The sequence below is a fragment of the Centrocercus urophasianus genome, unplaced genomic scaffold (assembly GCF_019232065.1).
Source record: "Centrocercus urophasianus isolate 14NV4802_14NV808 unplaced genomic scaffold, USGS_Curo_1.0 seq_37, whole genome shotgun sequence".
Classification (NCBI taxonomy): domain Eukaryota; kingdom Metazoa; phylum Chordata; class Aves; order Galliformes; family Phasianidae; genus Centrocercus; species Centrocercus urophasianus.
The window spans coordinates 2,774,344-2,845,447 of record NW_024884944.1 but is presented as its reverse complement, the minus strand read 5'-3'; the positions used below and the strand labels follow the sequence as shown (position 1 = coordinate 2,845,447).

Below are 71,104 nucleotides of genomic sequence, written 5' to 3'. Positions count from 1 at the left end.
GGATCAAAATAAGACAATATTTCAGAAAGGACACTTGCTATTTTCCTAGACCAATATTTAGCAATCAGAACAACACGCATTTATTTTACCTTCAAACCAGGGCTCAGCTCTGAGTGTTGAGACACGCTGGGAACTCACGTGATGATTACAGCTCTCTGGCACAGACACAGGCTTTATCCCACTCGATGCATGTCACATCTTGCCAAACCAAGGGAAAAACACTTCACTGCCAGAATTCTATGGTCTATACGCACTCGTCCAGAACTGCAGCCTGGTTTCTCACCTGGGCTTTATTTCTGATTTACTTCTGCAGCAGGGCTAAACAATAAAAAACAAGACCAGTGCTCCCAACAGAAGGATATTACACTGCCCAACGTTGGTTCATAACGTGGGATTTGCCTTTTATAGCACTTCTCATTGGCACTTCATAATTTACAAGGGAACCAACCATTCCAAAAGTTAATAACAACCCCTGCCACTGAGCTTTTTAACCAGCAGTTTCTTATTTTTAGCTTGGCAAATCATAACAGACCATTTGTTAGCAAGGCAATCCCTGGTCAACCCCTTGTATGCTGTTACCCTACGGCACTGTCATAGGGCTTTCCCAGTTTAATTAATTTTCTACAAGAACTTCCTTTAGTAAGAGATAGTTCAGCGTAAATGCTGCAGCTAGACCAAAGCATACAGCCTGCTTTGTTGCCAAACACTTCTCTAACTGCATTTCTAACATTTGTCCTCAGGCAAAAGTCATCGTGACTTTGAGAAGAGAAATGCAAAACCTGCCAAAATGACCCAGATGACATCCTAAATCATGAATTATTACTTATTTCCACACGTCAATTAACAGCAGGATACTATATACGTTCCTGTGTTCCACCCACCAGTTATTCCTCAGTGATGGATTGTGAATCCAAGTTCCCAGTTAAAAATTGCCAGTGAAGAAGTCAAGTATGCCACCCTGTTTCCACGTTCTCCAGCCTGCAGACTTTGCTAATAAATCTGATGGACAACACAACGACATGTCTGGATGGCACTTCTCTATTTCCAAGTATGTGTTTGCTTTTGAAAGCCCCTCATTTCCAGTATCAGCAGTGAGTTTGGTGCCAAATCTGCTCACCACACTTCTTGATCCTCGTGGCTCCAGTGCCTTGGTAATGGGCACCACTGGCTGCAATTGGTGTGTGTTCTTGTATATGGCACATATTATGAAATCTCAAATACTTGTACATGTATGAAAAGGTTTCTATTCAAGCTCCAGGATACAATCCAATTCTCAATAAAATAAACAGAAGAAACTGAATGTGAAACCTTTCCAGGTGTACTTCTGTATCTTGCATAACGTCTTAAGATTGAGAATGCCATGGGAAAAGGCCAATAGACATAAACTGAAAAGTAGAAACAGCTTTACTTATAAATACGATAATCATTTAAGGAGGATAAGTACAACACTACTTATTGGAGCCCATCCATAATTTGAACGTGGATTTGTTTATGCTGTTTAAGCAGTAAGGGATGCTTCTTGCTTGTCTTCCCTACCAACTGCTTATTCATCTGGCTTGAAATGGTCACTGTTACTTACTTCTAACACATCATATCACTTACCACAATTTCAGTCACCTGTTAAGGACTGTGGTACCTCGCAGCATCTCAGACGATGCGGTTTTAAGCCCATGAATCACGCAGTGCAGAACACCAACTGCTGCAACCTTACGCTGTGCTGTGAGACCAGTTCTGCCAGGCAGATGAAAGACACTCTTCCCCAAAGTAATGTTAAAGCACAGAGAATATTTCCACATGTATAACTTCGTTTTAATTCAGTAAAATTGCAGGGATGTAGAAAAGGTTAATGTTACTTCTGACTGATGAGATACACTAGGCATCAAGTGTGTCGTAAGTCTTTATGACTCCCATATGGAAGCTTGTAATTGGTACAAGAGCATTTCCATGCAGTATTTGGCTAAGTGCTCTTACTGAAAACACACTTGGAAGTTATTTCTTTCAGTTATGCATGAAAGTTAAAAACACAACAAATGCAATCCACAAATAAAGAGTGAACTCCAAGTTGAGAAACTTGATGGACCATTGCTCCGCTAAACCCCCAGTACATACAAGGCAGGGATCTGGCTTCCAGGGACCCTAGGCAGCACACAGAGCATCACCCCAGCTGCTAGGAAGCACAACACGTGCACAGACTTCCTTTTCTCCAGCAGACGTTGCTGTAACAGCTGGATATGCAAAGGGGAGTCCAATGCTGGAAAGCCTGTGAAGGAAACTCTTTGCTTCTAGCAAGATGAATAATACACCTGTTCCCTAGTCATGAGCAAACACTACAAAGGAATAATTAGAAACTATCTGACCTGAAACCCACATGCCCATTACTGTGGTATTTTTCCACCTACTACAGGTGAAACAGAAGATGGGCTGGACCTGGAAGGGGAGGGGTGGAGTGGCAGCACAAGATGCTGATTTATAAAGCACCAGCAAACAGTGCTCTTTCTCCACAGGCTCTGGACAACAAACTCGTCCTGCCTGAAGGATGCCAAAACGCAAGCAGGATTCCAGCTAACATCTGCTTGTCAACTGAGAGGGAACTACCACCCCTGTGAGCTTTTGCACTGCAACAGGCAGAAGTGCTCTGAGTTCCACTTTTTTCCTGTTGGGCTTTTGCTTTTCATCTGGAGCCTTTGGCTTGGCTGCTTCATTGCATCTGGAAAGGAATAAGCTCACCAAGATGGTAAAGGTGAGTACACTGTTCACCAAAACTGCTGCTACTGTGTGAGTTTCTTCCTACTAACAAGCTCTAATTTAATCTATGTGTATCAGAAATATGAGCAAAGCAAAAAATGGAATTGATACTAGAAACTATTGGGCATCCAGTCTTAACGACTAAGGTTGTCAGTCTAGGTAAGTATGCACTTCCAATCCTAAAATGCGAAGAGATTGGATAGAAAACACCTCCAGGAATGGCTAGTATTGTAATCACGATTTTCATGAACAGTAACTCTTTTGCAAATGCCAAAATCTGAGATTTTATGAAAATTTGCAGGTTAGAGGTTATATGTACATCATCCACAGCAACCAACAGAATTTCCTAACTTCACTAATTTTCTTTTCTCTTCCTGCTAGGTTGTCATGATAGACAGTTGCTTTCTCTATCTTGGTCTCTGTGCAGATTTGAAAAGCCAAACAGATCTTTGAGTTGGATAGTTGAAGGGAAGAGTAGGAGTGCAAAGGAAGAATCCCAGTAGATAAACCAGATTGTGTGTCTTTGGTGTGATTCAAAATTTAGAACGTCCTGTAATAGAGATGGTTCTGTATCTGGGATATTTGTCAAACAAACTGAAGTGCTTGAGAAAGACTTCAGGCTTGTAATTGGCTGAACCATTCACCAGCTCTTAGCTTTTCCCTTCCTCAAGATAAAATGTTAATATTTCAACATTCCTTTAATTAAAGGGCATCTGAGGACAGGAGGTCAGTTTGGAGTTCAGAATAATAGTAAGCAATGGGATGTCCAAACCTATTCTTTCCTTGTTGTTTCCATCACTTAAGCTGTCTGATTTGGGCTTTATACAGGACATCCACTTTCACTCACCTGAAATATTCCCTTTGTGGCAACCTAAATGACAAACATCCTACAAAACGTGTGTGTACCTATCAGCAGCACACCAGCACATCCATCCCACCAGTAAAGCACACCATCAGATAAGACCCAGCATGACTCTCATGAGACTCCGATGGCTAATCTCTAAGGAAGCCTCTGAAATGGGGTCAACCAATAGTTCTTCCAAGGAATGGCATGTAATTTACAAGATAATTAGGATCTGGAACGTTATGATTACAGAAGCTGGCAAATGGGCAACACAGGAAGTCTGCCCTTCAGAGCGCAGTGTTAACGTAAAGTTAGGAGGATGCAACCCTCCTGAAGTTACATTATCCATAAAGCAGAATGTCAGAGGTTTGGCAGCATCCCTGGGTTACATACCTGTTACTAGATTGGCCAGTATGGGTAAACAAGAAAGAAGTAACAGGCTTGGTTCTCCCTGGCAGCCCAATAAGCTGTTTGCCTCCATTTTATGTCATCTGGTGTAAACGTGTGAATGGTAATTTTAAGTGAAAATAACAGTGAAGTCATGTACCTAAAAAGCTGTAGGAGCAGCCAAAGAAAAAAACTTCTCAATTTCTTTTTCTTCTTTCTCCTTTTCCACTCCATGTTAATTTTGCTGAGGTCCTGGGCAGCATTCCCACACTTTGTGTTAGATCATAAAACACTGGAAGCGTTGTGCTCTCTAAAGGAATCACTGTAACTGACAGATGCTGAAGACCTGATTGTGAGTGCTGCAATGCTTGCTGTGGGGATATAAGTACAGGGATAGCACTCAAAGTTGCTGGGAGAAAGAAACAGCAGCAATTCCAACTTAGCAAAGAAACAGAAGGACTTGTCAGAGTCTGATTTGTGCAGGTGCATGGAACAAAGCTAAAACCTTCCTTCTTCCACAGAAAAAGTCTGATGTTTACTCAATTGAGATCAATGGGCTAAAAGATATGGAAAAAACAAAGACTGGAGAGGAAGAAAAGTGCAAAGACCTGAAAGGCAACAAGAAAAAAAAGAATGAAGAACTGAAGAAAGAACTGGACCTGGTGAGTATTGCTAACTCCACGTCAGCTGGCAGGACAGCCTCAACCACTGTTTGAATGAATGCTGGTGAAGGGGAGTGCCAATGCTGAAAATCCAGCAGGGAGAAATAAGCTTCCTTACACCCCTGTAGTACGCCTGAAAAAAAGCTGTGCAGGATTAGTATCTGTAATGGAAGGATGATTCTGACTTGATGAAGCCACCATTGGTACAGAGCAGTGCATCCCTACCGAGGTCTGTACTTTCCCAGATGGAATTAATATATAATATCAAGCTGCCTTCTCTCAGCTGCCATTTGCACAGCCAGCCAGGAAGCAGAAGGAAGAGAGGAGCAAAACATCTTGCTCCAGAGATTGCTAGTAGATCTAGAAGCACGGCTCAGCTTTACAGTTTTCTCCCTGCAAGGTACTTCAAGGAGAGAGCAATAAGCTCAAGCAACCTGCGTTTCCTTCTGGCTTGCCAGGGACCCGCTGGCTGGGTTTGGAAAACTCACTTCCTCCATGCATGCTTCAGTTTCCCAATCTGAAACATGAAGTTAATTATTCTGACCTCTTTTTGGAACTGCCTTAAGAACAGCTCACAGCAAAGGCAATGCATGGGTTAGGCAGTACTTCAAAGGTAAGGAAATCCCCAAACGAGCCATCAATTTCTCCATCATCTTTCTGAGCTCTATTCAGTCCCAGCTAAATAATTCTCAATGTATCTCATCTTTGCCACCGGGGATGTAACAGTACTCTCATGTTTCTAAAGAAAAATCAAAGCACAGACAAGTTAATTGACTCATCCCAGCAGCAATGAATCATGCTGTGAAAACAATGGTGAGAACTCACAAATTCTTGGCTTCTAAACCTCTGTTCACCACAAGATGTAATTGGGTCAGCAATAGCACAGCGTTGTCACTGCAGGGAAAGGAGGAGAGCTTTCTGATTTCCCTCTCCCATGCCTCTTTCTTAACTGTGCTTAGAACCTGCTGCCTCTTTCCATGAGACCACAGCAAATCATTTCACTCCCTCGTCACTTTATCAGTTAAGCTTCTCGACTCCACGTAACACTGACATTTATGGTGAAACCCATTTCCGTCCAGCAGAAAAGTGTTGTAAATGCTTTGCAAGTAGTAAAATAGGAGCAAATGCCAGAGGTGTGAATATGTAAGAGGAGACTTGTGCTTTTTCTGATAAACTATACTGTTTGTTTGTGGAAGTGGGATGTCACGCTAGCAACTGGATCCATAGCTCCAGATCCAGGCACTCTGAACCACCTCCAGATCCTGATACAAAATTTACAAGTCTGCTGGTCTGCTTACTGTCATTTTCTTTCTTTTGGAATCCAGGATGACCACAAACTCAGCACTTCACAACTGGAAGAAAAGTACGGTACGAGCATCGACAAAGTAAGTCCATAGGGCATCATTAAAACTTCCTGATTCAGATGCCTTCCTTTACCTCTGGCTAATCCAAAGCTGCTTAGAGGCAGTGGGAAAGCATTCAAATTGGCAAACTGACAAAGCTGCACTCATGGATGCGTGCATGCATAATCATGGAGCACCAGCTCCCAATAAACCCTCAAACAAACAGCATCTCAGTGCACGGCACTGTCCTGGTTTTAAGCTGGAGTTTCTCCATAGTCTGAAGGATTCTTCAGTTTTATAATCAAAATCCCCATGCAAAACTGGACCACCACGTTCTCATCAGGACCACAGCTTTTCTGAAGGTATTCAAAGTTCGCCACAGGTCATTTTTCCCTAGCAGTGTCACTATCCTGAAATCACTACCTTTGGAAATCAAAGGTGCAGGTTACCAATCCGTAACACTAACAACGTTTAAGAAACAAGCAGCATACACTTCTTTTTCCTGAGCTGAGCTGAAAAGCTGTTTTCTGTGACCCCATGATAAACGTGGCATTTACTTTTGCAGGGTCTCTCCAGCTCAAGAGCAGCAGAGATTCTGGCTCGTGATGGTCCCAACTCACTCACTCCTCCCAAAGCCACTCCTGAAATTGTTAAGTTCCTCAAGCAGATGGTGGGAGGTTTTTCCATCCTCTTATGGATAGGAGCTGTCTTCTCCTGGATTTCATTTGGCATTCAGTTGGCTCAGGGAGCTGAATCAGCCTTTGACAACGTAAGTGTTTGAATAAGTACAAAGTGAGTATGTGACCCTTTGACAATCTAAGTAACTTGAATACTACTTCATAGTTACTCAGTAACAACCAGGAGGTCTTTTGTTCTTCAGGACTCTCCCTTTACGACTGAACATTTCTGCTAAATACCTGACATACCACTTCTAAGAGTGCCTGTCCAAAGGTTTTATAACTACTGCCTGTAATCACAATACTTGAGTATGCTGGAATCTTTGACTTTGATTCTCTGCTAGGAATATAACTGATTCAGGTTCATGCCAGGTTTGATTTAGAGAAGATTTTTAGAGACACAGGATGTTTACCATTATAACTTTTTTTATACCCCAGCTTTACTTGATCGGTAGCAAGGCAAAACTTGAAAGCTCTTTTCTTAATTTGTCTTTTAGTCTGCCTCAATACTTCACTTCAAGTCTCTTGAAACCATACAGAACAATATGATTTACTCCATCAGAGGAACTACTTAGCATATACTTTCAACTAACTGGATTATTTCTTTCACTGATTAGCTCTACCTTGGTGTAGTCCTTGCAGTGGTCGTCATCCTCACTGGTATCTTCGCTTACTATCAGGAAGCAAAAAGCACAAACATCATGGCTAGCTTCAGTAAAATGATTCCACAGGTAAGAATAACAAGCATTTCTTTCCTGATAACACCTCAAAATGACTGAAGTGGAACTTTATATACAAGCACCTTACATATAAGCAATAAGCATAACTTGAATCTACCTCGGTTGGGTGTTTAGAGGTAGCACCACGCTCATGTCAGTCATACTTCTGTCCTTCAGCAAGCTCTCGTCATAAGAGATGCAGAAAAGAAGGAAATGTCAGCAGACCAGCTGGTAGTGGGAGACATTGTGGAGATAAAGGGAGGAGATAGGATCCCAGCAGACATTCGTCTGATCACTACTCAGGGGTGCAAGGTAAGCAATGCTTTGTAGAGCACAGTGTAAGAGTGCTTTAGAGGTATTCATGACATGAACTACTTCTGCACACCTAATATGAGTTATTAGAGCTTTAAAATTTGACCACATGTAAGTCACAGAATGCACAAGCTCTGCTGGGATGCCCAGCTCATGCCATACTAACATACTAACCCCCTTCCTGAACACCAGAACAAGCCATTGTAGCCATAGTATGTTCTAGCAATACTCCTTACCAGGGCAGCAGCAGATGTAGCAACACTGCATTATGTGCCTCCAGAGACCTGCAGTGAGGTCTTTGCCTTTCCTTTCAGGCTGCCACTGAAAACCCCACCAACAAACATACAGCATGGGCCGAACCAATTTCCTGCTGAAATACGTTCCTACAGTGACAGTGGCAATCATCTCATAGAACAGTACTGAGACACGATGGCCCTGTCACCTGTTATTAAATGTGCTGCAGCCTTCCTTCTGGGCTGTATGTAACTGCAAGTTACTGATTTTAACATGGGCATATCTCCATTTCATTAAAGGTGGACAATTCTTCACTCACTGGGGAATCAGAGCCACAGTCCCGCTCCTGTGACTTCACCCATGAGAACCCCTTGGAGACCAGGAATATTGCATTCTACTCCACCACCTGTGTGGAAGGTGTGTAGCAACAAAGACCTCCAGAAATGGCACCTGTAGAGAGTGCCAAATAATATTTTTAACTCATTTTGAACTATTCTGCCTCAAGGAATTCCAAAAAGGTTTGGTTGCTATAAGAAATGGTTTCCAAAGGACACCAAAATAAAGCCTGCAGCACTGAGCTGGTCATTCACCACATCAACCAGTGAGACCTTTGTTTTAACACCTAGACTGGTTATGGGTGCAACCAGCATTAACTGCAGTTCTATTGTGGTCTTTCAATCATCACCTTTAGAAATGACAAGTTGCAGAAGCCTTTATGTACTTGTGAATGCTTCTGTGAAAGGGCTCTGTACACTTGAAGGTGTTGTTCCTGTTCTCAGAACTAAAAGGCATGCATTGTACCTAACAGACTATCTGCTAGGAAACTGCACTGTGCCTTGGGTAATGCTGCATTCCTACTGCAACACCATTAGCAAAGGCTAAGGAAAATGGATTTTGTCCTTCTTTCCCTTTCTAAAGGAAAATAAATAATTCTGGGGTGAGGTCTCAGCCACGTAAAGGCTGAAAGAGGTCTTTGTTAATCAATACTGTGTAGAGAAGACAGGCTTGAAACTGATGGACTTATTTCTTTACAGGCGCTGCTACTGGCATTGTAATCAACACTGGGGACCGCACGATCATTGGGCGGATTGCTTCTCTTGCATCAGGAGTAGGAAACGAGAAAACACCCATTGCTATTGAGATAGAACACTTTGTCTACCTGGTGGCAGGAGTGGCCATTTCCATCGGTGTCCTCTTCTTCATTATTTCTGTATCAATGCGGTACAAGATTCTGGACTCCATCATTTTTCTCATTGGCATCATCGTGGCAAACGTGCCAGAGGGACTGCTAGCCACAGTGACAGTGAGTCTGAGTTGCCACTCATCGTGCTTCAGTCACTACCACAACTCATCTCCCTTAACTTCAATACAGCATAACACTAAAGAACAGATTACCTCACTTGAGATGAGGTGGGGTGATTCTTTTTCCATGAAACTGATAGGACAAACATTTAGGAATTCTGGCGTAACTGAGCTATTAATCTGAGCTTCAGCACAAGAATTCAGCTCTGAACAATGGTTTTGAAATACTGTTCTGCCTCAATTGCTAACAAGTATGATGATGTGAGTCATTTCTCCACAACCTGTTCCTATTTGGAACAGAAGACATTGTACCCTAAAAGTTGCATGAAAATTCCATTTACTAATACATAAAAATGGTCTTCACAATCCCCAGCTGAGAAGCAGCAGAACTGTTAAGCATTGTTAGCCCTAAAGCACACTAACAATGAACTGCAGTACGAAGAGCTTTACTTCAGGATTCATTAGATTGGGAATTCCCCCAACATTGCAGCTTCTTCCATCTTAGACAGCCTCTTAACTGATACAGCACTCACCACTATCAGCAGGCAATCAGGTTGCTCTCATTAACACCTGCACTTTTTCTTAGTTTCAGCTGCACATCTGAGCTAAATAATGCTGTTGCAATGCAAAATTGCAGCCACCAAAAGATGACTTTTAAAAAAATGCTCTCTTTCAGAAAAGCAACAACGTTAAAAATAGCAGTCTGCAGGCTGCTTACATCATTCTTTAATGGTATCTCATTGGCAGCAAGCTGAACTTCTTGCTTTACCTCTGCCAGGTGAGCCTGTCTCTGACAGCCAAACGGATGGCAAAGAAGAACTGCTTGGTGAAGAACTTGGAAGCTGTGGAAACGCTTGGCTCTACTTCCATCATCTGCTCTGACAAGACAGGGACCCTCACGCAGAACAGGATGACTGTTGCCCACCTCTGGTTTGATAATCAAATCTACTCAGCTGATACCAGTGAAGATCAAACAAGTAAATATGGCAGCGGGGGGGATCTAGAAAAGGGTGGCTATGTGGGATGTTTCCCACTTACAGTCTGTCCAACTGATGTCAATGAGGATATCTTTTCAGAGATGAAACATATACCTCCCTGCCACACAGAAGTGCAGCGCGCAATAGGAAAATCCCTTCTTTGCCACACAGAGATGAGAACAGAATAATTCCCATCACCAGAAAATAAGCCTGGAGGAGGTTCTAATTCCAAGTGCACTCACTGACAGTGAATTTAGGAGGCAAATAAACACACAAACTTTATCTAAGTAACTTGGCCAGAACTGCTAGCTGACTGCCATAAGGTTCCTGTTGAAGTGTTTTTCTGTAACAAAACCTATCAAAGGAACAATTCAATCGTGTTGTTCCAAACTTGAGCTTTTACTTCCACCACATGCTATGCTAATGGATGCTGTACTCCTTTTGCTTCTTTTCAGCCCAGCCTTTTGACCAAAGCTCTCCATCATGGACAGCACTATCAAAAATTGTAACTCTATGCAACCGAGCAGAATTCAGACCAGGACAGGAGAATCTCCCAATAATGAAGGTACTGCTTCACATCAACTTCTTTCTCTTCCTTTGGAAGAGCAATACATACAAGCTGTTCTATTTAGCTTCAGTCTTCTCTTACATTTAACATTCCAGCCTTCTAACTCAACTCTAACTGTTGGCTATAAACTCATTAAAAAATCTAAGGCACATTTTTAGCACAAGGCTTTTTTGGGGACAACTACTGCTTTATCACTGCTGCTCAAGCACCCAACATCTTATAGAAGCACGTAAGATGTCTTGCAAGAGGTGCTATCAACTGTCCCTTCTCTCACCCATACAGAGAGTTGTGGTGGGTGATGCCTCCGAAACAGCTCTGCTGAAATTTGCAGAAGTTGTTCTGGGTGACGTCATGAATATTCGAGCACGGAACAAGAAAGTGGCTGAAATTCCCTTCAACTCTACCAACAAATTCCAGGTGTGTTTCAGTTTTTTGGAAACAGGCCAAACTGTTTCCAGCTTTCAGTGTTTCTATCAGCATACTGAATGCCAACAGTTGGTGACCTGGAAGTTTTAATGAGTGAATTCAACGACAGGGAAGATTTAATCTCCAAATAATTGCAGTTCATTCCATTTGATGGAAAGAATGATACGTGGAAAAGGAGAATAATTACTATTTCTGTGCAAAGTAACCAAAAATGGAAACAAATAAGGGTTGTATATGCTTCTTCAAATGACTTTGTATTGTGGCACACAGCTCTCCATTCACGAGACTGACGATCCCAACGACAAACGCTTTCTGCTGGTGATGAAAGGTGCCCCAGAGAGGATCCTAGAGAGATGCAGCACTATCATGATCAATGGGAAAGAAGAACCACTGGACAGTGAAAAGGCAGAAGCTTTCCAAACAGCATACATGGAGCTGGGAGGCCTGGGAGAAAGAGTGCTTGGTGAGTCCTAAATAGAGGGACTGTAAAGAGAAATGCAGTGCGAAATGGGGAGTTTAAATCCTGGTATGAGCACAGTGTGTCTGGACTTCATTTCCCCTGCAGTGAAGGGTAAAAAACGAAGTGTGCTGACTTCTGTGCAGACTGCTAAATCTCACTGCCATGCTGCCAGCTCCCTGTGGCAGGGATGCTCTTACTGCTATATACTGATGTCAATCTGAAACACCATGCAGCCAAAACAAAGTTACAACGGCAGGTTAAATAATCCTCTAAAGAAAGCAAATGGTTAAATGCACCAGAATTTTATAGGCAAGAGAAAATCTGATGCTAAGCTTTAGCAAGCTCTCCTCTTTCTTTCATTATTTCCTGTATATTCTGTCAACCTACATCTCCTTCTAGGTTTCTGTCACCTGTACCTGCCTGAAAATGAGTTTCCAGACACCTACACATTTGACACAGATTCCATGAATTTCCCCACATCCAATCTATGCTTTGTTGGGCTCCTATCTATGATTGACCCACCTCGTTCCACAGTGCCAGACGCTGTCTCAAAGTGCCGCAGTGCCGGGATCAAGGTAGGGATCTCACAATATTCTTACAGACTGTAACCTCAGTATATGTAACATGAATTCCCATAGAAAAAGATTTCTTTATTCTGCGTTGCTCCAACCTTACTGCTCATGACAAAGCTTTTTTCGCAGCTCTGATAAAATGGTGCCAATAACAAGAGGTAGAGAACTGAAATCAATACAGAGCTAATTAATTGCCACTACCTGTCTTTGTTAAGTAAATAGCATAGCTTTCCAAGTTCAGATTCTAAACTGTTTCCTGGTCTAGAACAATAGACATTTCACTTAATCTCTCTGCATCCACAGCATGTACGTTTGTCACTCACTCCTAGCACTTGTCCCTTCCTCAGGTTATCATGGTCACTGGTGATCACCCAATCACTGCTAAGGCCATTGCCAAAAGTGTGGGCATCATTTCAGCCACCAGTGAAACGGTGGAAGACATTGCGAAGCGCCTCAACATTCCTGTTGAGCAAGTCAATAGACAGTAAGAGCAGCAGAGCATCTGGGATACCTTCTGCCTTCATTTTCTGAAAGCTATGCCTTCTTCTTTTACAGTGCTTTTAGCCAAACTCTACATCACAGCCACCAAGCCCACCTAACGTTCCTCTCTACCTGAATAATTCTGTGCCTAGGCCAGGGCTCCCACCTGCACTCACCATTGGAAAACACTGGTGAATAACACGTTGCAGATCTTTGTTGTCACTGCACAACTGACTGAACACGCACACTGAAAACCACAATTCAGTACCTTGTGTGGTGCTGGAGGATGACCTGACCACCACTCCAAGTTCCTCTTTCACCACTGTAAAAAAAAAACAAACAAAAACAACAAATACCCCCTCCCTTAAAACAAAAAAACAGAAGAAAAGCATTAAAGATTTTTAGAGTCTTCCTCTCCCACTCTCACCCCCCCAACCCTCAGAGTACTCTTTAAAATGCATTTTCTGTTGCTAAGTCTACTCTGGAGGAAGCTCTGATTACTTCCCTCTGTCTCTAGGTAACTAATTCAGTCTGGATTTCTGCAGTGGCTTTCATTCAACACCTGCTGATTAACAACTAACGCTTCTGAAATTAACTCAATTTGCTGCCTTTCCTCACTGTTAAACTGCATTCATTCTACGAGTGCACTGTTCTCTATCTAAGCCTTTTGATTTGGAGACATACCCACGGCTATTCACAGGGAGGCTACAGCAGCAGTAGTGAATGGGATGGAGCTGAAGGACATGAGCTTGCAGGAGCTGGATGAAATTTTGTGCAACCATTCGGAGATCGTTTTTGCACGGACATCACCCCAACAGAAACTGATCATAGTGGAAGGCTGCCAAAGACAGGTAAGAGGTGTACAAGCTTCTGCACAGACACTGCTCTGGTGTATTTCCACAGGTATCACCCCCCAGGTGACAGTGGAAGGCAATTTCCAGTGCACTCTCAGCTCTGTTCACACCGCTCTCACCGTGCGAGAGCAGCATCCCACAGACTGCCACAAGCACTGTCTTCTCTGGACAGAACCCAAGTTCTTTGAATTCCTGCTACAGACTCTGAACTCCTACTGACAAAATGAGCTTATCCAAAGCATGAATGCCTCAGAGCCGTGCTGAGGGGTCTGACAGGCTTGTTGTAATTCAGAGGAGCTGCTGCTGGGATGCACAGCAAGCGTCCTGGGTAGAGACCTGCACGAACACTCTTTGGGAAGAAGCCTTCCCCCAGGAATTCTTTAAACCCAGATCAAAGCTACATATTACCACATCTTCTCGTCTTATCTCTTGTGGCCATTTAGACCCACGTACTTCCCTCCCACAGGAATGTTTAGACAAGAAGATAGATATGAATCCCACAAAATGTCATAGCATGATTTATCTGTGACCAAGCCTTATCTATATAACTTTCAAAGACTGCACAAGAACCCTCAGTAAGCATGAATCTGAGGCAGGATTTAAAGAGGGACTGTCCCACTCACAGGCAGCATTATGTAAGGGAGCATGGAGTGCAGCCAGCACAGGAGGCACAAGGAAAGAAATTACATATATAGCGAAGAATATATATGTTCCGAACAAGATGCAAATTGTCATTCAATGGTTCTCCCCTCTGATGCATCTTCCAAATAGATGCTGCAAATCAAAAACAACGCTACCACCAGGCCTGATCTTCACGGGGATGGAGATCCAGCACAAGCCATTATTTCATTTTTGTAATTATGCCAGCACTAAGCTTTCCAATCAGCATTAACAGCTCTTCAAGTGTAAGCCTGAATTGCTGTCAGAGAAGAGAGAGAGAAAAAAAAAAAGGATAAAAATCTTCCCGTTAAATCTCATTTTTAATTTAAAGTTTTTTTAATGCCCGTTGGCAGACAGAGGGTAAATGTGTTCTGTACTGCTTGGACACCCACACCCAGTGGATGGAGAAGGATGCAGAGGAACGCCCTTCCCTTCCCCCTCTTGAGCCATTCAGTCTACACGCTGCCTTTAGCACTGAGAGCCTCTAAGCTCTTCTGCCCATGGCAGTATTTATCAGTAGTGACACTGTGCTAAATCCCCAAAGGGACAGGACGTTCGGTATTTGCTTTAATCAGTTTGTCAGGCTTTTTCCCACTCAGAACACTGTGTTGCTACCCAGCTGTGAGCTTTTGCAACAAGCAGGACAGGACCCTTTTCTGCAGTAGATGGTTTCATTGGAAGATAACAAAGAAGCTGAACTGAATAATCAGTTTTCCATCTTTTGGATTCCTAACATGGCATATCAATGGTCAGAGCTGTTGGGACAGCATGCAAAGGGTCTCTAGTGATCAGTGACACGACTTACAATTAAGATTAAAACCATGTGAGTCTGTAAGCACTGCACAAAAGTAAAGGACGGATCATGTAGGGTCCTTCAATTTCCCATTTATCTCTTCTGACTATGGAGGCAACCAAGACAACACACAGACACCTAATTTAGCCATCTGCTGCACACAGTCTGAGCCTACCATATTAATTCTAGAGTCTTAAAGACTGGAAGGGTGCTGAGAGCTGAATGTCCTCAGGGGAAGAAGGCACCGCATCCTCTACAACCCCACGTTATGATCCTTCTGTGTGTTGCAGGGTGCAGTCGTTGCCGTGACTGGAGATGGAGTCAATGACTCCCCTGCTCTTAAAAAAGCAGATATTGGAATTGCTATGGGCATTGCTGGCTCTGATGCAGCTAAAAACGCAGCTGATATGGTACTGCTGGACGATAACTTTGCTTCTATAGTCACAGGAGTGGAAGAAGGTAAAAATAATGTTGCTACCTCTTTTCTTAGCTGAAAGCAGCTGACAGCCACACAGCACTGGCTGGTCAGTCCTCCTGATCCTGCCCTCCTGCACCCCGCTCATCTCATATCTCCCTTATTGTCATCCTGGATTTGGTTTTTGGTATTTGGAAAAAAAAATGGGAACTGCTTCCATCCAAAGACACTACAAAGACAATAAGGAAATCATTCCTCTCTTGCACATACTTGCTAAGCAGGGCACTGGTTTGCTATCTCTGCTTGTTCAAACTCCAAACAAAAGCATTTCTCATCTTGCTCCTATGCAGTCTTTATCATCATAAAGAGACAAGCTGTTTTCTTTACATTTTAACCTTAATGCTTGCTCACACAGAGTCCTCAGTGTGCTACATCCAAACACACTCTGCTTCTCCAGCTGCAAAGTGCTCATGGTTTGCATTAAGACCACAGCGTGCTGAGGAACGGGAGTTTTCCTCCATCTTTCTCAGTGAAAGAGACTTTTTAATTTAATTAGAATTTTCAGGAGGGTCAAAGGGAAGGCAGGTTAATGTTTTGGGGGAAAAAAAGCACTTTAAAATGTACGTGAGGAGAACACACATAAGCCATTACTGCTCTCACTTAAGTTAGTTAAAGAAGTAAGGTTTTAGGTTGTTTCTGAAAACTGTTGGCAATCAGCTGTTATAGAAGTGTTTCCTTTTCCTCCAGGCCGCCTGATCTTTGACAACCTAAAGAAAACAATTGCCTACACGCTGACTAAGAACATTGCTGAGCTCTGTCCCTTTCTTATCTACATTATTGCCAGCATTCCAATGCCCATCGGCACCATCACCATCCTATTCATTGACCTGGGAACAGACATTGTAAGCTACTGCCTCAGAGCTGAATAGAGAAATATCCTCACAAGTGACAGAAGCTGGGTGTACAGGCACCCTGATGGTTTGTTTCTGTTACAGATCCCTTCTGTTGCATTAGCCTATGAAAAAGCTGAAAGCGATATTATGAACAGGAGACCTCGAAACAAGAAGAAAGACAGGCTGGTGAACGAGCAGCTGGCTGTATACTCCTATCTGCAGATTGGTAGGTTGGCCTATTCTCCATAACACCACCTTGCATCAGTAGAATGAGATAAAAACAAGTTCTTTCACTTTTTAGAAAAGGGGAACATGAAATTAAACCAGTACTCCTATGTTTTGCTTCTTCCCTATTTCTCTGGTCTAGTATGAGATACGGAGGTTGGTGGCCCTGCCTGCAGCAAGGGGATTGGAGCTTGATGATCCTTGAGGTCCCTTCCAACCCAAGCCATACTATGATTCTCTGATGTAACTGATTCTCCCTCTCTGATTTTACAGGTATCATGCAGTCAGTGGGAGCCTTCGTGACATATTTTACAGTATATGCAGAACAAGGCTTCCTCCCTTCCACACTGCTTGGCGTTCGAGTCGACTGGGAAAACAATGCTATTAATGACTTTGAGGATTCTTATGGACAGGAATGGGTAAAGATGCACCAGAACATCTTCACTCTGTCTCTTTAAAATTCAATGCCCTCCTCTGAAATACAAGATTAAGAAAACAAAAGGGAGGCTTAAATGTAAACACTGGCCCAAATCCGACCACTGCACACCTTAATCTGAAATAACTGAGTTTATCCCTTTGTAATGGAAATCTTCCTGCCAAGGTTTACAGTTGCTTCCACGAGACAGGAGTGTTGGATATAACACAACTGTTTGTTTTCCCTTTGCTTTGCAGACTAAATACCAGAGGACGTACCTGCAGTGGACTGGCTACACTGCCTTTTTTGTCAGCATCACCATTCAGCAAGTTGCAGATTTGATTATCAGGAAAACAAGAAGAAATTCCATTTTCCAGCAGGGTCTTTTCCGGTAGGTTTTGCTGGTCCTTTACCTGACAGGTGGAAGGATTTATTAGCCCAGCGCTAATTAGCTCAGTGATTTGCCCCCTCACATTCAGTCACTGAACAAAGACTAAATGTGGATTCAAGCCATAAACATTTTCTCACACTTCGCCACCTTCTATCTCATGATAGGAGTTTTCCTTAAGTAAAGGCTTTCTTCTGTTTAATCTGAAAACACACCAGCCTAAAAACTCCGTTCGTTAAAATGTTTACAATGAAGAAGTTTCCTCCCCAGATTATTTTCTTAATTCTTATCTAATTATCAGTACTTAGGTCACTTGAACTTCAAGCTAACTTCAGCCTGCCAGGTAAGGAGACACCAGCTGGTCCAACAGTGCTGGCTGCCCTTTGCAAAGGCCTCTGCGCCTGTAAATCCCATGAAAGCCAGGGAATGAAAAACATCTAGCAGGATGGAGGCTGCACGAGAAAGCTGGCATTTAGACAGAGTATTTCTGATAGGAAAGCAAACAGGTTTTCTTTCTCTATCTGCAAATACAGAGCCTACACCTATGTATTTTTCCTTCTTCCATTTGCATTTGAGTCACAATGAGCACATTCACACTGCAAGTAGGAGACATGAGTAACGCAGGCAGCAGGCCGGCCTGCCTAAAGCTAGCTCTGCTCTACGTAGGTCAGGAATGGGAGCAGGAAAGACATAGGAATATGAGATGCATGGCGATGCTACAGAGCCCACCAGCTCCCTCACACCACACTGATCCCCATTTATCCCCATCTATCTCACGCAGGCCGTCCAAGCCAGTGATCAGAGCCTCAGGAAGGCACAGCCTTTGCAGTGTGCTGTGGAATCAGCTTTAACTACTTCTCTGTGATTTTCTTATAGGAACAAAGTCATCTGGGTGGGTATATTTTCCCAGATAGGAATTGCTCTGATTCTCACCTATGGTCTTGGACACGTTACAGCCCTGAACTTCACACCTCTGAGGTGAGCTCTGATGCTGGCACGCTTCCCTTTCCTTCACGTACTAACAGACAGGGACTTACCGTTCTGCCTGAACCCACAAATGGGAGAAAGATGTCCAGCAGGACAGTTTTAGGATAAATATTTATGAATATTCATTTCGAAGAACAGGATGGGCAATTTCTTGACCAAAAAGGAAATTATTTTCACAGCTTCTATAAAGAATACATTACTTTTTTTTCTACTGAATTTACTGTAGAGAATGCAGAAACCTTCTCGTGTAGAACAAACCCCCACATTTTGTCCAGCATCACCAACATTTTGGTGAGATTATATAACATTTTACTTAACTTTATGCAAGCAATTTCTATTTTAAACATATCACTGTCAAAAATGTTCCATTTTTCCGACATCTTCAGAGACTGTAATGCCAGCAGGCAACATTTCCTTCTAAATAGTATCCGGAATTCATTAATTAATTCAGTTAACTACTTGCACTTGGGCAGCTTGCAGGGACCTAATCTTATTTCTAATCATTTAAGTGCTTAAGTTACAGGGGGAAAAAAAAAAACGAGCAACGAACACCACGAAACCCAGATTTCCTTTTAGTGAAATCAGACAGTGTAGAGAGAGGCCTCAGAAAGGTGTTCACATGCTTCTGAATGAGAATCTCTTCTCCCACTCCCAGGTTTCAGTACTGGTTTGTGGCTGTACCGTTTGCTGTCTTGATATGGGTCTATGATGAGGTCCGTAAGCTGTTTATCAGGAGATACCCAGGAAGTAAGTAGGATTTCCTGCATTTAGCTGTCCTTTCCTCCACTGCCCCTCACTCACCTGACTGACAGACAACTCAAAATGGACCATTTGCCCCCAGAGCTCCAAACGTCACTTTTTTCATCCTCTCCTCTTGCAGGCTGGTGGGATAAGAACATGTATTACTGAATCCGTCCTCATCACTGGACTTCTTCCTCCTCATGGAGAGCTGCTCCTCCACCTCACACAGCCTCTGCTGCTTCAATGTCCTGTCTGTGCAATACCAAGTATACACTGGGCTCGCCCCATGAAGAAATTTCATGAATTTCATGAAGAATTAAGGACTTAAGAGGCTGGCAAGTAACCTCCTGCTGTACTGTAAAGACGATGCTTGTCTGAAATTGAAGTGCCATCTATTTTTGTAAAAAGAATGACTTTCCCTCATCCAAGGATGAACCTGGAGAGCACTCAGAGAGGAAAACACAAAGAAAGAAAAACACAACAGAAAAATTTAATGTAAGGCATTAATTTGCACTAGAGGGGTTGTTTGCTTGTTTTCTTTTTGTTTTGTTTGTGCAACTGAATTCTAAGCAAGTGCATACGTAGATCTGTATTACCTTGCTGAGAGTAATAACACTATATAGGAAAAATTTGATAATAAAAGTATTTTCCAGAAGACAGTTCTCCACCTTATTTTCTGATAAAGACTAAGAGAGTGAAATGGAAAGGGACGCATTGAGAAATGCATCTGGAAGGCCAAGGCACAGCCAGTCCATTTAAACACCTTGTGATTCTGTGAGTGTAGAATGGTCAACACTCATTTTCTAAGGGACATCATCTCCACGGCAAAGTGGACCTTCATATGCATAATGTAGGTACTGTTAGAGGGCTGCCTGAGACCAGGTCTTCAATATGGGCACTTTTATTAGAGAAGAAATGGGGACAGCAGGAGACCTGCCTTTTGCAGGAAAAGCAGAGAGGGATTACAAATGAGAAACCAGAACTGAGGGAGTGGAAAACGGGGAGGACTTGCCAGCTTAAAGCATGTCTGTTCCCTAATTTCCACTTTCATAACATGCTAGAAACTACTTTACAGTGTGTGAGCTCCCCTCCTCAGAGCTCCTCCCCATAAGAGCCAGATGGGTATTACAGTGGGTGTCAGAGTGGGTGCCACTGTTTTTCAAATGCTGATTCAAAGAAGAGGAAATACAAATGAAGAAGGAAGAGCGACAAAAAATAAGCATGCAAACTATGAATTATGAGGGTGAGCCTGGATTCCAGATACGTGCCCTTGTGTGCTGCTTATCAGTTGGTGATGCAACCCTGCAACACACCAGCAAGAAGTATGTGAGGTGCCAAGCAGCCTCATTTCAACACCTTGTCATCTGCCAGCTGCCAGGAAGGATTTGTTTTCTCTTCTGCTTACAAGACAGGAAAAAAATGAAGAGAGATGACACGGGGAGCAACAGAACCCTCTTGTCACCACCCATAGATTTGCTGTACTCAGTCAAAACAACACTTTCAAATTCAAACAGGAAGAGAAAAAAAAACAAACAAAAGGAGGTCTTAGAGGAAAGCTTGGAAGATGAATCTGATACGTGTGTTATATCTGTTTTTAGGATTGGCATATGCTCCTGACAGAGAAGTGAAAGAATTCTGTCATAGTAATATCTGTAAAACGAGCAACTTATGTCTTTACATCTCCTTGGTACAAAAGGGAGTGGGGAGGAATAAGGGCACGTTTCCCACATGAGGAGTAGGGTAAAAAGCCACCCTCTAGAAGATCATTAATAGGAGAAAGAAAAAAAAAAGCAGCTTAATGTCTATAGCAAAATCTACAAAGCCAGCAAATAATTCTGAAACAGTCTGCTCTCATAGCTGTAGGGTCATTTCTACATTTAACAAGTACTCTTCTGCATTGCAAACCTTGCTTTAGATCAAAACCCTCTTCAGAAGCTACAAGCAGCACAACACCAAACATACCCTCCATGCTTTGGCTGCTTGTAACTCCATCACACCAATATTTTCTCTGAGAGGACAAGGTGCACTCAGCATTTATTTGTCTTAGTGCATCAATGCCTGAACAGAGCAGCCCATGAAGGAGGTCAGCCAAGACCACGAGCATCCCAAAACAGATGGCAGGAAAGGCAAAACCTGCTGTTTATAAATCTGAGAGACTTTCCAGTATTATGTAAGATGTCAGATACATTCAGGCAAAATGGACAAACAGCCCCAAGGTGTGGAAAGAGTCAATCCTACATTCACTGACTGGCATACATAACATCAGTTAGAGCTTGTAAGTCTGGGAATTTCTGCATTGGACAACATGGGTCACTGCATAAAGTAAACAGCAGGTAGGACCTCTCAGTCCAGTATAACCATCCTCCATTGACACACAAGCCATGAGGTTACTGTACCTGATGCAACTGAACATGGAATTGTCCACAACAGTCTTGTTTAATTAAGTCCAGTGAATGCTGCTGTACCCAAGAGTGTCTATTCACAAGAACAAGTACAAAGAAGGATGCAAACCATTTGCAAACTGATGTTAATTCAATAAGCACAGAGGTATCCTCCCTTCAGTCCCATAATAGGTTTTTAAACAGCAATATTTTGGTCACACATTGATTTTTACACTTTCTGGTTCATCATTTATTGTGTCATCCTTCTTTATACTTTTTCAAGATACACACACTGTAATTCAGAATATGAAAAGCAGAACTGGATTGCTCTCTGTATTAGAGTTGGTAAGAAAATAAGCTGCTTTCCTGGTCAGGTCTATGCACTGCTTTTTCATTTAGTCTTGCAGAGCCTTTCTTTACAAGGAAACTTCAGCCTTGTGTAGGTTACTACCACATACAAACTACCCTTATGATTCTCATGTGATGGCTGGAGACATATAGGAACCAGAGCCATGGACCACAATAAATACTTCCATGTTGAATATTGAAAAAAAGAAAGGAAACAATTTCTACACTCAATTCTTACTTAAAAAAAAAAAAAAACCAACAAAATCCAAACCTTTAAAATTCCATCAGCCAGCTCTGTAGCTTCAACAGGAATAAACATCACTCTCCCACAGTCAAGGAAGTAGCAATAACTCAAAAGATATGCAAAGCAGAGGAGCAGATTTTGAATTGCAAGTTAATACACCTACAAAAAGGCTGCTTCTTTTCTGGCTCCATCTATGTTGCAAGCATGCAAGAGTTAAGTTACTGGCTCATAAAAATGAGAAATCTTTCTTGAACACAGAACTGTGCTTTCTTGCTCCAGCCTCAGCCAGACTAGACAGGTCAGATGCCCCCACTGATTGCACTGAACTTCACAGCTTTCCTTTACCTCCCCCTCTTAGCAATATCTCCTCTGCAGTTTTCTCTAGTTTAAACTAGCTCTCACCACCCCCACCTCCCATCTCCAAAAAAGCCTTGACAACTTTCCCCTTCTACGTGCTATGCCACCAGACAATTCCTGCACTCTGGTCAAGCAGCAGCCAGCTGAAAGCAGAGAGCTGGCTTCAGGTGAAGCGTTACTCCTCAACAAATGACAGAGAATGTAAGGATGACAGCAAGCACTGTGCAATGAAGTATGTAACAGGTACACAGCTGGACTAATTGTGCTCATTCCTCTGCTGTGAGGCCTGTATCTTGGCCCTGTTAGTATGCTGCTGAAGATTTACTCATAAGAATACTTCATACTGTAGTATCATACTTCCAAGCATGTGGCTTTTGAATCATGTAGCCACGAGTACTTTGCCTTGGAATTGGTCAAGCTTCAAGATGGTAACAAATAATACTTATACCCTCTGCTTTAAATGAGTGAGAGCTGAAGTTCTCAGGCGTAGCATGTCTGAATTTTCCCCTACACTCAAATGCAAAAGTGCTTTTTGGCAGTAGTAGCCAAGAGAAACACACTATTTGTAGTATGCAGTCTTTTTAGTGACTCCTGTACGCTCATCTCCTTCCCTGTAAATCCATTTCCCAGTCCCCACCTAGGATACTCGTCCCCTCTCAAGGCTATTAATCACTATGAATCCTCAGTGGTACATTTTTAACCACATAATGCAATCTGACAAGTTGTTTGAGAGAGCTTGTGATGCTGAGATTTCATTGACGAATGGAAGGAGACAGCGAAGATTTGTATTTCTACAAGGTGGAAAACACCTTTGCTGCCACTAAAGCATAGGCAGGGTTCACATTTCTAAACAAAAGATGCTGCCAAATTATACAGTAACAACAGTGCTGTTACCTTTCCTGGTGGCACCACCTCTAAAACAAGGAATCTTTACCAGCAAACACCACAACACCGCTGGCCCATGTCAATCTCTGCTACAAGGGGAAGGAAAATACAGAAATTAATCTCCTTCCTGCAAACATTTGCAGACAACTGCTGTTCTCACTCTGTGTCAACACTTACTGAAAATAGAAATGATCTCAATGAATGCTGGATGCACACACACCCTGCTCTCTGTCCATTTTATCTTGAAGCTGAGGAGATTATTGCTGGTGCACAACCACAGAAAGAACTCAGGACTGGCTGCCCAGAAGGGTAAGAAATTCTCAAGGGTCTTACTGCTGATCTGAGATGCAAAGTAAATGAATGCAAACACATGTAAGCCTTCAGAAGAGAGGCAACGCTGCACTCCATTGGGTACAACTGCAGTGCCATTCTTGGGCCTTGACAGCATCTCAGTTACGTCTTTAGCACTGAAGTCTTGATTTGCACAGGCTCCAACAGTACGTCTCAACCCCATCCACACGCACCCAGCATGGTGCTGCCTGTGCTCATTTCTTCTGATGCCAGAGGTTTTCACAGAGGAAAAACCACCATCTCTTAAGTCATGCCTTACTATACCTGCTCTAACCAGATCAGTTCATGAACTTTTTCTCAATCATTACTTTGCAGTGAATGAAAACTAGTCCAGACCCACCAGCACGAGAGACTCCCCAGGAGCAGATATTTTCTGGCAGCTTTGCACGCCCCATAATCACTCAACAAATCTAGCTTCCAGGTAGCAGCACCAGCAAACACAGTGCAATTTGCATTCATAATGACACGCAATTCCTCGCTCACACAGTAAGCAAGTTTGCTTCAACTTCACACTGTGAGGTTTATTTCTAAGCTGACAGAAGAGCTTTAATCTGCAGGTGCAGAAGTTGAGGCCATTGAGGTAAATGAAAAATAAACACAGAAGTGTAGTTGCAGTGGTATTTATCACCAACACTCACTGCCTAACAGACTCACTGATGAACCATAATCACGACAGCAATGTGAGCTCCAGTTCAGCAACACGAGCTACCATTTGTTACCTATGAGATGCTATCTAAAAAGCTCATTGGGCATCATTTAAATGCTCCCATTACTAATTGTGCTATTTGGGAAACAAAGTTAAATGGAATCAACTGTAACTAGTTTGGTGCAGCTGAATTCTTGAGGAACTTCCAGCAGAATGCCCAGCAGCTCTTTCACAGCAGCCCAGTATGTTGTATTTAAGATTGAATGTGAATGTTTCTAGCAGAGCTGTATAGCAAAGCAGCAAAAAAACCCACCAAAATCTGGAACCCTCTCTTTTCTCTAACAACCTACACTGAACCTCCACTGTGTTTCGTATCTAACGACACCTTAGCAGCAAAATGAATCAGCAGGGAATGACTCTGGAAAGACTAAAAGACAGCTTCCCTCTGACCTGACAGATTTTTGGAAGTGGCTGGATGTTTTGAATACAACATGCCATAGAACACTTGGAATGATAAAGAATATTTGAATATTCATGCTCTTATAGCCCCTTTTTAACACAGAGAAACTGGTACAAAGCTCTTCATTCAAAACTGTTGCAGTTTTGAATGCACAGCCTCTGCATTTTTGTGATAAGAGATTATTTTTTAATGCCTGAAAGCAGACTCAACTTGAAGACCACAGTTCCTGTTTCAGATAAGGATTATTTCCTAAAACCTTAAGAACTTTCCTTTAACAGAAAAGCAGTTGCCAGGTGATCCCCAAATAAAGCAAATCCACTGATGCTGAACTCTGTCAGTGATACTCATGCAGTGACTCCATACGGCTCTGTCCAGTAGATCAATCCCTGAAAGCTTATTGCCTAGGAAAGACGAAACCTGGTCTAAACATGCACCAGTTCTGCTACAGAGAGGGGTTTTTACACATCAGAGATATGAATCAGGGTCCCACAGGGACTGTTACTTCATTTGACTTGAAAAAGTGCAGGTCATGTCTTTGCCAATGAGATCAGGTCAAGATCAGGTCTACTTCCTAACTCTACATTACTGCTTACTTTGCAAGCTCAGCCCTCACCTCTCCGCAAACTTAAGAATTATGTTACCATAAGGGCCAAAGTCCTCAGGACCTTAGAAAGTCACTTTGGAAAAAAAAACACCACACTAATTGCTGCCTTTTTTAGTCAGTCAATTTGGTCCAAAGCCATTGCTGTTAACTCTGAAAATATAGCATTCATTGGACAGGTACAATTAACACGGTAAAGTTCAATGTTCGTTAGCATCCTGGGTAGCCAGAGGGCATGTGGAAGGCACTCAGCTGAGAAACAATTGAAAGAAAAGCCTCATTTTTAGCAAGCAAGGCTGGAAGCATGCCCTACCTCAGGAAAGCATATGTCAGGTGAAATAATTAAAGTCCATCCTGCCTAATTTAAAGCCCCTTTGCAAGCACAAAACCAGAGTTGGTGCACTGGCAAGTCCTGACAAGCATGAAGTAGAAGCTTTTCTCTGTTGTCAATAGCTGATAAGACGAACACCATAGATGTTTGTCATGACAAGAAACACACAGAATAGGGTGTAGAAGAGGCAGAAGAGATGAAAAACAGCTAAACTGACAGCAGATCTCTGCTGAATGAGGTTGGTTTGAGTGCTGTGAAATCTCTCACCTGCAAGTCAGCTAACTCACGTGCTGCCATGCTGCCACAGCTCAGTTCTGACTTAACAGATTCTCTAAGCAGAAAAGAAAAAATTGATACTAAATACAATGCAAACAGCACGTTCTTGAACCTTCTCACAAAACATAACTATTGCTAAGGCTCCTCCAAATATCAGCCCAGGAAAGAGTCTTTCCCTTGCCCTTTTGGTACACTGCAGTAGAACTCCACTATTAGATTCATAAGATTCAGCCCAAGCTCGTTCCAATCTCAATACAAAAAACAAATGGTACTTTATCAGTCCCCTATTGTCAGGGGTCAGGATGGGCCCCAACCTGAAAAATCATCAGGCAATAAAAACATTGCAAATAATTGCACTATTTATTTTTCCAGCCTATGAATTTTTCAGCCATACAGCACTTTTGTTTTGTCCCACCATTCCAGCCCTGCATAGTCTCCATACTTCTCCAGCCACTACTCTTGTAAAACTGGAAAACAGACAGCTTTTTAGGCTGTGCAACTGAGAAGCTACAAGAAAAACCACATTGTTCTGCACGGGCCTATCCTCTTAGGCAGAAATTCCTATACTGTCAGTTTGCCAGGTCTGAAGGCCTGCAGAACTGCTTTACTGTCCTGCACAGGGCTTTTCAACGGGGCAGCTGATGCTTACACATGTTGCTCCCTATGCTGCAATAATCTCTGCTGCTGGCCTTGTTCAGACCTGCACCTCAGTTTGCATTACATACTCAGAAACTACTGCAATTTTCTTCCACAGGTAGCATTAATACCCTTTCAGGGCTGCATTCCTCTGGAATCTCTGCTCTGCCTCACACAAAGCATCAGTGTATGCTATCCTATTTGTTTGCCTTCATACAGCTTGTTGGAGCTAGGAGATTCAACAGAAGAACACTGTATACTGTAGTACAGAATAGTATAGAAGAACTGCTACAGCCAACAGACACTCGATAAGGTAATTCCAATCAAAAGCTGAAAACCAGAACTGAAGTAGAAAAATACAGAAGGAAAAAGAGAAACAGCAAGACATGGAAAGTGATGTGAACCGAGGTCTGCAAATAAGGAGCATGCATTTAAGCAGGAACAGTCCTGATCCACGAATCCTAAAAGAAAGGCCTTGGAAGAAAGAGGGACAGAAGGAGAGATGGAAAAATGTGCAGAATGGATGAACTGTGTTCAGTGGATGAGCAGTGCATCAGAAGTTCTGCACAAATAAACCTGAAACAGCCTACCGGGTAAGAGAGTAGATGAGATCCATATGACAAAGCACAGGGAATTCTCCTAAATCCAAAAGCCCCCTAGCCTAAAGAAGCTACCTTTACTTCTTCTGGGAAGGAGGAGGGTTAAGTTCAGGTACCACTCACAGCAGTGCCTTGCAATCATTTATTTTGTGCTTGGTTCTGCTACTTGCCTGCAGGGAGGGCTGGGAGGAGGAAGCAGACACAAAGATGCACTGAAGTTATGTGACAGAAAGAGGTAGAAAAAGAACATACAGCTATTTTTAAAGATGCCCAGGGTGCTAATCCTCTGCAGCTTTCTGCATTTTTAACAAAAAAAGAAAGAAGTCTTGTTTGTGAGAGGAGAATTTGACTTCTAAGTACTGCTTTATGAAGACAAGTGATGTAAGGAGACCTGAGGAAGGGCAACAGCCAAAGAAAAGGCAAACTAGCCCAAGAAGTACACAGCAATAGATCACAATGATCATAATAAAACCCTTGGACCTGAACAAAACCAGAACCAGGTGGTGACATCTATTGTCATGCCTGAGCTGAGAGCTCCTGCACCATGTCAAGCCATGAGATGGAAGAGGTAACCAATACTGACACGTTTCTTGTTAGCACACCACACTTCAACAAAGCAAAGGCACAGGTTGGGTGGTAAGACTCGTCCAAAAAGACACACTTGAGTTATCACAATGTCCTTGATCTCAGATTTTCACTTAGTTCCTCTCTGAAATAAATTGAGATCAGTAGAACACATTCCATTGGAGAACGTCACTATTCTGCTGTAGGCTTCATACTCATTTTGCAGGAAATGACTTGGAGACCACAAAAGCTTTTGCTAAATTCCTTAACGTACTGTCACACAAAGAACTACTCAATGGATGGGCCAATGTGGAGACTGCTAACACATGACAATGCTCTGCACTTGGCCTTTTGCCTAAGGAGGCCCAAGCTCTTTCTAGAATCAGAGCCTGAATTCTTTCAAGACTTAGAAAAGAAGCCTACTATAATGCTGTCACTACAAAACAATGCAGAGAAGGACAGCACAGACCTACTCGTGATTTTAGTTTACACAACCTCAGGTTCCTGAAGCACAAACATTAACAGATTTCACCCAAATCTCAGTTACCAGCAGAACTGGAGGAAGAAGCCACTCGTGGCACCCTCCCTGTCAAAATACGGAAGTCTTCAGGTCAGAAACACAATGCTGCACTCCTACATTTGCATTTCAGGTATCCAGCTCAGTCACTCTGGGAAATGTATAGAGCTTCCCCCATTCTGACTTTCTGCCCTATTTTGCCACGTTGGGAGCAACACAGCCCTGGCCAGAACCAGTTTCTTCTCTTTACTGTGGATGAATTGAATCTTGTTTATAGTTCTCAGTGGGTTCGAGTCAACTGTGCTAGACTAGACTTGAATCGTTCTACACTTTTGTCAGGAATAGCCAAATATGAGCCATTTTGGAGGAAAGTTCATTACATCCTGAACAGACAGAATGTTCCCAAGACGAATCTCCTCCCAGCTCCCAGCTGGCCAGCTTGAACTGAACTTTCTTTACAGGGTGCACACCAGGGCAGGTCAACTGGGGTGTAGGAGAACTGCCCCCCCCACATCAGCACCACCCAATGAAGTATGAATAGCAACTGGAAGGGTAAGGAGCCGCTTGGCTGCACAGCCTCCTGTTCAGACTGCATCTGGATCCAGCTTGCTCGTTGCTGAGATTAGCTTTTCGCACAAGGTGAATTTCTCCTTGAGTCCAGGATCTGCACAGCCAAGTCTGAAGACTGGTCCCTCCCAGTGCAGAAGGTGAATGTGGCCAGAAGAAAAAAGTCACGAAAGAATAAAACCCAACAGGAGTAACTCTGCTGCATGAATACTTCCTTTCTGAGCTTGGCTAGGAGTTTTGAAACTGCAGTTTGCTAACAGAGGGTGGAGAAGCCAAGGTAAGCAAAGGATTTATAACACCACAAAAGTCTTCCTCATTCTTAGTTACTGCTGACCTACAAAACACAGGCAAATGCACTACAAAGAAACTGTTTAGGGTAGTAAATCATTGATTGGGGACATTTGCTGAGGGACTTAATATGGATTAAATTGTATTGACATCTAAAATTTATTTATCCAGGAAAGAGTTCAGACTGCTCACCCAGTGTAGCACACTGCTTCTGTAGAAAAAATTAGCTTGCTTCTCCGATGAGACAAAGAAACAAAACAGGTCCTGACCTCATTTACTGCAAATAAACACACTGACATTTCAGCAGGTGGAATAAATGCAATTGCATAGGAGCTTTAAGAGAGGACCCTGTCTTCTTACTGCTCCCATTTCTAACTTCTTCAGAAGTATCATAATATAAATTTCAACCACAAATACCCACTCTTTCTTCTGATCTCCCCCCTGGCATTATTTGTAAGCACATTCGTTATCTGGCACTTTTCTACAAAGCTCTTCAGCCCAGGATCTGCACTCAGGACTCTGCTAATTCTCACCTCCTGCCTTCTGACATTGCAGTAAAGCTCAGCCTGTGGATCCCAATGAGCTGGGTGCTTCAGACAAACTGCTCTGGAAAAATGCTGTTTCTTACACCCACTGAAAAGTGCACGACCTCAATATCCAGCATTACAAGAGGCTTCTGATTTGGACAGCACATAGACTCAGGTTTTTTTCAGCATAACCCAGGGATCAGCTGGCATCTCCCTTGGCACCACTCACAAAGGGCAACCTATCAGCCCTACATGCAACGGTCCTTCAGTGCAACTTCGTAAGAGCTGGGCACCTGGCAACTAACAGCTTTCAAAATGCAACCTTCTTTATTTTATCTGTGTTTGGTTTGGCACATTTTCTCCAAGAAACGGGCCTATTAGCACCTTTTCTCCTAATCTTGTGGTATTTTTCCAAGAACACTACAGGTGTACACCTGGTACAGCTTTAGAACTAGGAAACATGAAGTTGTTTGCTTTGTTGCTCATAGGTGATGGGCTGCAGCAGATTTCTCATAGAGAACAGCATATCTTCTCTGCTATTTTGAGGCTTTCATTTCTCAGAACTTAACTGACTGACAGATGGGTGAGAAGGAAGATAGGGAATTGATGTCTGTTGCTTTTGGTAGATAGGAGTGTATTTTTTTTATAGTTTTTCCTCTATACTGCCAGTAAGGAACAGACAAAAAGGGAAACCAAGCACCTCCTCCCTCAAGAAGGAGCTCTTCCACAGGAAGCAGCTACCTTGATCTGATTTCCATTTCTCCAGAGTTTTCTTAAGAATGAATTCTGTACATTCAAGAGAAAACAGGGAAACTTCACCCCAAAGTAACTGCTGTTTGTGGTGCTACCATACAGAAATGCTGTTTTCCAACAAACTTTAGTCCACAAATCCAGAGCAGGTACTACTTCTGTACCTTCCTAGTACCAGCAGAACACGCTTTTGCAGCTCCATCACTTCATACCTTTGGTAACTGCCATCAACAGTGCAGCAAGTCAGCAATGTGACCTGCAGTGATCCTTCCTGTATCATCACAGCACATCTTGAAACTTCTGCACATCTTATAGAAAAGAAATGCTACCCACTGGACACGAAGTATGCACTAACCTAAGTCAGAACGAATAACACATGGGGGGTTGAAACCAGATGACACTGTGTGACCACAACCACTGATTTCCTCTTTGATTTTAAAGGAAAAGAGTTGTTGCTTTTTCTTTCAAAGCCAGGAACAGGTGTTGGAATTGCTGGGCGAACATCAGTGCCTTGTTGCAGGACACTAACTATTAAATACACCCAAGACCATCATACAGAGCTCACATAAACACTAGTGATTTTCAGCATACAGTCATCAACATGTAAGGAATCTTACTGGTACATCCCAGCATCTCTTTTTTCTTGTGGGGGGCACCATTAGAAAAATACATTTTGGAGATCATTTCATCTGAAATATTTTCAGCAACAAAATAATTAACACAAAAGCAAGCGTTGCAATTCTGAAATTGTTTGTGAACTTATTCTGAGATCAATGTATCACTGGGTGTTTTACAGAGGAAAGTTATGCTCTCAGTGATTAGCTTTTATAGCTGTTCTTTAAAGAGGAACCTTGAATAAAAAAGGTTCATCTCTTACTTTTGCAAGTTTATCTTAAATATTATATGCAGTTTTAATATGTTTCTAATTTTGCAGTGTATAAACAAGCACTCAGCACAGATCATCAGCAGGATTACTAGAACCTTACAGATGGGACAAGGTCCATCCCATGCAGCTATGACCCACTGACAAGTGATAAAGTTATTTACCAGGGAGGACAGGTAAAAGTTGAGTTGAGGGCACTAAGGACACGTTTACTTCAACAGCTTTAGAGAACAGCTAAGTTGAAGATGAATCCATTACAAGACTGGTCCTGAAAGCAGCAGGGGTGCAGTCTGTCCTTCTGCCAGTTGCTGCAGTTCAGCATACAGCTGTGTCTGCAAGGATCAAGGCTTCATTGGGCAAAGCTATTAAGCATGTATCTGGCTTCCAATGGACTTGCTGATGAGCCAGCTTAGCAAGACCACTCTTTTCTCATAAAAATGAGTCATTTACTATGTCAGGCTTCTGGGAACATCCCAACAAATGAGATACTTCATCAAGAAATAAGCCAACAAATATACAGACGCCCTCCAAAACCTCAGTGCCACGCAACAGCTTCTATTTGACTCTATTATAGTTACCTAGTTTGTTTGGAAGGGAAATCCCCACTTCTATTCCTGCTGTCCTGAAGTGAATGACTCCTTTTACGTGCAATAGAAACACAACGTGCTCACGGACAGAACTGGGGGCACAGCCAAAGTATTAGACCTCATTCAGGCCAGAGGCTCGCCTGCTGTGGATGGAACCTCCAAAAGCAAGGTTGCTTGTTTGCTGTATTTGGTGACATTTCTCAATCTTCCCACATACCCAATTTAGCTGCAGAGAGCAGAGAAAACAAAGCTGATAAGAAAAGATCAAGTGACATTCTGGTACTGCCAAGGTACACTCCATTTAAGCTGTTACTCCAGAACTTCAAAATGAATTTTCATTTTTTTCTTTTTTCTTTTTAGTTTTAGAAAGAAAGACTTCCTATTCTGACTATAAATTAAGAACTTTTCAGGATTTTATTCCTTCTGGAAGAACAAAACCAGCACAATACTCTCTCAGGCTTGGGAACAAGGTTATAGAAACACTCACCTCACATACCAGCCCAGGAACTCTGGAGTGACAATGGTCTTTCAGCAGTGGCATGAGCACAGCCACATGGGGACCTTCAGGTCCTGGAAGAGATAAAAGCATGTCATAAACTCAGTAACTTTTGAAAGAACGTTTTTTTTGAGGTTGGAACTGAGGTGGCTAGGAAATTTCCCTTCTGTACAGAGGGAATCCTAGCTTCAATTTGACCATTTCCAAAAGCAACTTGAATTTCAGGTGCCCAATGAAATTCTCAGTGGACATTTTCATTAGATGTTTTTGTTGGACCTTTCATTTCATCAGTATTTCAAAGTTTCTGGCTCTATATGAGTAAGAAACAAGTGTTAACTGTATGAGCACAGCCAAGCAGGGCTTCAGTCACTGCAACAAGCACCACCATTAATATTGTCTGGCTTCGTTAACTGAGAGACTAATTTAACACACTACCCAGATTGACAAGGCCTTATTTCAGAACTTAGAGCCACACAAAGCCATTAATTGAAGAGATCTTTTTAGGAATCTCACCATACCTTCTCTTTCAAGGTAAAAGATCCTGGACTCCGTCAGCCTTATCAGCAGTCCCAGAGAAACAGCAGCCTTCCAAACCTGAGGGGGACTTCACAGCTACTCCAGAAAGTGCTTGACTTCCAGACTTCAGAGAGGGCTGGAAAAAGAGCTACCAGCAGTAAATACTTCAAAGAAAGAATGAAATACATGCTTGCACCACTCCTCTTTGTATTTCGCTGAATCACAGAATGGCTTGGGTTGGAGGGGACCAGTTCCAATACCCAGGCAGGGCTGGTTGCCCCCACCAGCTCTGGCTGCCCAAGGCCCCATCCCACCCTTGAGTGCCTCCAGGGATGGGGCACCCACAGCTCTCTGGGCAGCAGTGCCTCACTGCCCTCTGAGGAAAGGATTTCTTCCTAACACCTAAACTAAATCTCCCCTGTTTTACTTCAGAGCCATTCTGCCTCTTCCTATCACTGTCAGACTGTGTAAAAAAAGTTGGTCCCTCTCCTGCTTAAAGCTCCCTTCACCTAATGGAAGACTGCAATGAGGTCTACCTGGAGCCTTCTCTTCTCCAAGCTGAACAAGCCCAACTACCTCAACCTTTCTGGAGCTCCTAGAGATGTTCCAGACTTTGATGATCTTCGAGGCCCTCCCCAGGACCTGCTCCAGCTCCACATCCCTCCTGTACAGGGGCCCCAGACCTGGACACAGCACTGCAGATAAGGACAACCCTTCTATGGGTACCAGAGCACCCCTATTGGGCTGCAGGCACACACTGCTGCCTTATGTCCCGCTTTTATCCATCAGGACCCAAAGCTCCTTCTTTGCAGGGCTGCTCTCAAGGAGTTCTCCCAGTCTGTAATCCTACCTGGGATGAGCTTGACTCAAGTGCAGCATCTTGCACTCAGCCTTGTCCAATTTCATTTGTTTCTTCTTTTCCTCTAGTAACTACCAACAGAACATGAAAGGTAACATCATGTGGAACTCTGGACTTTTCATTAACACTTTTTCATTTTGTGGGGGAAAAAAACCAACACATTCTGAAGCCCAAAGCAGTTTACTTATAGCTGAAGTGCATTTGTTAAGAAAGCCACAATGGGGAAAAGAGAGAACTGCCAGCAGAATTCTACACACATACATTTGCTTCAATCCAAAGCAGAAAGTTACTTCCATGAGAAAACTGTTGCAATGAAAAACTGACACATTTTATTTGCTAATGCCTCCCAGTCTGCCTTTTAAAAATATAACACACAGAGCACGCAGAGGTAACTTCACCACCTATCTAGATGTTTTCCTGTGGATATTACAGAGACAGCAGCGTACTGTTATAAAAGTATCTGCTGATAACGTAAAAGAAGAAAGCAATAAGGAGAGCAATGCAGCCTTTACACTGCTGTAATCTAGGAAAGAAAATCCCACTGTTTCATAGTGTTTGCCAATAGGTATATTTGACTTCCATAAATCCTCTCATTTCCTTAAAGGCCCTTCAAAGTGTCAGCAAATAACTGAATTTTCCCAAGGTGAGGTTGCAAAGGAACCAAAACAAACCTTCTGCTTCTGAGAGCAAGCTCAGAAAACTTGTAAACAGCAAAATGAGAAGGTGAGAGAAAAAGAACATGAAGTTTCTCTGGATCCACCAGAGACACCAGTAAGCGAGACCAGAGTCGAGGGCTTCTGTCTGGGCTCCTTGGTATTGAAGTCTCACCCTCTAATTAATACACTCTGCTAAGGGAGAATGAGTAAGGACAGATTTGTGTTTAGGAACCAGGAAAGAGCAGGTACACAAGTTTCTTCACGCCTAAGCAATTCAGTAAATACTGCAGAATGAAAAGAGAACTGGCTTTGTTGTTGGAAATAGCTGGCTGAAGCCTACCTGTGTGGTTTGCCCAGGCATTGTACTGGCTCACAGTCAAGCAATTTTATGTTGTTCTACTTCACCTGGAACTAAGGAAAGCTGTGCAGAAAGAGATGGAGCAGGAAGCTATACCAGAAGCTACACAAATTGCTGCAGTCATCACTACAGGGAATAATTTAAGTGTACTCACACCTCATTGAGATCAGTAAGATTACACTGAAAACATGCATAGCAGTGTGGAGATGCTGGGCAAGACTTAGAAGTAAGGCTCTAAACTGTACCTAAAAGATCCTCAAAAATACCCTTGATGTCAGATGTCAGAGGCTATAGAGAACACATTAAGTAGGGGCCATTAGTGGCTTCACATCATTTCTGCTTTACTGACTTAAAACAGAAACTAAAATTAGTGAAAAATGTTAAGAACCTCAGCTTATCCCTCACGCCTACACATTATTGATAGCTGAGCATTAGTATACTTCAATCAACTAAAAAACCCAACAAATATGAATTATCCACAAGATAATTGATCATGTGCCTCCCTAATTACATACACATCAATGCTGTAGCCATTGCCTTTCAAATTAGGTTCCTCAAGGAAGTGAACTGCTGGCTTGTGTACTTTGAAGATGCAATAGTTGGGCTTCTATCTCTTCGATCCTCTGAGCAATGCAGTTCCTCTCTACTTCCAGCAGCAAGGCTTCATCCCTCTTTGTGGCCCAAGAATCTAACATTTCAGAATACCGCTGAGCTCCCCACGCTTCTTTCTTGCTTGCAGTCTATTACACAAAATCAAAACAAAAACAGGGTGTAAATTCATTGGACAGCATCAAGCAATACCTATGCCACCAAGGAGCAAAAATCTGGGACAGAATCAACTGCTGCCAGCACTATGCACTGCCTATACAGGAGCATGGGACAAGCTGCACTGCGCATTGCTGACAGCACCCTTAGGCCTTTGCAAAGCCCACAGTATCAATTTCAAAATAATGCAACCCTCCTCTAATTAAATCAAATCCTTTGCTTTCCACCACATTGCTGCGGACAGTTGGACTGCGTGATCCTGCAGGTCTTTTCCAACCTTGGTGATTCTAGGACTCTTCATATGTCTCAATGAATTTGCTTATTATTGTAGCTTACACAGTGTATTTTAAAAAATAAGTGGAGAGACTAATGAACAAAAAATTTACCACAATTATCCAGTGTCACACATGGAGACGAGGCCAGGGGAGTCCTGGCTCCCAAGTTCTGCCTATGAAGCGAATCATTTGATTCAAGCTGTTTGTTCCTTCCTGCTACCCTTTATGCTAAAGGGAAAAATCTGCCTCCTCCAACTGAAGATATTGGAACTCGTGGGGCTTTGGGTGTGCATGTAACCAATCAACATAAACAACTCTCTTGTGTACCCTTTTCACCTCTACGGTATCGCTAAGCTGAATCACACAGGCATACACCTACATGAAGGTGAGGAGCTGTGGCCATTGCCCTGGGGCTGGTGGAAGATGACCCAGTAGAAGACAACTCATACCACAAGTGACTCCTCCTGTGTTCTCAGCTCTTTCTCCAACAGATCCCCATCTTCTTGCAGACTCATGGCCTGCACTGTCAATTCAACAAACGCCTCATTTAGTTCATCCAGCCTCTCCTCCAGTTGTGTAACCTCCAGCTAGAGAACACAAAATAGGAGAACAGCAAACATTCTACAACAGCAGCATCCTCTAGCTGGGGTCACTCCTAGGGGTAGGCAGATAGGCATGCCAACTCTGAGGAGAGGTCATGTCATAACAGCAAGTCATGGAGATGTCTCACTGAAAGCAAATCCTTAGCAGTGCCTTAACAGAGAGAGAGGCAGAGGTGATGCTCCTTTCCAAACATGGGCCAATCAATGAAATGTGCCTGTCAGATTTAGGTTGAATAAGACTGTCAAAAATTAGTCTGAAGTTCAGGTGTTCATCTCGAGAGCATAAGAACTTCATACTTTCTGAATTAGGACTCTCTGAAGATATTTAGAGACATGCACATAATTTGGGATATTTGATGACTACTGCCAATTTGTATAGGGCGAGAATTGAAAGACAACAGACATTACTGACTTCCTAAAACACTAGACTGTTTGTTTTTCCCTGTGCACTCAAAACATCTGGTATAGTTCTAAAGCTGTTGATGGACAACTGTTAGAAAAGAAACAAAAATACAAATGACTGACCTTAGCAGAAGAGGAGTCTGAATTCCTGCTATAGTCACTTCTCTGTGAATTTCCCATCCTGTCTAGGGTCCCCTGTGGCAGATGAAGGCACTGGTACTTTTGCAGTCCAGACACCCTAATGGGAAGAGAAACAACACAAATTTCAGGAAGAAATTTCTGGAAATAAGAAAGGGAGCATTTCACAGAAGTACACCCCATATTTTATCGCTTTCTTTTCTGAAAAGAAAAATGTACAGGATGGCATTGGATGTACAGGAATGGTCTCATCCTATATCTCCAAGTAATTCTGAGTCTGTGAAAGACTTTTAACCAAGGTCTGATGAAGAGGGGGCTGTTGCAGCCTGCATCCTTGCGAACTTTGAGAGAAACAACGTGTTGTCACCCAGAACAGAACAGTAACACATCACCGTCCAAAGCAGATCATTGTACATGAAGTGGATGTTTTTATTTCACTAGCAGTAATGTGTTGATCCACTGTACCTTTCACCCAGGGCTTTTCCCTTCGCACGGGGATGTGGTACTACTCTGATGCTCAGAAGTTCTTTGAGCACTTTCTGAATGTCAAAGCAATCAGATGAGCCTGAGGGGTCCTGAAGTTGGAGCCAAAAAAACACATGAAACCCAACACATTCAAACAGTGCACAGAGAGAGCATCACAATCCCCAAACATCATCTGCTAAGTTTTGCAGGCAAATTAACAAGTCAAACTGACAAAAGCTGGCTCCTTTCTAGTGAACGGTTTCTGGTCATCAACTATCCTAGGAAGCCAGACTTAGCTGTAGATCTTAAATCCTTTACTGTTTAAGATGCCAGTGCACAAGCAGCGCAGATGAATCCCTTCTCAAGGAGGCATTACTCAAACTCTGTACACCTGAAGAGTTTCCCCATTTCTGCTTCATATTACATCTATCTAATCTTAACACCTCTAATTGCACTAGTGATGTAGAAGTAGGAAAAAAAAAAAGTAGTAGAAATCCACCTTATAAACTGGAGAATCTATTTCTGCCCAATAACACCTCAAGGAGTAGTCACTGCCATTAGAGGAAATCACCCTACATACCTTGTCTGCTATCCCCAATGAAACCTGGAAGAAGGCATTGGCGAGAACCACAATAGCTCTGTTGAGCTCCATCATAAAGCAGGAATGAGCAGTGCCAGCTGAGGGACAACCTAAAGCAAAGCAAAAGGAATAAGTCACATTTGTTGACAGCAAAACTGTTTTAAGTCAGAACACTGAAGGAACAGTTCTCTTGTGCTTGCAGAATAACAGATTCTAGTATAACCCTTATCCAAGGCACAAATTTCCTGCTACAAAGAGGAAATCCAGTGCTCACAGGATTCATAAAATCCTGCCTGCTTTTGTGAACAGGACCCTGGAAAAAAGAAAAGCAGATATTTAATTGGGTATCTCAATACAAGAGCTCATTTCAGCAGTGAAAGCCAAGCAGTGCTGTTCCCATGGGATAAACACTCCTCATCACAGCCCTACCTGCTGCAATCCATGCCACAGTGTTCAGCAGGACAGCAATAAGCTCCCCAGCATCCTCCAGCCTTGCTGCATGCACATACAGGTTCTTATCAATGGCATCGTAGTAGGAGTCTCCAAAGCCTGGGAGAAGAGCTTGATCTGGACTTTGGGCAGGAATGGACTGAGCCAGCATGAGCACCAAAGCAGGACATGAGCAGGCCTTGGTTAACAGGTGCACCACTGCACAGCCAAAGCGGTACACCACAAACTGGTGAGGTGACAAAGTGGCTGGATCCATGGGGATGAGGGTACTCCTCATATCCTCTGTGGAATTGCCTCTTAAGCATTTCTCTGAAAAGGAAAAAGGCAGCTATTGAGGTAAGTGATGCAGCTGGATGCTCCATCTTGCTCTCTTGCACAGGACAGCTGCCTGTCACCTCTAATTTACTCCTTGACACTCAATCTCTTCCTTCCAAGTGGTTGCTTAAGAATGAGGTGTAAGGGAGTCTGTAGGCTTCAAGGAGGCAGTCTCCTACCACCATCTTTGAAGAGCACCATGGCACACTTACTGCATTCTTCATGCACAGGGAAGCTGAAGACATCACCCCTCCTACGGAAGAGCTCTTCTTGCTCAGGCAGCTTATAACCCTGAACAAAGAAGGCCTAAGAGTTAAAGAAATGGGCAGGTGGGGGAAAAAAAAAAGCATAAAGGTGAAGGATGGCCCAATAGCAAACATCTGCAGCTTACCTGCCCTTCCACTACTTTTACTTTACTTTCACTGTGCAGTGAGGGTAAAACTGCCACCATGTCCTGTCCATGGACCTGCTGCTCCATCTCTCGTTTCATGTTCTTAGGCTGAGCTCTCCCAAGCAGGATTTCCAATGCTTTCATCAATTCGATTGCCTCTTGCTGCAGTGCACCTAATGGAACCCAACAAGTGATTCAAATGGATTGCTACAGGAACACACAAAAAACTGTTATCACCACCAGAGCAAATCTAAAAACAGACATCTTTCTTTGGAAATCCCATAAGAACGCTCCAAAACGCCTCCTGGGAAGGTGATCAGATAGCACTGCATTCATTATGCTTTGCTGTAATTTTGGGAGGGTGCTGTAACTCTCTGCTCACCCATTCCTAAGCTGGCAGGACTGTATCATCACTGAACTCATGTGAAGACAGGCTGTCAGCTCTTACTGAATGAAGGCACAATCTCATTGATATGAGCTGTTTTTAAACATTCCCTCACACTCCACTTCTCTTTTGCTCTGCGTGGTGCTTCTCTTACCTGCCTGCCCTGCTGCATAGAAGCTGTTGCTGCAGTGCTCCTCACACTGCTCCATGCCCACTGCTGCCCAGCTGCTGTCTGCAGATTTATGCCCACAAACCCTTTGCCTGGTAAGGATTTTCAGGCCCTCAGCATCCAGTGCTTGCACCATGTCCTGTTTATGACAAAGCAGTAATTATTCTTTAAAAGCCTCAAAATCCATCCATTTCACTTTCTGTCTCTCACACCAAACTAGAGATCAGCATAAACTATTTTATACCAAAAAAGGGGACAGCAGGGAGCAAGACCTATCATTCACTAAACTGCCACTTGCAAGCTTCAGTTTCAAGACCCGCTTTCCCACAGTTCTTTCTTCACACTGACCATGAGACCTTGAAGCTGCTGGCTGATTCCATTGTAAAACACCAACACATCCCTCCTGTGCTTTGCCAGCTGAGCTGCCAGGTGCAAATTCTGATCTTCCAACTTATCGTACAGAGTGCGAACACTGAAATCCTCCAGGTCTTTGACTGCACAGCATCCTTCTGAAACACAAGGTAAGCCTCATGACTGACCACTGGCCACAGATCTATTCTAAGGTATTTCCCTAGGGGCAATGACTGTCCATAGGAGGCAACAGTTTTTTTTGTGTACTGTGAAGAAACACAAACACAACACAATTGAGGCATGCTGTGTAAGAGAAGGTCTCGCTCCTTAGTAAGGGGAGGATGACACAGCGTTACTATCAACCTCTAAGTTGCCCAGCAAGCTGTCAGGTTGCTACTTCTGTGCTGTATTTACAGCTTTGAGTGGTACTTCATCCACCAGATGCTCTCAGCACCAATACATAGTGCCATCTGCTGGGTTCTGCGTGTGCTCTGCTCTGTGAACATCCAGAAATCCCAAGGATGAAGTCATGCCTTGAAGGCTAAAAAGGCCCACGAGTCACGTGTGTTCAGAAAATAGAATAAGCAACAGAATAACCCAGGGAATTGTTTTAAAGATTTTAATTTTCTTCATTAGTCATCTGAACACACTGGTGTTCTAAATGATTTTTCAGGGCTGGTCACTTGCCCTCCTACCATCTAGAGAAGAAAACACTGATCCATCCCCACAACAGGAGCTTACAGACCTCAGATGAAGAGATTAAATGAATCTAAAATAGAAATACGTGCTTGTGTGTATGTAGATGTCTGCATACTAGTGCACAGCAGTTAAAGTGACCACTTATGTGCACGTTTCTGGGGAAGCAGGAATCAAAATTATTATACCAGTGTAACAAAAGCCAAAGGGAGAAGCCTGGAACTGGTACAACACCTCACCTTCATTATGCACAGCTCCTTTTTCTCCAAAGGCAGCATCTCCTCCAGAACCACGAGGACCAAGCATCTGATAGTACAGAAGGCTAGAGGCAATGAAAGAAGATGGTGAAGAGCATCTCTGTATGTGACATAGAGATTCACCTCACTAAAACCAGGCACTGCAGGACTGCTACCCCAGTTCAAGCAGAAGGTGCCACTTCTCTAGATTCAAAACACAGAGAAGAAGAGCATGCCAGGCAATTCTTAGAGCAGTATTCTTTGCAGAAGACACAACAGAGCTGTCATACACCATGCTGGAAGAGAGCTGGAATACTATTGGGAAACACTGTGAACTTTCCATACAGTTAGAAACTGAATCTGTGCAGTGCTTGCAAGGAGTTCAGCACTGGGTATATCACACAGTAACTGCAAGAGGACACGACTGTACTGTCAAGGTCCAAGCTCCTGATTATCCACCATGCTAAGGCAGCTCACCTTTCTTTAAGAAGGATGTACTCTGGTGGGATGTGCGGCTCACCCAGGCTCCTCCATCGTGGCTTCCAGCTCCTCAGAGGACTGAGGACAGGAACAGTGGGCTGCAGCACAATAGCCAGGGTTGTCAGCAGCACAATTAGGAAGCCCAGAATGAAGAGCACCGCTGGGAAAACCAAGATGGATGGCAAGAAGTGAAAAACACAGGAAGCAGCGTGCATCAACAGCACAGTCTCCCCTTACGCTTTTACTCAGTGCTCTCCTTCCCACAGAAACCAGACATTTAACAACTTTCATCTTCACGACACGGGCTTCTGCTCCTTCCCTCCTTGATCTGTGTTGCATGTGAGCAAGGAGACAAAGCAGTTTCAGTGCATGCATCTGAAGGTGACAGAACCAAAGCTCATGCCTGCAAACCATTGCATCAATTCTACTGTTTTGCTGTCCTCTGAATGAAGGACAAGAGACTGGCATGGGCAGAGCACTTTCACAGAGACAGGGCTTTGGGAAAGACCTTAACTGCCCTTGTGGTTAGCCTTCAGTGAACTTTTCAATGATGCATTTAATTCCAGTTTAGTTTATCATGGAAACATACACTTTCTGCTCTCATGCCAAGGGAAACAAAGTTCTCAATTACTTGAATTCTTCAAGCAGGGTGTGGGTAGAAATGTAACTGCTCCTTCTCTCCCCCTTTGGCTCCTACACAAGCAGGTTCTTGGCTAGAGAGCAGCAACCTTTGGGAAAGGAAACTCCACAGAGGAAATGAATTGAAAATGACAGTGGTTTGATGGTATTTCTAAATAAATGCTGGTTTAAACACACCCAAGAAGGTACAATAAAAGCTACAGCTAAGCATCAGAGTTCAACATATCACAGCATTTTGGCTGTACCTATAATGGAAGCCCAGTTAGGAGCTAAGTTCAGCTCCTGCTGCTTCAAAATCCCATGTCTGGCCAGCTGGAACAGTGAAGAGGGCTGGAAGGACACATCTCTGGGGTCACAGCCCACATTTGCTTCGTTCACAGTCACAATCAAAAAGTGCTCCTGAATGGTCTTATCCCTGAATACAAATGTCCCAGACTCCAGGAAAACATGGGCAAACCTAGAAGGGAGAAGGAAGGCACCGACTGATCCAACTGTCCTTCAGCTTACAGCAGGGATGACAGCTGAATACATGGACTTAAACACACCATACTTCTGCATTTCCACATGCTATCCACTGCCAAGGTCCCAGTGCTTCTGTGCAAGACTTGCTCCCAAGTTCTACACCTAGCACACACACTATCAGTCACACCAGATATTACCAGGAGATGTTGAGGTGAGTCTCCTGGATGAGGTGGTCCAGCCTTCGGAAGGCTCCATAATCCCAGCTAGGGTTGCTGTTATAAAGATGCTGCTTCTGATAAACAGGGTAGTGGCTGGATGCACGATCTGGGAAGTGTTGGCACAATGTCAGCAACTCTGACTCGCTTCAGTTAGGACAGCTGATGCTGGCTTCAAATTGGATTTATTTTACAGAGCCCTACAGTGTCAACTCATTTATTTGAAGGGTGCATTACTCCCCAGCAAACACACTGCTCTTCTGACAGAGGAACTGTATTATCTGTAGTCTACAGAAATCCAGCCAAAATGTAAAAAACGTCAGATGAGTCACTGGCAGAGCCAGACTAAAGATCATGAATCCCTTGAAGGCAAGGGTGACTGGGAGGTGAAGGAATGTGCTCGTACATGCAGTACTACCAAATGCACAGTCACTGCTGCAAACACGTCTGGACACATATATCTATCAGCAAAAAGCATTTTATATTTGTTATGTATTTACCCACACAACTCACTCACTGTGAGAATTGATGCTAAGCTGAAAAAGGATTGTGTCTCCTGCTTCCAAACATACCACTGGGTTAGGGACAAGGGGCAAGGCATGGATATCTTTGAAGACAGCCCTCTGGACTCGATGACCTTTCTGCTCCAACTCATCTGATGAAAACTCTCCTGCCACAGGCAACAGAAAAAAAACAGTAAGTAAAGGAGCAGCATATGAAAGCTCCTAACCCCTGGCAATGCAGAACTTTTTATTTTGTATCTGTAAGTGATTTGAGCTCACAAGGCCGAGCTCTATTTCTAAATGACATTACCATGCACTGGGAGCAATTGGAATCAAGAGCCAGTACATGCAAACTGACAGATGAGCCACTGAAGGGAGTTTTCTTTTAGCTCCTTGGGAGGCCAAAATCATTTTAATTTGACCTTTTTCCCAGAGAGCTAACTATATAGCAGTGAGGGCTCCTGTTGTTTAGTCCCAGAAAGAAAGAGATCCCTCTCCACTTTGTAAATAGTTTGGGCTGTCTGACACTGAATTCCCTTTGTGCCAAACTGCTGCCCACTTGTTGTGATGACTTGAAAGAAAGTTGACAGCTTAGCCTGTGGGGAATTAGGCTCATCTCAAGGTGCTCTCAAGCCTTACCTGAGAGAAATGCATCCAAGATATCCATGCTGGAGACAATGAAACCTAGCACTCCACTGGGATTAAACAGAACCAAATGCACCCTCTGGCTCTTCTGAACATGTTCATCTGGGCCCAGAACATTTGTCACTTCCTATTAAAAGCAGGAGGGAACACTGATCACTGGTACAAGCAACCCTGGACTCAAACCCTGCTCTGTAATCAACACTACCATCAGCTGTGCAACACTGCTCTAGCGAGGCTTTCTGCCACAACATCATTTCTCATTAACGTGCCCATCTCTTGCCTAGTCCCTACTCTGGGTTATGAGATGTGGTAAGACTCTGTTCTTTCTCTCTGCTCACAGCTTTGTAACATCAGTTCCCAGGGTCCCTTTATCTAAATGCAATCTATAAATGTTCTTTACAGGCTCACAGAGAGGTGACAGAGCAGTACCTCATCCACACTTACCCTGACTCCATCGCCCACCCTCAGAAGCAGCTCTCTCTTGATGCCAAATCCCAAGGAGATCCGTGGGGCTCTCAGCAAACACATTTGGTCACAGAGCTCCTCAGCAGAGATGTACTGTTTGCAGTGACATCTGCACAGCAAAAAGATTCTCATTACTTACAATCCACAAGTATACAGCTACAATATGTTGAGGGCCAAGCTAGCCTCAATCTCACTTACAATCCATACAGTGAATGGGCTACTCTATATTCATGGTAAATAAGGTGGACCAAACTCACAGTTCAGCTCATCCAGTACTGTAGTTGCTTTTCAATGCTTTTTCCTTAATCTAAGGACCACACAACAGGCCAAAATGTGATACACCACTCTCCTACACAGCCTCTGTTGTCCTCTAATAGAGGTCAGTGTCAGTACTGGAGCAGAGTTATGTATTCTTCCCAGAGTTCTGTTTTCAAAAACTGGTAGAAAGTGACAATATGATTTTAATCCACTAGATTTTTGGGCTATCCATGTCAGGAAGAGGATAAAAAAAGAGGAAAAAGAATATGACAAACATTAGTTTCAATGCTTCTGTCAGCACTAAAAGGTGGGATTAGGACTCATTTCTGCTCTAAAACTCAAGGGGGGCTCAACCTGAGGTATGCAGGAAAGGTCTCCTTCAGGGAACTTTGTCCAGCCCTACCTTATCACTCTGTGTCCATTCTGTTGTCTCCACCCAAACACACAAAAACCTCCAGGTAATTTTCAAAACACAGGTTGAGGAATGAGGCCAACGAACGAGGTCTGAAGGCCAATATTTCCACACAGAGCAGCTCCAGCAATGGAAAGTTTCTCAAAAGCACCTCCCAAAGTCCTACCCTGAAATGACCTCATGGGATCAGTAACGTAGCCAGTCAGAACTCATTGTGAAGCGTTCCTTAATGAGTGGCTGCTGAGACTTACATGCCCAGCTCTGCATTGACCTCTCCACCTGCAGGCCCACAAGATGGAGAGCAGTCATATTGCTCAGGAGAAACACAACGGCGTGTAGATGCTAAACGGATCTCTCCAGGAGCACAGAGCTCGTCCACCTGGAAAACCAGCACATCCAATCCGTGTCACATAAGCTCAAGTGTTTCAGCAGAGAAGCAGCACCCCTAAAATTCTCCACTTGTCACTGACACACAATGTAATGGCAATGCAACAAGGGGCATTAAGGGGCAACTTGAAAAGCAATGAAAAAGACCAGGGCAAGTTCACTTCCCATCCAAACTCCTCAACCAGCCCTAATGGAGAATTCCGTATTGAAAACACAGAGGCTTAAATTCCTGCATCAGTCATCTGAGATGCTTTAGCTGCTCCCCATTGTCTTTGCATAGAAAGATCTTTTGCCACTGGCTCTTACTGAATTTAGCCTTGCAAGATTCCATGAAAGGAGACAAGTGACATTATATCACAAGGAAGGGTCATGCCTACCAAACAAAGCAGCCAAAGCACTTTCTTGTGTCTGCAGCAGTTCAGTGATCTGAGCTGCGATTGCTCACAGATGCTGAGGCAGTGCCCAAAGCACTGAACTACTCTCTCACTCACATGTCACGCAACAAATTCATTTTGGAGCCAAGGTTTACCTGAGGTCGGCAGTCCTGATCACTGTTGCTGTCAGAGTTTTCCTTGCCTCGCTCATCATAGTAAATGTAACCTGCCTGGCAGATACAGGAGGCATCTGAGTGCTGGAAAGCCCGGTTCAACCCATGGCAGGTACAGCTGGTAGCACCTGAGAGGAAGATGGATTTGGAGTGGAAATCAAGGTAGGGAATACAGCTGGCAAAATCTGTGCCCACAGTAAAGGAGCAGTTCCAGTGCTGAGTGCTCTGACCAAATCACACTGCTTGTAGTGGCACACCTGGAGTTTGCTTGCCCACCATCACAGCAGAACTGAGCCAATCTACCTTTTGCTCTACCACCACAATCGTTACACCATTTTCAAAGCATTCATTTAGAAAGAAGGGCAGAAAGACCCATCCAGGAACTTGCAGCAGTGGCATTTTGACAAACACTCCGCCAATTTATATGTTAAGCCACTAGATAGGATAAGGACTCAGTCAGTCAAGGCTGCTGAGCCCCTCTTAGCAGTGGCTTTGTGCCTTAACACTATTAAATCCACTTCACTTGAAATGTTGGTAGAGTACTACACTCTCTACTGTATACTTAGCTTCTCACCCTCTCCTTTTCCAGTCTTTTCCTGCTTTATCAGTCTCAGCTGGACATGGTTACACTGCCCAGTTTTGTCTCAAAATCACAGCTGCACGTATAGCAAGTTCTGCAACTCAAGGCAAAAGCACTCCACTGCTTTCAAGGCAATGACAGAGCAAGAATTAGTGGGGTTGCTCATCTCTTCCTTCCTTTGAAAGAATTGAGATCAAAACCCCTTGGCTGACAGAGTACAGGAGAACAAAATATAACTTAGAAAATGGAATCTTCCATCCTCTAAGCAGGGCAGAAGAAGAGCAGGTGGGCACTGTTAGCACACATAGCATCATGAAGATCCCAAAACTCGCAGTCCATTGGGGAAGCATGTGAAAAAAAAATCACATTTGTAGGTAACTTTCTTGTTAGGCTCTCTCTTAACTGCAGGCAAAGCTTCGCTCAAAAACAGCAACTCACCTGACTGTGATGAAGAGGAGCTGCCACAGGGAAAGCAGGCAGCCTGAGCAGGAAGGTGATTGAAGGTGCCAGCAGGACAGGCCTGACAATCCTCTACATGCTTGGCCAAGCTGTTGCTCCCATGGGTCCCCGGGGGACAGGGAAGAGGGGCAGATGCCAGGGGAGGGCAGTAATAGCCAACGGGACAAGGCTTCTTGTGGTAAGTCTCACTGCCTAGAGAAGGTGGTGGGGCTGTCTCAGACACAGACACTGCTTATGGAACTGAGCAAGTGTTAGGACAGGCAGAAAGTCACTCATCTGTTCCAATTATACACGCACCTTTATAGATGTACATGCAGACACATATAAACACATACACATGGATATGTAAAATTATCCAACGTTCCAAATTAACCTATTCATATATAAACATCCAAATCCATTTCTCCCAGTTATTTGACTGGACAAATCCAGAGGCTCAAGTGGACAGGCACGATCTTCCCCCGTGCTTTACAGCACCAGATCACACACAACTACATTTTACTGAGGAGCTCAATGAGTGGAGTCCTTCAAATGCTTGTACACAGATTTCTCCTATCTCCTAACCCAGCAGGATGCAACACTGGCTGTCGCATAGCAAGATTTGAACACCTACATTCACACTCCATCATATTAACTCCTGGCCTTGCAGCTGAGTCACAAAATTAGAGAAAATAGTGCTTGCGGGGGCCAAAGTCATCCTGAGAGAAAGAACAACAAGATCCAAACCATCTTTGATGTATTTCTCTCACTTCTAACAACCTACCAAAAGAAATGCTCCACCAACCAACATGACAACCCACATCAGGGATTTAAAACCGTAGAGGATTGAGAGCTTTGCCCACGCAGAGCTTTCTGGTTACCACTGAAGTTATTTCTTGCACAACTTCTCCATAGCAGCCACATTTACCTTGTGGGCAGATGAAGCCTGCTGGGCAGGGCTGACAGGGAGCAGAGATGAAAGAGTCATTACGATAGCTGCCTGCATCACAGATTCTGCAGAACTTCTCAAAGGAATCCCTTGGCCCAGGCGAGCTGAGAGCCATGTATCCTCCTTCACAGGGCAGTGGGTGGGCACTGCCTGGGGGACAGTAATAGGGAAACACACATCTGGAAGGCAGAAAAGGGAAGAAAAATCTCTGAAAACGTTCTGACTTCTGCAATCAACCACCAGTGCAAAATTAAAAACGATTCTCATCTGGCTGCAGGCTCAGGTTAACTGATACAGCTCATAACCCATCCTCCAGCAGCCTTAGCAGTCACCAGATCCATAGGTGTGATTATGAAGATACCCTTTACTTTTGTACAACGCACGCAGCCTGTGTTTAAAACAAGTCCCTCAGAGAGTTTAAAACAAAGCTGGCTCCACCAGCCATGCTAAGTACTCACAGCTGCTCAGGGCTATTGTATGTTGATGAGCCTTCAGGACAGTAATATCCAGCAGGGCACATGGAGGGCACGGCTGTGCGAGCACTGCAGTATGAGCCAGGCCTGCAAGGCTTTGGATTGACTGAACCTGGTGAAAAAAGAAGAATCAGTGATTGATTTACGTGGCATTCTCAGAACAGGAGAGAACGTGCTGGGGAGAGAGTGATCAAGAAGGCTTTGTTAAATATTACTGTCCATAAAAACTCCACTTTTCCTACTGCTCACAAAAGGACACACAGAACCAATTTGCTGTTAAGCAAGAAATGCTAACACAACTGAATATTTAAGGCCTGGATAGCAAAAGATATCTGCTCCTTTTCTAGGCCCAGATCACCTCCTTCTGGAATCCCAGCTAACTGAGAACAAGAAGGGAGGCCAGAGAAAGAGGAGATGGGAATTCAAAGGCCAAAAGCCAGGAAAAGGCTTCAGGTTACTAAATCCACTTCTAAAGCCACTCCATCAGGAGCCATTTCCACCAAGGGCTGCTGCAAGGATGAGGCTCTGATCATTATGCCATCTATATGCCATGGCTCTGCCTGCTGTGCACTCTTCACTCATCTGGGCTTAAACAGCTAGAAATAAAATAGAACAACATATTATGTCACCTGCTGGGCATTCATAGCCAGGTTCACAAGGTACTCCTTGGGTGTTAGGCAGCCCTGTCTGTGCTGGGTCTGGACAGTAGTAGCCAGCTGAGCAGGGATCACATTCTTCCAGTGATTTTGCACCAGGGTGTACCCTGGAAGTGCCAGGTGGACAAAAGAAAGCATCCCCTTTACCAGGACACCAGTATCCCAACGGGCATGGATAATCCTCAAAACTGGTTAGACCTGCTAGGAAGAGAAGAAATGAGGAAAGGGAGGCTGAAAGGCCAGGAGGGGGTTTAGAGAAGAGCTGTAAGCACACTATGAGTGTTACCCCTCCCTTTCTATATCATCTCAGGGAGTTCTGTAATCAACTCCAGTGGTGGGAAAGCATTTGATTTCACTTGCTGCTTACCTGACAGAGGGCAGTGATAGCCTGGAGGACATGGTTGGCAATCTGTCAGGCTCTGAGCTCCTGGGAGCTTGCGGTAAGTATGTGGAGGGCATTTCTGAGGTGCCAACAGACTGTCTTGGTCACTGCCATTACTTCCAAAGCAATAGTGTCCTGAGGGACACGGAGAAGCCTCTGAGTCTCCTAACAAACAGAAAATTCAGCTTTAAGGAGCCACCTCTTCACTGTGGTTGCAACACCTTTTTTTCTTCTGAATCCTACCAGGGTCCTTCCTAAAACACTGTATGTAAGAGTATGATCTACAGCCACAATTCAAGAAACAAAAGACAGTTCAAATCCCTCTTCTGGCAGGTGGAACACATTGCTATTTGAAGACTAGCTTTGACTCCAGAATCACAGACACCACGTCCCATGGCAAGTACTGATCCGAAGCGCAGTGTCTGATACCAAAGTTAGTCTGAACAGTCAGGGATACACACAAAGAAAATCTCATTCCCTCCCCTCATTATTATCCCAGACTCCAACCTGCTTTGCACCAGTGGCCTGGTGGACAGGGCAGGCAGTCTTCCTTCTGCCCAGCCCCTGGAACATCCCTAATAGTATTGGCAGGACATGGTATAGGTAACTCAGAGCCCTCCAGGCAGTAGAAACCTGCAGAAATAGACGGGGAAGGGATGAAAGTAAAATAGAAAAGCCTTCTACTGGGAAAAAAATGATTCAGCAAGCATCTCCTGTCATAGGATTAACATCTATGCAGCTATTGGGATTCTGTGCCTACTGACAGCCAAATCAACAGCCTTCAGACATCTCTGGACCAGCAATCTGGCACCACAGATTTAAGGTGGCATCTTTCATTGAGCAAACTTCTTTGGTTGAAAGATGTAAAAGCAGATGAGCTTTTACATGAGCATGACAACCTCAAAGTGGATATCACCATATATTATGCAAGACCACAGATGTTCTCTACTTAGTTAAAAGCAACTCTCTACATACACTTATGACACTTCCAAAGATTCTCACCTGCAGGGCACAGCCCAGCACATGCCTGACCCCACTGGCATCCAGACAGAAAGTGCCAGGAAAAGCCAGGGCCCTGTGGAGTGGGCTGAGAGCTCCCAGCAAGGCAGAAGTATCCAGCAGCACATTTCCCCACTAGCTGTCCACGCCTGGAGCAGAGAGAACCAGAAGAATTTACATAAGACCTGCTGATAAAGATTTGGTGCAGAAGCAGAGCAGTGGTTACACTGATAAGAGAGATAAAAATAGACCCATTTTTTCCACTTAGAAAACCACAGATGACTGAAGCAAACCAAACAATTTTAAGTTCAAATTCCATGAACGTGAGGGCAAATTGCTTTAGATAAAGTTGCAAACAACTTTCCACTGGGCTGAACCTTCTGGCTTATGTCCATGTTTTCACAACCATTGCCTACCTATCTCCTTTAGGTGCTCCTTTATAATGCTATGACAGTGTCAGACTGCTTTGCAATAGCTCTCTAAGTTCACAGCTCTGTATGCAAAAGCTGTGTCTGAGTTATGCTTATGTTCTCTGAGACACAGATGGTAGATAAGCTGGGAAGAATTTAGTGTTGACTGATCAGCAAGGATGCTGAGCGGCTTAGGAGGTAGTAGAAAAAGTGCCAGATAGAAATGAATGGTCATTACCTGCAGTAGTGACCAGGTAAGCAAGGCAGGCATTGCTTCTCATTCCAGAGGCCAGTCGTATTTGGAGGAGTAAAGGTGCCTTCAGGACACGTCTGAGGAAACTGTGTGCCTGACACAGAAAATAAAACATCCTAGGAAGACCTTATGATCTGACATGACCCTACAACCATATCAGAGTAATAAATGCCTCCCAGGAAGCAAGGCAGCACAACACAATGTTTGTTGCCAGCTTTGCCAGTTCCTCATTCCCTGGCCTATAAAGATGACACTGGGTCTGTACAACTCTGGCACAACAATGAGGCACACAAGGTTTGAGTCCTTGGCATAGCTGGTGTGCCAGTTTCAGCATACCTGTAGGACAGTAAGTATGTGGTGGGCAGCTCTTGGGGTCTCCAGCCACCAGTTCCTGGCAGTAGAATCCTCTCTGGCATGGAATGCAGGACGCAGAGCCCCTGGCTGGCTGGTACTCCCCAGCAGGGCATGGTGTTGGGTGAGCTGCTCCTAACTGGCAGAAGTGACCCTGGCAATGATAAAGGATTCCACGGATACTGCAGTAAACTTAGGTTCTGTGTAAAGGGTGAACCCCAGCATTACCAAAGCAATATTCCCTGTGGATATAATCACCATTTCAATTAGGCCTGTAGGAGGCTTTACTACAGAGGAAAACACCTGTCCAGAGCTGACCCACCTCTTCCACTGCCCTGATGTCACTGAGCAGTACCTTTGGGCAGAGAAATGCTGTGGGGCTGAAGGAGCTGAAGTTTGCTGGGCAGTAAAATCCCTCAGTACAAGGTCCTGTTGGAGAACTCAAACCAATGCTAGCGCAGAAAGACCCAGGATAGCACGGCACACAGCTCTCTGGAGAGGTACCACCTAAAAACAAAAACAGAACTCCAGCTCAGTGACAGAAAACATGGAAGCATCCCTACAGCATCCTTAGATCAGTCACAGCGGTGTAAGCATCTATTTGCACTGATAACATATAGACATGGCTCAGCCTTCACTGAGTGTATAATTATCTTTCAGGGACCAAGGGAAAATCCACCACCTTGGCCACCAGCAACAAAGCCCCCCACTGCTGTGGACTAGAAGAGAAACCTGTTGGTGAAGTCAGACCTGTGCTGTTGTTCAGGGTCCCAACTGGGCAGGCAACTGGGAAAGGAGTGCCTTCAGGACAATAGTGTCCAAGTGGACAGGGCCCACTGAGAGGAAACGCTGGCGTCCCACGTGGAACTGCATCAGTGGCTCCTCCTTCACAATAGTACCCAGCTGAACACAGACCTGCCACGGGAGAGCAGAGAGGGTAATGAAATGGTCACTGGAAAGGATGGAAGCATCTCCTTAAAACCTCAGAAGGAGGAGAGAAGCTGAATCCCATCCTGGGCTCATTTTACAGCTCTTCTGATATCCTGCACTGTTCAACTTCGGTCTGATTCTCCTCCTCCATCATCTGAGGCCTTCATCACCTCCCTTCTTTACATGCACTGACCTCATCTGGTATTTTTATTTATTTTTCTTAAACTATTCCTAAGACTCAAACTTGTTCATAGATTCTGTGGATAAACTTCTTTCCATGGAAACAGTTCTGCTTTTCTTCTGCTCATATACCTAACCTTTGCATTTTAGTCGAGCAACAGCCACAAACATAAGAAATAGGGCCAGGGAGGTATTTAAATGGACAGAAAGAAGAGCTCTGAATCAAACTCACCATCAGGTTCCCAGTTAGCATCTCCTCTGCAGTACCTCCCCACTGGACACAGCTTGCAAGCAGTGGGGGCCAATGCCCCCTCCATGGTATTCAGTGTCCCTTCAGGGCACGGCAGGGGAGCAGCAGTCCTAGCTGGACAATAATAACCTGTACAGTGAGAGGTGAATGAGGCACTGCTCAGAAAATAAAGAAAGAATAAGCAGGAATGCTGATCTTGCTTCTCCCAACTGCAAATCTCCCATTCCCATACTGCTATGGTCAGACAGAAAGAGGTGTGCAGGCACCCATTACACTTCTGATTGCACGCCAGTGGTTTTGTGGCACATATTATTGCTTACCTCTGGGGCAGCTGAGTGGCTCTGCAGTGGCTGCATGGCTGCAGGCCATACCAGCTGGGCAAGGGAGGCAAGTACTTGCCCCAGGCATAGGGCTGAAGGTGCCAGGCTCACAGGGCAGCTCTAGTCCAGTGCCAGCAGGACAGTAGAAGCCACTAGGACATCTGTATCCATAAACCCCATCAGAAGGGCAGGGAGCAGAGCTTCCTTCCAGACAAACATACCTATAAGAAGAAAATTCTGTGCTGGAACCAAGGGCCCACAACCCTGTTCAGAAAAAGCAGATGTGGGGAGTACTAACCAAAGGTCACCAAGTTAAGAAACACTCCTTAAAGATGTGTTTTATTTCAGTTGGGCTCCTCCCGTGCCCTAACCTACCAATTTAATATCCATGTGTAAATCCTTGTAGAATCCTCTTTTTTTTTCTTCTTCCCCACCCCTCACTAAGCTGTCTGGAAGGTATTCTCATCATTCTGGTAAAAGTCTTTGAAAAATTAAGTTTTTAGACTATTTCAAAGCACAAAGCCCAAGTGTTCAGCTCCTGCTGTTTCTGCTTAGTTTCCCTTCAATATTCTCATTGGCCTCTGCATTAACGTCACCTATTTCTATGCTACGTCTCCCTTTACCACTCCCCTCATGAAGGATGAGGAAATACAAAAAAATTATCATTTCTGAAAACTGAGCAGGAAGGAACTGAAAGCCATGATCTCACTGCATCCCGTGGATGCAGCTTCTAGAGAAGAAGCAATTCATAGTCCTTGAGGCAATGACTGCTAAAAGGAGCAGCATCAAGCAAAAGGACAGCAAAGCTGCCTGTCAGCAGTTGTTCACTCAGAATCAAGGCCTGCTATACTGAGCAGCGGTTGTGATTTTCTTCAGAAAACAGATTCAAGAGCTGTTAGCTATCAGAAATCTTTTCCTACCAAATCCTGTTACATGCACTGTATTGAGATCACTTCTGAGCTTTCCTTTCACAGATTAAAGGAACTGAGCTTCCGTGGCCTTTTGCTACAACGCACACTCATGAGATGGGCAAATACTGCTGACAGCACTTTGCTGTTTGGCTGATGCCAGCACTGCTTCCTTGTCGCTGCTTATTGCACCACCTGGTGGGAGCAGAGAGAAAACAGGGGGGAAAAAGGATGCAAATTCACAGCAAGCATGTTTTATGGTAAATAAAGAGCTTGTCATTAATTAAGCCTACAGTAAAAACAGTAAAAGGCTGTGTACAAGGCTGGGGCAGAACGTGAGGCAAACAAATAGGGAGAACTGGCTCTGAAGCACATGCCAGGACCACCAAGCAGATGCCGTACAGCAGCATGTAACGTAGAGAGCTCAGAGCAAACGCTTTGCAGTTTAGTTATTTTTCACTGTAAATATTTGCACACAAGGGACTGGGCAAGATATATTCAGCCCAGTGTTTAGTTTGGATGCCCCTCTGCTCCAGCCTACACAGCAACCCTGCCAGCTGTATTTTCCCACTAGCAAGTAACAGTCTCACCGCACCCCGCATTGCACAGCGACGTCTGAGCCAGATCAAACAATCCTGCCCTGCTGCAATATCGGCCAGCAGGGCAGGGCTGGCACTGCTCTTCTGCCTGCAGGCCCTTGACAGCAGAGAAGGACCCAGGAGGGCAAGGCATGGGATTCTCAGTTCCATTGGGGCAGAAATGCCCTGCAGGACAGATATCATTACCAGGCAACACAGAGCCAGCAAATTCCACCTGCGTGAGGAAAAAGAAACAAACCAACAGAAACAGAGGGAAAAAAAAAAATGTTATCGAAACAAGATTTGCCCAAAGTACTACAGAGACAGGTTCTGGAAAGGGTACATATGGGCTGAATTCTTCAAGTTTTCTGCCACTGAAACTAAATGCAGACCACAGCTGGCACAAAAAGGGCACTGGAAGTGCTGGTTGCTGAGCCACAGCTACCCAGTCACTGCTCTCATTGTGTGGAAGAGACCTGAGACAGGCACACTCCAGTGATACCTACAGAAATGGATGTCTGGCCATCGCTTGTTAGCAGGCTGCAAGATATTCCAGCAGACATTAAGAGCAGCATGTCAGTTCATCTGAGCAGCTACCAAAGGCAGCAGCAGTGGGAAAGAGCAACCCTGTGCAAAGCAGTAAGACTTGGAAAATGTAACACCAGAAGCCACAACATTGTGAGGGTCTCAGTCCTTGTCCTCAGGATGCAAGGTTAACTGTGCTGTTTGCCAGTGCTTGCTCACTCACCCTGTTTTTGAAAGGGGTTGGGCTGATGGCTCCCTTGGCACAATGGTAACCTGAGTAGCAAAATCCAGAGGGCTGTGAAAGACCTGGTGCTGAGCAATACATGCCTAAAATAAACAGGAAAGTGATCTCACTGAAATGGCCAGCACAGAAGATAGGTGAAGGAGTCAATAACCTGAAGGAAGCCATATTTTTATTCAACCTTTCCATTTATGCCCTCCATGTTTTTTTTTTGTGCCGAGTCCCAGCTTACCTGCTGGGCAGGGCTCACAGTCAGAGCTGCTGGTGGCACCAGTCCTGGGGCCAAAGGTACCTTTTGGACATGGATGCTCTGTACTGAAGTTGGTACCTGGCAGACAGAAGTACCCAGCAGGGCACAGCTCAGGAGTGTGGGCTCCAGAACCTAGGATACAAAAAGCAGCATCTTGCTCAGGAAACATTATAAGACACGACAAGCAATGTCATTCTCCATCAACGTATTCAAGCTAAACCCAGGACGTGGGCTCCATTGTGTGTACTTCTGATGCAGTTGTTCAGAACCATGTTGCAGTAACTGGAGAGAAACAGCACTTCTAGAGGAACCGCACTTCAAGTGCAATTCATCTCATCCTAAGGCAGACAAGTAAAATAAGAGAGACAAATTGCAGCCCTGAAGTGCCTCTTGCCACTGACTACAGGAGTACAAAAAACTAGCTCAGGTACAGATGTCTACAAAGGAGCTGTGTGAAGTTTTATTCGAGTGATCCCGTCTAGGGAACAGAATCACGTCTGTGCAGCTGTATTTCTTGTGGGTTTGTTTTTTTTGTAGCATGCATGAGCTGCTAGACAGGAAAAGCTCCCTTGTATTTTCCTGGGCATTAAGTTTCTTTGCCCTAAAGAGGAGAAAGATTTGGCTTCTCCTTACTCTTTCAACAACCTCTTACTCTTAGAAGCCTGTTTTGGCTTCCACTCTTGGCAAATACCGATGCTTCTGTTTGTCTAGTCCCATCCAACACTGACTCAGTAGAACCTTAACAGAAAGAAGGAAGCAATTCAAAATCCTTTTTGTCCTGATAAGTCTCAGTGAGACTCAGCTCTCAGTGACACAAAATCAATTTTTATCACAATACACAGCCCTACTTTTGCTAGACTCCCTAAATCCCTCTCCTCCCATGACTGATAGGTCCCATTCTCACAGGGCACAGGAAAGGCAGATCCCTTGGGACAGTAGCAGCCCCATGGGCAGCGATAGGGAGTGGGAGTAGCTGAAGCCTGGCCAGGCAGGCAGCAGTACCTGCAGAACATGCTCCCTTGGAAGTGATTTTGCCCAGTCCTGCAACTTTGAAAGCACAGCTTTTTCCTTTCCTTTCTCAGATCAAAGACAAAAGAAAACCCTTACCTCCTGAAAGCACAAGCCCCTTCATCATTCACCTGTCACCAATATCAGAAAGAATGTGTTCCCCAAATTTCAGCCTCAGACAAAGAACATCTTAGTACAAAGGAAAGGCAATTTTTGAATTATATGCATGTAGGAAACGTGGGCTTCCACGTGCAATTGTACTTCTGGAAAGCTCGCTTGTGGTTCCAGCTCTGCTACAAACCCATGCGAGTTAAGCTTTCCCTTCTCTCCTATTCCAGTTTCCCACCTGAGAAAGGGGAAAAGCTTCTTTGTCTTATGGAAGGGGCAGGTGAATCTGTTACCACCAGTGTGACCTCATATACTTCAGCATCGTGGGGGGGAGTAAATACATATATTGTGCAAAGAGACTGTGAGAACCTCTGAGCAGCTGCCTCAGAGCAGACCCTGGCTGAGAGCTGCACCAAATACCTGTCTGCCAGGCTGTTTTGTTTCCCAGAGAGTCTGAACTCCTTTAAGACGCATCTACAAAAAGTGTCAGAGCCAAGGAACAAAGACGACATAGAATAGCAAGTGGTGTTCCGGGTGCTATGAAAAACCCCACAGAAATACTGGAAGTGAAATAATACAGGGTGTTTATGCTTGGTGAATGTTATATGAGCTGTACAGAATAAAGCTGTAGATGCACCTACCTTGCCCCACTTTACACTGTGCAAATCCCAGCTCTCAAATACATCAGCACTCACCACTGCAGAAATACCCAGCTGGGCAGAGCTGACAGTCTGCTGGCTGCCACTTTCCTCTCTCAGAGTTGAAGTGACCAGGGCTGCAAGGAACTGGGGATTCAGAGCCTTCAGGACAGTAAAAGCCCGGGGGACACTGCTTATGGTCTGGCCGTGTGGATTCACCATCACAAAAATAGCCAGCAGAACACGATCCTGCAAGAAAGAAAAGCTGCTGTGTTAGGGATGAGCACCCAGAAAGCATTAAAATACCCACATTAAAGATGTTCAATCCAGTCAATACACACCAGAAATGCTCATCAAGCCATCTCCTTGGCAGAACTTTCCTCCTGGGCAGGGCAGACAGGCATTATGGTAAGCCATCCCAGACTGAGGCAAAAACATGCCAGAGGGACACGGCTGTGGCTCGCTGCTGCCTGCTGGGCAGTAATGGCCTGCTGGGCAAAGGCCACCAGTGGCATCATTGGCAGGTTTGGGTACCTGTGCCTTTAAAGTGCAGTAATATCCAGGCAAACAAGAACCACTCGGGGAAACAAGTCCTAAAGAGAAGGAATATGAAGTCAAATAAGCTACTGTGTTACATAATTCACAGCTTCTGGACTAAACAAAGCAGACAAGCCTTGTCAGCACAATGAATTCAGAGCCTACTGACTTGCGGTTACATTTGTTATCTAAAAGCTGCATCTACAGCCTCCACGTTTTCTCACACTACCAGATAGCTAAGGGCCTAAACAGTCTAGATCACCTTACAGAAGATGCTGACCAAGAATGTGCACCCATTTCTCCACCAAGAGAAAACCAAATGAATCCTAGAGCCTAAGCAGCTTGGCTTTTGTTTCAATAATCTTTTCCAAAAAATCCACCTTAACCCACCTCTTTAAACTTGCAAAAGAAAGATTTGCAGAGATCTTTGCAATGACCATAAACAATGACTACTCAACAGGTCCCAGAGATGACTGCAAACACTCCTTAGAAGTCATATGGACCGCATACAGATGAAAACTTCATCTATTAGTGGAACTTAAATTTAGATCTAACACAGCCAAGGAAATGTATTTAACCCACATCTGGTCTTTACCTGCACTGGCACAAAACATGCCTCCAGGACAAGGCAAGCACTCCCTAGGGTTTCTCAGTCCAGTTTTGTTACTGTAAGTCCCTGCTGGGCATGGGTACTGATTGCCAGCTTTTGTGCCCAGGAGGCAGTAATGTCCTGCTAAACAGACCATTGGTTTGATCACTCCACTTGAGCTGTTATGGAGACTGGATGGATGGCCTTCAAGGGCACAGAACCTAAAAAAGAAATCCAAGTACTGCCTCAGTCCATGCTCTCCCTTTGTTCTAAGGGACTAAGAAACACTTTCTATGCAATAGTGATAGTTTGAGATGACAAGAAAAGGAAAGCAAATTACTTGAAATGGTACACAGAGCTGAGATGAACCTGCCAGGAACGTTCTGTCTTTCCCAGCAGATTCACCTAGGAGGATGGATCTTCTGTAACACAGGTTGCAGTACAGAAAACGCCATAATAAAGGGAAAGCTAATACAAAAACAGGAAGAAAAAACCCAGCCATGTGTATCAAAAGAAATGACACAGTGCAGCTGCCTAAGGCAGATGGAAATACACATGCGAATTCACAAGGAAAGCATCAAAATGAAGCAGCAGATTTCACTTACATTCCTGCTGGGCACATTTCACACTGGCTTTTACCAGCCTGGTCCTGGTATTTTCCAGAGGGGCAGGGTATGGGCTCAGGGCTGCCAGTGGGGCAATAGTGACCCACAGGACATAAATAATCTAGAGGAAAATAAGGAAGGAATACTTATATAATTGCTCTGCTCACAACCAGTGTCATCGGAAGAACCATCACCACAAACCTAGAACTGGAAGATGTAAGATAAAGACTTTGCATGCATGCAGGTGGAACTGCCAGTGTTTTATGCACAGAATTGTAAGGGTTGGAAGGGAGCTGTGCCTGTTGCCTTGCTGGGCACCACTGAAAAGGGCACGGAAAAAAAGACTTACAAAGATCAACTCCTTGCCCTGTGTTAAAAGCTTTGCTAAACGCAGATCTGAGCAGTGGAAGCAGTGCACTCTGAACACCACCATCACATATCACCAAAGCAGGCTTTTAACCAAACAGCTCTGCAGACTTGTTGCCCCCCCAAAGCTTTTAGAAAGCTCAACTGGTTGCAACCTCACTGTTGCTTTTCACAGAGCTGTCTGGATGCTCCTGAAACAGCAGGGTTTAAGTTAGCATGTATCCTCATATCACCCTTACCTAATGGAGAACAGACATCCTCACATCATGTTCTCACTTACCAGCTCTTTCTAGTAAAGCTGAAAACACAACAAGGAATAAACACCTCTTGAGGTATTTATTCAGCTTGTTTTTTGTAACAAGTAAACAAGGTCCATCCTCCTCTTATAGTTACCCACTACTTCAACAGCATTACTAGATGGAATTTTTGGAAAACATTTTCTAGAAATCTCAATAGCCAGAAATTTATAGAAGTAACTTCCAGCCCTATGGGGCGCAGATTTTAAGTCCATCTTCCTATTGCAGCTCCTGTAGATAAAGAAGGACCTCCAAGATTTCCTACCTGAATGCTGCCCAGACACAGAGCCCTCGGGGCAGAACCACCCTTCCTCACACGGACCTTCTGGGGAGCTCTGACCACACTCAGAACAGAACCACCCTGGGAAGCAGGCCTGACAGTCCTGTGCTGACTGGCCACCACGATGAGCCAGAAAGGAGCCTGAAAGACATTGAAAGCACATGCTCCCATCACCCTCAACACTGTTGGAAGTGGATATGGAGAGAAATACAAAGTCTTTGCAGAGTAACTGGTGCACTGTTTAGTGGATGGCAGTACTCCTGTGAGGGAGGTCTGTGGGAAGCTGCTTATGGATGCTGGCTGAGGTGAATTCCTATTTCTTTCTGGTCTAGGCTGAGCAGTACAATCACTTGCTCAACGTATCTGTAGATTTTATCCAGGAAAGAAACGATCATCTAAAAGCCTTTCTCATTCAACTTAATTGGTAGAATCATTAATGGCAATGTTAAAGGATGGCTCTGACTGCAGAGAGGGCAGCAGAGACTCTTACATGTGCACAGCTCACCACTGCTGTGTGACCTTTCTTTCAGGAATGCTCAGCAAAGAGCATCCCCCCCGACAGCTGCACAGCAGCATCTATACCACAGACTGAGGCTCCAGAGGCAGCTGTGCAATTACTGTCTGAATTTAGGACTGATGCTTCTAATACAACAGCAGCAGATTAGCAGCTAAGATTTCATGCTGACAGTAGCTGCCCCTTGGGGAGCATAAAGGCACGCTTCAGTGCAAAATAACAAGGGGCTGCAAAACAATGGCACAGACTCGGATGAGCTCAGCAGCTCACTTGGCCCTGCTAAGAGAAATGATGGCATGCAGCAGCTGCTGTCAAACCTACCTCGGGGACAAGGAGATGGAGAAGAACTCCCTGCAGGACAGAAGTGGCCTTGAGGACAAATGTTCCCCACTGCTCCATCCGTGGGGTTTGGCAGCACGGAGCCCCCTGTGCAGTAGAAGCCAGCCTCACAGGGACCTGATGGAGCTGATAGCTCTGCAGTTGCACAGTACATACCTGATGCAGGGGACAGAAGCAAAGACTTCCACTTGAGGGACATGAGAATGCAAATACAAACAGCACAAGACTGGGATTGCCTAGTGATCATGGCAGAACTGAAGACAGTACTACAAAATAAAGCAATTTGTGCAGGGAGAAAGATGCTTTTCCTACCTGGAGTGCACGGAATAGGAAGAAATGAACCGACAGGACAAAAGGTTCCTGCTTGGCACTGCCCAAAAGATCCAGAAGCTGGAGCTGCCATGTCCACTGATGGAAAGAACAGAGGCTGAGCTGAAGCAGAAAAATTGCAAGGGGTCTATCTTACCTAAAGAGCTAAGAACAGAACTGGAGCACTCAATTAAAGAAAGCAGCACGGGAAAGCAAGCCATCTGAGTCCTCTAGGTGACTCCACACCACCACTGCTACAATAATAATCATTTGTACACTTTATTATACCTGAGTGATTTCCAGGAAACATTGGCTTGCTTGACATGGATCCAGGTGGACAAAACCATCCAGGCATGCACAGTCCATCTGGTCTTGCTAGGCCTGGCTTGGAACAGACCCTTCCAGGAGGACACAGCTGGCACTTGGAAGCATCCCAGATATTTAAAGCATCACTGTACGTTCCAGGAGGACAAGGATACTGAGTGGCAAATTTGGTATTCCTGGGGCAGTAGTGACCTAGGAGAGAAGAGGCAGGTTTCAAAAAGGTCAGTGCATGCAGGTAAGAGCCTGAGAAGAACCTCCCAACCTGTGCACACAGAATTCTCTTCATCTGTTTCTGAGGAAGATTGAAGCCAAGCTACAGTGGGCCCATCTTGCAATCTGTCACAACTGGATGACATCTTTGTCACATCAGCAGCATAAAATGAAGTTGATCAAAGCTGAGGATTAGCAATACTTTTAACAGCAACCACTTTTTTAATAAGACCTCAAAGTACGTTATAAAAGTCTCTGTAGTCTCTGCCTACTCAGGCAGGGGAAATGAATCACAAAGAGGTTAAGTGCTTTGACCAAGGTCCAGGAGAAGAGAGTTGTGATTCATGCAACAGAGTCCAATGTTGAATCCACTTCAGACAGCTTTAAGAGCATCTGCTAATCCTTGTATGAGTAAGTAGGTACCATCAGACCCACCTGCAGGGCAATCCGTGTAGTTTGTAGAAGCAGCCTCACAGTAAAAACCTTCTGGGCACTCCAAACACTGCACTGTGCTCCAGGATGGGCTGTAACTCCCTGCAGGGCAAGGCTGGGCTCTGCTGCTCCCTGCTACACAGTAGTGTCCAGGTGGACACGGTCCTCCACTGACTGTTATCTTTAAGGAACAACACCACTGTTTCAGAAAGTCTTTCTACACAGTTCACAAACAGAGGGCAGCCTCTCAAGAAGGATGGTCAGATTCTTATGATGAAGAGCACTAGACACACAGCATGGAAGACTGCATTCATCACTTAGTCATCTTGCAGGCTGCACACATCCTTTTCCAAGCTAACAGATCAGAACCCTGCACGTAACAAGTCCTACTGTGTGGAAGCTGGCATCACCTTTTCCTCCTCACCTGTGGTCTCAGAGAGCTGCTGCATAAACCCACTGTCTCATTATGATCTGCAAGAGTTCTATGTATTCTGCCTGGGAGGAGGGCTGGCAGATGCAATTCTATTCTAACCCATGCACTGATGACCTCTGTAATCTTTATGAGATATAGCATTCTGCTCCGCTTTGCAGCACCAATATGCAAAGATAGAGATGTTTTTGGTGAGGTGTATTTAGCCATTCCTAGCCCTTCTCACTATCAATAAACCAGTAACTTAGAGTTTGAGCTGGGGCAAAAGAAATACAGTAACCTAATGGTGTTCAGTTCAGATACCATGTTTGCCACATTTACATCACAAGAACAACTTACCCTGGGAGGTTTAGGAGAAATGGCTCCTCCACTGCAGTAGAATCCACCTTCACATAATCCAGTTGGAGATAAAAGTCCAGTCCCACTGCAGAAATACCCTGAAGGAGGGACCACAATGGCACCATAAGGACATTGGTCAAACAAGACAGATGGGAAAATATAAATGGGGATATCACCCACATCTATTCTCCTGAAAATGTTTTTACTGGGAACAGCTGCAGCACAGAGCTTACAAGTCTGAACAAACAGCACTATGCAGTATCTCAAAGTGTGAAAACTTTGAGAGGAAAGGTGGAAAGTGAAGATCATAGCACAGAAAGAAGCACCTCACTGTTAGCACGCTCTTACAGGGCTAAGTGGCAGATTTCATCTATGCTTTACTTCATACCTCTCTCCAGGAAAACAGATGTGCATGATCACCTGCTCCAGAACCACAATGTTTCTCAGGAGCTCTACAAGTGCTGGTGTTTGGCTGGAATCTCTTTAGTCCTTTCTCTCAGTACTGTACCTGCATCACACAGAAGGCAGTCCTCAATCCCAGTATTCCCAGTTGAGTTGCTATAATGACCAGGAGGACATGGCTGTGGAAAGGCAGTGCCCATAGGGCAGTAAGTTCCCTTTGGGCACACATCCCCCAGAAGACCATCTGTGGGTGTTGGATTAGAAGAGCCTCCACTGCAGTAGAACCCAGCCAGACAGGGCCCTGTAATGCGTGCCTGTCCTGCAAGTGCACAGTAGTGCCCTGAGAAAGCAATGCAGAGCCATTAGTCCTGGGAGAAAACAGTGTAAAGATACGTCAGAGGACAGGCTGCAAACATGTAAATACGTGCAATGAAGTGCAAAAAGATTTCCCTTGATTTGGGCAAACAACCAGCACACGATGCCTAGTGACAGCAGGCTTAATGAAGTTAAATTATTGTTCTAAGTCATTAATCTAGGCTCATGACGTGATTCATACCATCATCAGACACCCACAATAGAAGAATAATCTGACCTCTCTCTCCCCCCCGACAAGACAGCCTAGCTGAGGGGCTTTGCTGAACTTGCCAACCTAAAGGTGGCACAAACCTCATGCCAACATCATGTTTGCATTTGAACAATGCAGTGCTGCATACAAATACTGGCTCAAGATCTGGAGACAGCATAATCAATTCAAATAATCTTTAATTTAAGCTAATTCTCAATATGACACAATGTTATAGCTATGCTGCTTCTGATTCTCATCTGAGTACCTGTGCTCGATGTCAAACATTGCCTACTAAGTTTCTTTCATAAAGATGCCTTTATTTTTCAAGTTTATGAAGCACTCCATAAGGTATCTATGACAGATGTGTGACAGCATGGAGATGACAATCTTCCAGACTAATATCATCTTCCACATTTTTCCACATCACATCTCTTAAGGTACATTTCAGAGCCAAGAAGTAACACTTTCTCTGAAGTGCTTGAGTCCAATCAAAGAGCCTTGCCTACTGCTTACAAGTCTTGTTCAGAATACAGCTTTAGAAGCCCTTAGATCAACAATAATATAATAGTGAATAGCTGCCTGTCTCCACTTCCATATGACATACTGGGCTCTGGACATATGAGATTCTGTAGCCTGTTATTCATCTACTGAAACGTGCAAAAGCTACTGCTGAACCTCAAGAACATTCAAAATGTATTTTCATAGACTGCCCAGTCACCATCCTGAGATACTCCCATTTGCCATTTACCTCGCTCACAGGGGATACAGTGAGAGACCAGGCTGCTCCCATTTTGTGGGTTGTAAGTGCCCTTGGGACATGGAAACTGAGTGGCAGAAGCTGTGCTGGTAGGGCAGTAGTGGCCAGCTGAACATTCATTCTCCAAAAAGGAAGAGGAATTTTTGGGACAGAAGAACCTGGTTGAAAGACAGAAGAAAAGGGACAGTGAGGGGAAGAAATCCAGCAATGTTCTATCCACAAATATCCAAATAATGACTTAATGGTGGTAACAGCCAATCTAATGTGGCTGCTGCACTGTGCTGTACTGACCACAAAAAAAAAACTCATGCACATTACCACATTCTTACTTGTTTCCTCATACACCAAATTGACGGCATAATTGCAAAAGCCACAGAGACATAATTTTCTTAACTTGAGTCATAACACATCCAGGCTGTGAATCATCAGCTTGTAACAGTTAATCAAGGTCAAATCCAGTTAGTAATTGGAGATGAATCCCCTAAGGACATGCCAGTCTCAGCATCAGGTTGATACACAAGACTCTCTTTCCCTACATCAGGACTATGCCAGCCTGTTGCCAAGGGAACAGCTGCCATCTCTTACTGCAAGACATGAAAGAAGTTAATTCCAATGGTTTCTTTGCTTTTAACAGCTCTCTCATCTAAATTCCCTTCCAGAGCAGTCGTACATGGATTTAGGACTTTGCTTGGTCTCACACTGCCAAGGTGACTGGATAAACCATTACTTCCAACAGTTCTTTATTCCTACATACAACACTAATGTCACGTTCTCACTCTTACCCTTGGGGACAGGGAAGACAGCTGGCTTGCCTTTGTGAAGGGTTATACGATCCTGCTGGACAAGCCCTTGGAAGAGCTGTGCCCTTGGGACAGAAATGCCCTGGGAAAAAAAAGAATTGATCAGAATTGGCAATCTCTGAAAAAACTACAGAAAATCAAGCCCAACAGGGAAACCCTAACTTACCCTGGGGACATGGCTCTGGTTGCTCACCAGGGACACAGTATTCACCCTCTGGGCAAGCATGGCACTTTTCTCCATGGGTCTGTGGCATGTAGGAGCCAGCAGGACACAGTTCTGGACTCCTGGATCCAAGAGGGCAAAAATGATCCAGGGGACACGGGGCTCCTGAGAGTCCATCAGTGGGTGTTGGGGTCTGGGCCCTACTGACACAGTAATACCTGCAGCAGCAAATACAGGAACACACTCCCATTGTTTCAAGAGGGTTAAGAAGACCTTTTGTAGAACATCTCTCCTTTCAGACTACACAAATGTGTTCAATCTTCTACTTACCCTGGGCTGCAGTGTCCTGTGGGGGCTCTCTGTCCAGAGCTGTTGCAATAGTGCCCTCCAGGACAAGGCTGGCAGTCCTGCAAACTACTCCTGCCTTCACTGCCAGACCAGGTGCCAGGAGGACACTTTAAAGGATGTGGTGCACCTGGCAAAATAAGTTACACCAGAGAGAGGAAATGTCACCTCATATTTTATATAGAAAATGAAAAGCTATGCTTCAGTGAAGCACATTACCTTCTGGACAGTAATGACCAGGAGGACAAGGAAATCCTGACTCTCCATCTTGAGGATTTCTTACCCGGGCACCAATTCTGCACCAAAATCCCTCAGCACAGTCTCCTAAAAAACAGAATAATACGCAAAAAGCACTCAATAGGTGCATAAATATAAATTTCTGAATACAGATTGGAATACAGGCCATGACAAGGCACTTCATCACTGCATACTCCACAAATTAACGATGAAATGGCCAATTAGGGGAGAAGCTGCTTCTAACTGGATGGAGTGCAGAACTGGTAACAGATGACAAACTGACAGCTCCTAAACAGAAGCACTGAGCTCACACCAAGCACTGCCTCTGTGTTTGGGCAAGTACTTCAGCACACATTTTGAGCTCTGCAGTTCCACTCTCCATTCTTGCATAGAAGAAGAGATGTTCTTTCTTTTCAGAATGTTCTCAACAAGTAATAGATCATCTGAGCAGAGAAAAGAACCCTACTGTCCTTACTTCAATCTCTGGCAGCAGCCAACAGCCGTCAGCAGGACTCCAGTTGTTGTGAACATATGCAGAACAGCACTATACCTGTGGGGGCAGCAAGTCCAGAGAATTCACAGTATTTTCCTGGTGGGCAGCTCTGACATTCTTTGACAGTTTTCAGTTTTTGCCTTGGGCCAAACGTTCCCACTGGACAGCTGTACTGAGTGCTCCTCTTTGTCCCTGGGGGGCAGTAAAAGCCTTGAGGGCAGGGGTAAAGGGTAAAATCAGTAACTGGCCTTTGCTGGTTGTCGCAGTAATAGCCTGCAGAGAAGACAGAGGGGAAAGACAAATTAGTCACTAAGATGTACTAGGCACGAGCTGCTGCTCTTTGGAAGTGAAAGCAGGTTCTCCCAGGTCACCAAGCACCTCACTGGCCACTCCATAGAGAAATAAATCTATTGCTGACCTTAACTTCCTATTGATCAGAACTACACCTGTGCTGGGATGAATCCACATCAAAGCATTCCCAGTTGTGGTGCTCATAAGAAGGAAATTTAACATCTGGTGATCTTCAATACACAGGATAAAAGCTATGGGTGGTGTGGGGAAACACGCAGGGATGCAGCATTGAGCTCTGCTTCCTTCCAGTTACTGAAACTTGTCAAGGATTACTTTCCCACTGGCTGTGAGAGTTTTCCCTTGGTGGTATTTCAGTTGTTCAGACAAAATACAGAGAAGTCACCGCTTCTGCTTTTATGTCAGAGTTGCCTGAACCTCTAACAGTCTTTTCACACAGAGCCACAAATTATTCTCTGGTCAAGAGAAGAAAACCAGGCAGTGAGTTCCAAACTTTCACCCATAAAAAAGCTCAAGAGCCAGAAACAGGCAGGCAGCTCCTGTACAAAGGGTGCAGAGCACTCAGTGAATTCCCTCACCTTCCCAGCACTCTCCAGTAGGGGCACTGAGACCAGGACCCTCACAGTAGAAGCCAGAGGGACAAGGCTGGCACTCAGAAAGTGTTCTCCTCCCTGGCAGGCTGGAGAAGGTGCCAGCTGGGCACAGCTTGGGTTCTGCTGACCCTGCAGCTGTGAGAAGAGAAACAAGGCAGAAAGAAATGAATAGTGAAAGAATAAATATTGTTGCATTTGGGGGCTGAACGAGTGCAGTGCAGCATGGAAAGGGCAGCAGTGGAATTTTATTTTCGCTCAGAAGTCAAGTAGTACTGCATGGAAGAGGACAGATATTAACTTTATTTTGTAGTGGGTAATGGATGTGAAGCTAAACACATCCTGAAGACAGACAGCTTCAAGCAATGAGACAAATATGTCCCTACTTTCAGAGTATGGGTAAGCAACCAGGAGAAGAATCTGGGACTCAGGGCACCCTGATCAGAGCCCAGCAAGTTGGCTATCACACTCCCAGAACCACCCATCAGGATTCCAGATATTAAATGCCAAGGAATTGCTGCCCCTAACTGATGCTGGATACTTACTGCAGTAAGTCCCCACAGGGCAGATATTCCCAGTCACATCATCTGTTGGATTAGGGAGAACTGCTCCACCTTTACAGTAAAACCCAGCAGTACATTCCCCACTAGGCACAGACAGACCTGGAAGAAAGAAAGCGTAATGGCAACCCAAGCATGAGAACAAAGGAAGAAAAGCAGGAGAAAAACCAACTTGGAGCTTCCCTCAGGGTGAACATGACAAGCTAACACCTGAGCCCCGTTCTGTGCCAGTCCAGAGAGACATTGAAGACATCTTGCAAACACCTCTGCAGCTCTATGAATGTATCAGGATAAAAACAGATCACATTTAACACACCAAAAGAATACTGAAAGGACAGAAAAGAAACAGAAGAAAATGAATCAGCAGTCTGCATCCCAATATCTGCAGGCTCTGCAGACTCAGAGAATATAGAGGAATCTGACAGAGGACCTTGACGCCCTGGGTCTACAAACCTATAAAGATGCATTTGCACTGTTCCTCTGAGGATGGGAACATGGCCACAGAAGCTTAAGGATACACAGAAAATTCTGGGCAAAGTTGAGTTTATCACCTGCAAACAGGATTTAACTTTAGGTCTTCTACTGAGTTCCTAAGTAACAAATATGTCTGCATTTCAGCTCCCTTTTCAAAAACAGACACCAACCTGAAGCATTGCAGTAAAACCCAGGACGGCAGGGCAGAGGCTCTGGGCTTCCTCTAGGGCAGTAGAAACCAGCGATGCACTTCCCTCCAGTAGCAGTAGCTGGGCAGAGGCAGTTGGCACTGGTGTAGTTATCCAGATCAAAAGGCTGTGAGGTCCAAGCAGCAGAGATGCAAAACCAACCTGAAAACAAGTGCAGATAGTGATCCTTTTGTGAGGCACCGTATCAGCCAAGATGGTCTCACAACCTTGAGTTCAGTACTACTGCTATGTGGCAGGGGGCTGAATTCTCCTGCCAGAACAGGCTGTGAATTGCAGACAGATTACTGTTCATGGCTACCAGATACATCCTACATGAATTCTGCACCCATTTGAAAGCCAAGTGGATTCCCAGGGTGCCTTCAGTGGTGCTACACACCTACAGCCAAGTGACTCAAGCAAACGGAGAGGCTGATGGATGCATCCTAAGACATTTATGTGCTGTGCACTACAGCAGCCAAACAGATCCAGACTCACCTGCATCACACTTGCCTGATGGAGCTGTCAAGTTCTCCTTCCCACAGTAGTGCCCAGGTGGGCAGGGCAAGCAGCTGTCCAAGCTCTGTGTCATGGAATCAGGGTTAAAGTAGCCACGGGGACAGGGAAACTCAGTAGCAAACCTGGTTCCTTTGAAATAAGAGAGAATCTTTCACAGATTGTAATATCTTGGCCATTAATCCCACAGCATTACCTCATGTTTCTAAGGATTCTACAATTCTATGTCATACTGTTGCCAATTTATCTCAGTGCTGACTTTCACAATGCACAGCTTGGCCTTTGCAGCTGTGACAACCTCTGTGCACTGCTTAATATACCAAAGGAGGGGCTTAAAATGACAGCCCTGCCTACGGTGTAAGAGCTTGGGTGCTTCTACACAGAAGAGCCAGATTGACCCCTGAAGCTTTATTTTACAGGGACCACTTCCTGCCTTTAAGAAGAAGATGTTTCAGCCTGGTCAATGGACAACCTCATCCCCTGTGCCCATCTCACCTTTAGGGCAGTAAAAGCCAGCTGGGCAAGGATTCACACTGTAGCTGGTACTATTTTCTGGGCAGTAGTACCCTGCAGCACAAGGGAAGCACGCAGCTTGTCTGGTGAGGTTGTTGTAAGTCCCTGCAAGGCAGGCTAAGGGAAAGCTGGCTCCTTCTGGGCAGAAATGGCTCACAGGACAGGGGCCTCCTGCCTCCCACACACCTAGAACACAAGAGTACAAGACAAAGCAAAAAAAGGGAACACCTGAGCAAGGGACAACGCCGACAGATGAAGCTAACTGATGAGGATCTCCTCAGTTATGTCTTCTGGGATCTGACAGATCAAAAGGGGCCAAGACACAGACCACAGTATCTCAGCTCTGGAGTTGTTCAGTGCTGTGTCACCTTGTGCTTTTCCTCCTTGCTTCAAAGGAAAAGCCACAGTGAACTGTATTTTTGCACATCAGCTTTCCAGCATTTAGCTGAATTCTGGAGAATATTTAGCTGTCCATTAAGGACCTGGAACTCTTCTCTAAGAAACTGTTATTTCTTATGCACAATAAAGTGGTAAGTGGGAATCAGACCACTTGCATTGTATGCTGGTAGCCAGAACTCTCCCAGTGTTCAATGGAAGTGTCTCATTCAGTAACAGTCTGGTGGACTGACTACTTTTTCATCCTTGGAGTGTATGCACTCCAAAACAAAACTAATTCATTTGCCTAAATGACTAAGAAGAAGCAGATGCAGGAGTACTGCTGCAAAAGGAGGCTTTTTTAAAGCTGTCTTGTTGCTAATTATTGGACACAAGCAGGTGAAGACACTGATGTTCACACAGTACAACTCACCAGGTGGTGATGGAGAGGAAGCTCCAGCCAGGCAGTAGAACCCAGCTGAGCAGTGCCCTGAGGGTGCTGTGAGGGCAGCAGAGCTGCAGTAATGGCCAGATGGGCATGCCATGCAGCTGGATTCCTGCCACATGTATGGCCTGTAGAGAGACATAAGCAGGCTTTTTGTTGGCAAGGGTACAAGTTCAGCAGGAAGACCCTCGATGCTTATACCCCTGGCCAAGTGAAAACAACCATGAGCCTCTCATAATCAGCACAAGGATGTGTTTAATGAGCATTACTGAGTTGTACCTTAATGGGGTAAAGGACTCCGTAGGCAAGTAAGGCAGGCACCAGATAGTCAGCAATAGGGACAGAAGGATAAAACAAAAAGGAAAGGCAAATACAGAAGCTCA

At 44.4% G+C, this 71,104-nt stretch overlaps 2 protein-coding genes and 1 long non-coding RNA gene across 3 annotated transcripts; 1 reads left to right on the top strand and 2 right to left on the bottom strand.

Moving 5' to 3' along the window:
• Positions 1–4,002: 4,002 nt before the first annotated feature.
• ATP12A (ATPase H+/K+ transporting non-gastric alpha2 subunit) lies at positions 4,003–19,247 on the top strand. Its single transcript, XM_042831846.1, has 23 exons — positions 4,003–4,006; positions 4,460–4,638; positions 5,964–6,023; positions 6,547–6,750; positions 7,276–7,389; positions 7,555–7,689; positions 8,223–8,340; positions 8,958–9,226; positions 10,004–10,202; positions 10,658–10,767; positions 11,053–11,187; positions 11,467–11,659; positions 12,056–12,231; positions 12,576–12,712; positions 13,409–13,559; positions 15,306–15,474; positions 16,178–16,332; positions 16,426–16,549; positions 16,822–16,967; positions 17,221–17,354; positions 18,228–18,329; positions 18,994–19,085; positions 19,219–19,247. Exons 1-23 carry the CDS (start codon positions 4,003–4,005, stop codon positions 19,245–19,247), a joined length of 3,135 nt encoding a protein of 1,044 aa, XP_042687780.1.
• Positions 19,248–33,816: 14,569 nt separating this feature from the next.
• LOC122167431 lies at positions 33,817–52,278 on the bottom strand. The gene is made up of 29 exons (XM_042832025.1): positions 52,237–52,278; positions 51,842–51,993; positions 51,472–51,640; positions 51,121–51,229; positions 50,476–50,621; positions 49,981–50,106; positions 49,459–49,638; positions 49,065–49,292; positions 48,421–48,547; positions 47,942–48,141; positions 47,014–47,226; positions 45,978–46,123; positions 45,313–45,440; positions 44,371–44,500; positions 43,921–44,053; positions 43,296–43,448; positions 42,761–42,887; positions 42,347–42,558; positions 41,460–41,622; positions 40,986–41,068; positions 40,048–40,208; positions 39,685–39,838; positions 39,146–39,318; positions 38,967–39,045; positions 37,990–38,748; positions 37,410–37,519; positions 36,930–37,044; positions 36,252–36,389; positions 33,817–35,502 (listed from the first exon to the last, which is right to left on the bottom strand). The coding sequence occupies exons 9-25, from the start codon at positions 48,480–48,482 to the stop codon at positions 38,357–38,359; spliced, it is 2,709 nt and encodes a 902-aa protein (XP_042687959.1). The 5' UTR covers positions 48,483–48,547; positions 49,065–49,292; positions 49,459–49,638; positions 49,981–50,106; positions 50,476–50,621; positions 51,121–51,229; positions 51,472–51,640; positions 51,842–51,993; positions 52,237–52,278; the 3' UTR covers positions 33,817–35,502; positions 36,252–36,389; positions 36,930–37,044; positions 37,410–37,519; positions 37,990–38,356.
• A 77-nt stretch (positions 52,279–52,355) lies between these two features.
• On the bottom strand, positions 52,356–53,377 carry LOC122167432. The gene is made up of 3 exons (XR_006171031.1): positions 53,167–53,377; positions 52,829–52,975; positions 52,356–52,401 (listed from the first exon to the last, which is right to left on the bottom strand). It is a non-coding gene; the product is annotated as an uncharacterized LOC122167432 (long non-coding RNA).
• Positions 53,378–71,104: the final 17,727 nt, after the last annotated feature.

What these genes read in the sequence shown, in the direction of transcription:
- LOC122167431 (XM_042832025.1), bottom strand. Translation starts at nt 48,482, where the DNA reads ATGTGCCCTGCTGGATATTACTGTCCTGAAGGCTCATCAACATACAAT. An exon ending in GTCAATGCAGAGCTGGGCAT is followed by an intron (nt 44,501 to 45,312) that starts GTAAGTCTCAGC and finishes TTTGCTGTGCAG; the next exon opens with ATGTCACTGCAAACAGTACA. An exon ending in AGCAGCTTCAAGGTCTCATG is followed by an intron (nt 39,839 to 40,047) that starts GTCAGTGTGAAG and finishes TGTCATAAACAG; the next exon opens with GACATGGTGCAAGCACTGGA.
- ATP12A (XM_042831846.1), top strand. An exon ending in TACCAGTGAAGATCAAACAA is followed by an intron (nt 10,203 to 10,657) that starts GTAAATATGGCA and finishes GCTTCTTTTCAG; the next exon opens with CCCAGCCTTTTGACCAAAGC. An exon ending in CCTGGGAGAAAGAGTGCTTG is followed by an intron (nt 11,660 to 12,055) that starts GTGAGTCCTAAA and finishes ATCTCCTTCTAG; the next exon opens with GTTTCTGTCACCTGTACCTG.